Source organism: Daucus carota, chromosome 9 (genome assembly GCF_001625215.2).
Source record: "Daucus carota subsp. sativus chromosome 9, DH1 v3.0, whole genome shotgun sequence".
Taxonomy (NCBI): Eukaryota; Viridiplantae; Streptophyta; class Magnoliopsida; order Apiales; family Apiaceae; genus Daucus; species Daucus carota.
In genome coordinates, this window is record NC_030389.2 from 9,406,838 (window position 1) to 9,467,785 (window position 60,948).

Sequence of the window (60,948 nt, forward strand, 5' to 3'; positions counted from 1 at the left end):
ATTAGGGGTAGACAAGTAAACCAAATACTCAACTAATTTTTTGTTAAAATGCCTAATTTTTTCAAAAAGGACATGTAAAAGGGGACGGAGGGAGTATGTTGTTAAAGGGTGTATTTAATTAGCACTTTAAAAGATTTTTTTTTCATTTATGAAAATCGGGGATATTCAACTCGGATTTTAAAAAAGTATTTGTGATATACAATTAGGATTTTAAATTATGCTACAAAATCTGGTGGTATTCAATGAGGATTTTTAATTATTTTTAAAAATATGATGATATTCAATTGAAATTATATAAAATCACTTAAAATCTTATGGTATTTAAATACTTATGGATTTTTTTGGATATCATAAATGATGGATTTTGTGAGATTGTTCAGTATTTTTAAGATATTTGAAATTTCATCGAAATTCATAAGATTTTGAAGTATTGTGCTTAAATCCTAAATACTCTACATCAAATTTCTGTCATTTTATCTAAAATTAATATTAAAATCACATATGACCCATTAAAATAAAATATATAAACTATATAGGGCATGTTTGGCAAAATAATTTAAGGACTTATTAAGGACTTTATTTTTTTGAAAAATGTATATTTTTATATTCTTTTAAGATATAGATATTAAGGAGGTGTTTCATATTCATTATGTGACAAAAAAAATAAGGTTTATTTTCAGAAAAAAGTAAAATTTCTTGTATTTTTCTTCAGAAATAAGCCTTTGTTTGTGAATAATAAAGTTACCCAAACGGACACATAAAATCCATTAAAATCCGAGTTAAATAAACTGTGTACTTTAGTTTTAGTGGTTTACATCAATCTTTAGAGATTCTACTATCAAAGGTATCTTCTTTCTAATCTCCTGCCGCTTTGAGTTTTAGACATAATATATGTTTTGCAAAACTCATGTATAAAGAGTACATTCCATATCCAAAAATATATACTAAAAGGTTTTGTTAAAAGGAACAAGAACTAGTTCCTAAATGATATCAATTTTAAACTAAACTACATTAATCCAACATTTTATTTCCTACTTGAATTTGGTAGAACTTCTGGCTCACATCAAGCTTGCAACAAGTTATTGGAATTAGCCTTGTACTGTTGTACACTGTGGCGAGCTTGAGGCGACCTGGAAAACGACGCCGGATAGATGGTCCAAAGGGGTGATGATCTCTAGTATGTCTGGTTCCAACCGTACACACCGGTGAAAGATCATAAAACCAGTTTTAGATGGTTTAGATGAGGAAAACGACATGGAAACAGCATCATTCTTAGAATTGAGTTCCTCTCTGAAGAATAAAAGAATTTCATCAGGCATTCTGGTAGACTTGTTCATTTTAGCTGGCTTTTTATTCTACAAAACTGCCTGTTTATTTTTCCTGTTTTTGTTATATAGGATGCTTTAAATAGAAGTAACTCTTTCTAGAATCATCTGGTAATGCTGCTGAACACTGACTAATTAATAGTTGGTATTCGATAATAAATAGTACGTGTGACAGTGATCCATAGACGAAAGCCACACAAACACATTACAACAAAAAACTGAATCGAAAATGATGACACAAAAGAAATGCATTTCAATTACTTGTCATATATATTTGGCCAAACAAAGATGTTTTTGGGCAAAACAGGTGGCCTAAAACTGTAAATACATGTGCTCGAGCAAAGAACTAACATGTGGCAATTTGTTTCAGCACTCCGACAATTGAGATGGAAGAGGAAGAACTCAATGCCTATAAAAATGACTACATGGATACAAAGAACAACGGCTGATAAGTCTACTAAACAAGTTGTCCATTATAGCCATTAAGATTTGTAAACAATAAAGCCTAACAACCAATTGTGCTTGGTGACAAGAGGTGTGGAAGTCCATGTCATATGATGATAGGATTATTAGAAGTTAGGCCGCTGACACCATTTAGTAATTGAGATGGGAAGTCACCTCTCAGAATTTGAACTCTGATCTTTACGAGTGTATTGCTGCACTCACTTAACTCAAATACACATGCATCTCCTTCCTTAAGATTGTTATCAGTTACAAATTTCCTCCACCTGATTGAGGTCCTCAAACTGTGGCCACGACCTTCTCTTGGAACAATAGTGTACAAAGTCTCCCACTTTTTTCCACAATATGTGAAGATTACAGGAACGTCAACAGGCGGAAGCAATTTGGTCACTTTTGCTGGAATAGACTGAATGGAGCAGGTGTTTTACAGAGTCATTAGCATAAGGAATGAATATTTCATGGCAAATAGGCTGTGCAGCTTTCACTAGCTTGTACACACAATTCTAAATACAGGAAAATTAAAATTGGAATAATCCCTATATATGCCGACCCTCTGAACCAAACATAATTTTAAAACACATCTCAAAAACAAATAGAAAGAATTACCAAGGTATATTGCTTCACATGTGATTTTTTAAGGACCATACTGAAATATGGTTTTCCTGAAAGTGGCCAAAACTCATCTTCCGAACCTTCTACGTCACAAGGGTCATTTTGGAAAGAATCCATCTGAAAAGGAACAATTACAAAAGTTCACCTAACAAAGCATATATAAGAGCAACTCCAGCAGCTTCCCTATATCATGTCCTAAGTCCAATTATAAGGAATGTGACATAAATTAGTGCTCCAGCAGTGTCTTAGAGGTTCCTTAAATCACTAGGATCCTCCTTCCATGCCTTATTAATGAGGCACCACTAGTCATGCCTTATTTGATTTCTTTAATAAAAAAATCATTTTTCTCTCTTATTGTAACTTATTTTCTCTCTCTTCCTTCCATCTTTTATCAATCTCTTTCCAAATTTATTATTATAATAATAATAAGGAATGAATTATAAGGATCATTGTTGGAGTTGAAATAGAAAATCTTGTCCTAAATCACTAAGATTCAATATTTTATAATATTTATAAGGAAGATACTAAGACACTGCTGGAGATGCTCATACACAGACTAAACTACACACCATTTTCACAACCAAATCAAGCTTTTAGACAAGTTGATAACTTTTAAACAAATGGTACAATCCTGATTCCGCTATTTAACTGGAACCAACAATATCTTTCTATAATATCTTGGTGCTCACAACATCATTCAAGTATAAAGAGACGCGGGGTAAATCCGCAGAGAAATACTTTCACATTCATGTCCAGCCCCTTCTCTGAACATATACTAATTTCAACTTTATAGCTCATCAGTGTACAAATTAAAGTAAAATTACTCAAGCTTCACACAATTTATCAAATCCTCTGTACATTCAAGATCCCCTGATAATAAAAAACCCAAACCTTGCCAATGAAAGTAGAGAAATTTCCAAATGCCAGGTCTATTTCATCAACTAGTACATTTCATTTCATCAGTCCCTCAGCCCCTCAGCCCCTGTTATTACCTTATTAAGCCAACAACAAGAATGATAGAAAACCTGATCAAGAATCAAGAATATGTAGATTAAATCCAAATGGGTTGGTCAAAAGCATCAAAAATCAGCAAACAGAAATGCATAATCACATGTAGAAGATCGACAGGAAATGAAATCACAAGTGAATGTTAAACCCTAAGGACAGTAAATTACCTTTACTGATATCGACTAAAGAGGGTTAACTTTGACCAGGAAAATGTAACGTCACATAATTTACATTAGTACATTACCAGGACTCCTGGAGTAATGCTATTCTATTTTTTTACTCCCTCCGTCCCCTTGAGTTGTATACATTGGGGGACGGGGACGCGGCACGGACTTTAATGCTCCTGTAGAGTGTAGTTGTGTAATTTATTTTTGAATTTTTTTTTTCTGAATTAAAGTTTGGATGTTATATTTTTATTCAGAAAAAGAAAATTTCAAAAATAAGTTACGGAACTATATTTTATAAGAGCATTGAAATGCGTGTCGAGCAGTTGAAAAGAAACGTATACAATTAAATGGGACAGAGGGAGTATATGTTAGGCATCTAATTTACTTTTCATTTGAGCATCTAATTTTAGGTGAGTTGACCGGATGGTAAAAGTTATTATTTTTGATTAAATTTTTTTGTGAATTAAAATTTTGATTACATATTTTTATTTAGTAAAAAAAAATTTAAAAATAATACTTTTAATTATCAGATCAAAACATCTTTCAAAAAAAAAAACTATCAGGTCAAAACATTTAAAAATATGTGTCAAAAAATCAAATGTCATATATTAAAAAACAGAAAAAGAAGTATATAGGTCTGGTCCTGATGTTCAGCGGAAAACAACGAAGATGATTTAGTGCCTATTTGGCGGTGTAAAATCTTTTCCCGAGAAGTTCAACGATTACATAGTACACCAGCTTGCGGTGTGCGCTTATCAGGGCCGTCTGGGACTTTTTTGAGGCCCTGTGCTGACTTTAAGAATGAGGCCCTTCCAAATGACAAAACAAAATTAGACTACTACAACTGAAAAATTGTTTGTTTTTTGAGTATTTAGACATAAATATGTGTGTGTCCGTGTGAGATTTATTACTTGTATAGTGTACTAGTTTGCAGGGAGAGAGAGGGGGTTGAAAATTGATTAGTGTTTAAATAAAATAATGATAAAAATTAAAAAGATATTAATATTATATTATATTTATCATGAGTATACCAAAAGATAGAAAGAAAATAGTCATAAATTGGGGGCCCTAAATTTTCATGGGCCCTGTGCTGTTGCACTTGTTGCACTCCCTCAAAACCGGCCCTGGCGCTTATTAGCATATTCTAAACACGAAATTTTATATGCATGGGAGATTTTGATTGGTATGATGGTTATATATGAAGAGGTCACTATTATTAAGATATGAGAGCCAATAAAAATGAGTTAAACTTGTAAAATTTCGCATTTAGCATGTGTCTATAGTACACACTAGAAAAACCGTTCTTAAAAAAAAAAAATTAAATATGCTTTCTCTCTCCAACAAGTTAATAATATTAAGTGCAGAAAACATATAGAGATGCTTTTTTTTACAAAGTAGTTTGAATTCTAATTTTCTTGACACGTTTGTGTAAAAAAACAAAAACATTTTAAAAAAGTTAAAAATACCTTAAAAAAATTAGAAATGCCGATTTTTGTTTCAGGAATTCTACTTCCTTCCTAAATAATTTAATCACTTATAAATTTTAATTTACTATTTACTTCCAGTCCACTTCGTTAACTTTAAATAAAAAATACCTTTTTAAACTTACCCAAACAACCCATTAATTCTAAATTTTTATTAGATGGTGTTACAATATCGAAAAACTGAGTTTTATTTTATTCGGAAATAGGTTACTATTAATAGCAGACTATCGACCCCCTTTATATTAGGTTTTGTCATAGAGTAGATTTCTTCAAGAATTTGAGATGGGTCGGAGAAAATCACTCGTTCCGACAAAGACAAAACTTAAAAAAACGAGAAATTTTCCTTGGATGTCATAATTGAAGTTAAAATTTTCTCAATATCAGATTCTCAAAAAATAGCTCCTGAATATCATTCTAAATATTTTTATATTTGAAACATTAATATTTTAAATTATGATATTTGAGACATTATTATTCTAAATTATGATATTTGGGAAATTAATGTTTTAAATTGTGATACTCAGGGTCAAAACCCTCTAAATGAGCCAATGAGGTCATTCTGGTATTTCCGGACAACAAACACACGTTTAATATAAATATTTTATTTCTTTATATTTACTTTTTACTCATCATAATCTGTAAAATAATTATCAAAATTTTTATAAATTGAAAAATTGAATTAAGTGATAAAAATTCTTTTAAATAGGTCGATTGTGTTTAAAAGCATGTAATTTATATCAAATATTTAATTAGAATTTGAGTTATCGTTTCAAATTTAATGTATAGTATTTTAAAAAATAGATTTTAAACAAATTTCAAATGTAACTTTATAATATCATCTGACCTGTCTCAAGAACTTGCTCGGTTATTTCCTAGAAATGCACTCCAATCTGATCAAAGTATCTGCACATTTTCTGCACATTTTAAGGGTTCTATGCTTGGAAAAGTATCTGCAATGGAGTCTATGTCCTGCTGACATCAATTGATTAAGATGAATAAAACGAACACATTTACTGATAATTATGTGCTCGTAGATGGGTTTAGATTTCATTCCATTCCTTCCGTCTAACTAAATAGAACTTGCTAGTATAAGATTAGAAGTAAAGCAGGCTAATAATATGATAAACCGATTCAACAACACGAACGGCTAAGCTTCGCCTTCATTTCATTCTCAAATAAGTTGAAATACAGCGAAATCAAAACGACAAAAACAGAAGTAGAAGAGAAAAATTAAACATCACTAATCTACTTCACCAAACTAACATTTGCAACATTACATATTTGTTCCACTATGCAACTTGATAGAAAAGATGTCGGATGAAGAAGCCAGTACATATAGAATCATGTAAGGCCACGAGATCGAAAAACAAAAAAAATTGGAAAAGTCTTACTAAACAAGTTGAAGATAGCTACTAGAGTTGCAAAGCAATCAAGCCAAAAAAACCAAAGTGAGTCTGATTATAAGAGCAGAAATCCATATTATAGGACTATAGGTTTATCCGCAGTTGTACCATCAGCGCTAGCTAGTAGTAATTGAGACGGGAAGTCACCTCTGAGAATTTGAACTTTTATTTCCATGAGGGATTCGCTGCACTCTGCCAACTCAAATACACACGCGTCTCCTTCCTGTAAATTGTTGTCAATCACAAATTCCCTCCATCTGATTGAGGTCCTCAGGGTATGGTCTCCTCTGGGATAAACAAAAGACCGAGTCTTCCATTTTTTGCCACGATATGTGAGAACCACTGGAACGTCAGATGTTGGAAGCTCATTGCTCATTTTTGCTGGAACATACTGATAAGAACAGATGTTGACAGACTAGTTGAGCATAGAGAAGCTATTTTTACTTAATAATCGAATACTAATAGACAACAATGTACTGCCAACTCTCTATGGAAATTGTAGAACATATATGAAAAACAAAGAGAATGAATGACCAAGGTATATTGAGGCTTCAGTTGGGTTTTCTTGACGACCAAATTGAAATTTGGTTTGTCAGAAAGTGGCCAAAACTCATCTTCTGAAGCTTCTATATCGTCGGGATCATTTTGCAGCGAATCCATCTGATCTGACAAAGAAGAAAACAAAGTTTCTGTATCAACTAATTTATGTTAGTATGCAGACTAAAACCAACAAGTTCTGCAGTAAACCACCGTATTTAAAATCTAAACCCCAATTCCAAAATCTTGTTTATTAAAAAATCAGAGGAGATATACACAGTATAAATTCCTCTTCTTTTTATTAGCTTCGAATCATCTGTGCATTAGCATTGTACAACTTATGAGAACAAAAACCTGAATTTGAAATAAATTTATTAAGTGGATCATTTATACCGACACTGTCAATATCCATACATATCAAATGTCGAACAAGGTAGTCAAAATTAGTTTGGACATCAACTTAAGGATGATCACCTCACTCCAATATTCTACTTTGCTCTTGTGAAGAAGACTCAGTTCCCCAAAGCTACAAGACGACCCTAATCGTGTACTTAAAAAAGAACAAGAATCTAAGCACAAACCATTATCTTAATAACAGTTGCAGTTGCAGTTGCAGTTGCAGTTGCAGAGCAGAATAAAAAGAAAGTACAGATATATGGTAGAGAAAAAAACAGGATTCACAGGAGCATATAAACATTTAGAGATCTAAAAAACAAGAAGACTACTATACAGATTGCATATAAAAATTACAATAACGTAGTAATGGGTTTTGTTGTATTAATTTACCCAACTCAAGAACAAATCACCTTCTTCCGCAGCAGAAAAAATAAAAAACAAGTTTTCTCATTACAAAATACTGCAGAATTACAATATGATGATACTAAAAATAATAGAGTACTTCGTCAAAAAAAATAATAGAGTGCTGGTAAACGAGGACTTAAAAACGGACATAATTATAACGTATATTTATTAGACATTCAATTGATTTAAATATGAGGTATGAATCATCAGTAATTTTAGCTAAACTTATTCCGACTTAAAATACCATAAATATCACATTTTGCCAGAGTATTGACCGTAATAGTGGGCATCTGGTAACACTTTTAGAACTCCTCGGAGATTAATCAATTCACAAATAGGCTTATCTTTTTTTTAAAGTCTACTCGCAGTTTAGACTATTTAGGGTTTGATTACGGGGTGTATTCGATTGGGATTTTATTGGATTGTTTTTAGTCTATGGATTTTAATGGATTGTATGAGATTTTGATTTTGTGCGGATTCTTGATAAAATGTCGTAGAGTTTACAGGATTTAGGTACAATGCTTCAAAATCCCATTGATTTTGATGGGATTTCAAAAAACTTAAAATACACCGAAGAATGCCACAAAATCCATCATTTTATGAAATGAAAAAAAATCCATCAGCATTTGAATACCATCAGATTTTAATGAATTTTAAACAATCCCAATTGAATACCATCGGATTTTAAAGCATAATTTAAAATCCCAATTGAATACCACCAGATTTTATAGCATAATTTGAAATCCCAATTGAATACCTCGAGATTTTAATGGATTTCAAACAATCCCAATCGAATACCCTCGGATTTCATGAATACAAAAAAATGCTTTAAAATCCCAATCCAATAATTAGTCGATTCAGTAAGACACTTATCTTTTGCTTAAGCTCAATTGACAGTTTAAACTATAATTTAATTTTCCATGATCAGTTAAATTAATTGGAATGCACTGTTCATTTCAACTGATTTTGGTAGCTACATAACCTTATCTATATTCTGACTGCAGACTGCAATACAACGAAAACAGCGCAATTGCATCCCCATTCTTTTCCTGCACTGTCTATTTTACACAATTTACACGGCGCAGATGAGTCTTATCGAGGATTCCAACTTAAAAAGTCTTAAGCTCTCGACAATTTGTCCTAAATGCTGCCTACGCATTTTGTTTATACATTGGAGCTGGGTTCATAGCTAAAAGATACTGTACTATATGTCACATTATTACTAGCTAATTAATCTGGTATCTTTTTCATGACTCCCTTTTAAGTTTTGTGCTAAAAAACCTATATATTGCATTATAAGAATTGACAGTACCAGGTGCAATATTAGCAGATGAAATATTAGCAAGAAAATTACAGAGTTACGAAAATGAAAAATAACAATATTCGAGTAACTTGTGATGACAAATGGAATTACATCAGCCCTGATTAATTGAAACATTAACATACACATATATAATGGATTCGACTTGATGGGTACAGCAACCAGCGGGACAGCTCTCACAAGTGCAAGTCAAAAACTCTAATTCATATCAAGTTCTCTTAAGGTTTCAAGCTATGTGGAAGCTTCCATTCAAAATGATAAACCAATGAAGCTATTAGCAAGCTCACAACTCTGTGAGCCAGTGATATTCAGGTTCAGGGGCACATATGGTGACCTGAAACAAATGGAAGAAATGATAAATGTTGTCCGCTAAAATCCTCTTCTGAGTCCAAGAAACTTTTGGGCTTAAAGCATGTAGGGTTTTCCCAAGAATTAGAATCTTTAGCAATAACTCATGAGTTTACTAGCACTGGTGTGTTCTTGGTATGTCGTAACAGTTAAGCCTTAACCTCTGTTTCGGTTTTGTGGGGACAGTGGCACAAAAAATGAAACGGCTAAATGTAACCTCATTGTTTCTCTTACAACTGCTTGCAAGTAGGGTGATTTGAGAAGCTCAGAGTCTTCAATCCTTCCTTTGCCTCACTGATTTAGCGATTTCTTTGTGGAGTTTCATCATCTTGTCCTGATATGAAGTATCAGATCAGCCATTGCCCACTTAGTCAGTTGTGTTGGTAGGGTAGTTTAAACTATTTTAGTTTTCTATGATCTGTTAAACTAATTAAGACAGATTGAACGATTTTTTTTTTCAAAAATTATTTTCTTCTGTCTTATTTCTAGCCTGTTACATCCGATGTGTATTGTTAAAACCTGTTGTCATATGGAATGTGATATATATGTCATTTTAAGTTGGTTTTTATAAATCCTCTGCCTCTTTGAAGACAATTTGTATGCAGTGGATTTCCAGAGAGCACATTCAGAGAGTTTGGGATGGACAAGAGTTGCTCAACACGACCTGGAAATGAAAGAGTACCGATGTTTGAAAACAGCATAGTGTACGGCAGAGTAACAGAGTCTCTCCATTCAAGTTTTTAAGTGAAGAAATAAAGAGCATAAATTAGAATAAATTAGAGCTCCATGATACTCTTAGAGACTCTTCAAAAAGTTAAAAGCTCATCCTCTCTTCTCTCTTCTCTCTTTTAGGAGCCGCAACTTGGCTCTTAACTTCTTTTTATCAATAAAAAACTCTTTCCCTCCAATTCATCCCCACTTTTGAATTTAGATTTTTGTTTTAGTGGAGTCCAACATTAATAAAATATGATATAGAGAAGAAATATAGAGAGCATTGTTGGAGTTCATGCTCTTAATTTTGTACTAAATCACTAACAGCCCAATTTCTTATATTCTATTTAAGAGTCAATTAGAAGGGTTTTGAAGATGCTCTTAGAGCAAGCACAGCGCGGGGGATAGGGGTCATTTCCCCTGCTCCCGCCTGATAGGTCCGTGACACCTCAGCCGGAGGTGTGTCCCCGTGAAAAACTAATCCCGAGCCATCCAACGCAAAAGCCACTTTTTACATTTTGTAGGGTCTCTATTATTATTATTATTATTATTATTATTATTATTATTATTATTATTATTATTATTATTATTATTATTATTATTATTATTATTATTATTATTATTATTATGTATTTTTAGTATATGATTTTATAATTTGATTTTGAATTTATTTTATATATGTTACAATTGTAATAATTAAATTAAAGTAATAAAAAATATTAAAAATATCATTAAATTAAAAAACATGTCCCAATAATTAAAATGCATCATATTATTAAAAATCATGGAATAAAAAACAGTACACAAGAAAACATTAAATTTTTAATGTTACAATAAAAAAAATTAACGATTCTCGTGGAACTGCGAGATATGCTCAACCAAGTCATTTTGTAATTGACGATGTGCCCGTCTATCACGCATCTGCATACTGTTTTGAATATACGTTTCATACGGGACTGAAGGTTCTTCGCCTAAATTTGGTTCTAATAAACCATTTGTTGCATCATCATAAGTTGGTAATTGACCAAATTGAGTGGCATATGTGTCCCTTTCGTCTTCAACAATCATATTATGAAGTATGATGCATGCTCTCATGATTCTCCCAAGATCTTCTTTGTCCCAAAAGCGTGCTGGACCACGAACAATTGCAAAACGGGACTGTAGCACACCAAACGCGCGTTCAACGTCTTTTCTCTGGCTTTCTTGATATTTTGAAAACAATTTTCTTTTCTCACCTTGTGGATGAGGTATCATTTTAACAAACGTTGCCCACTCAGGATATATTCCATCCGTTAAGTAATATCCCATATTATAATTGTTTCCATTGATAGTATAATTTATCTCTGGAGCACAACCTTGTAGTACATCATCAAATACTAGTGACCGATCTAAAACATTTATGTCATTATTAGATCCAGCAGCTCCAAAAAATGCATGCCATATCCAAAGATCGGATGAAGCAACCGCTTCAACTATAATTGTTGCAACTCCTTTATGACCACTCATGAACATTCCCTTCCATGCCTTTGGACAATTTTTCCATTGCCAATGCATGCAATCAATGCTGCCCATCATACTAGGAAAGCCACGAGCCTCACCCATCTGCAGTAGACGTTGCATGTCATTCGAGTTCGGCTTTCGTAGGTATTCACCCTCAAATATTGTAACTACATTTGAGATGAATTTTTTCAAGCCTTCAACTGCAGTACTCTCTCCAATACGAACGTAATCATCAACAGCGTCAGCAGATACACCATATGCCAACATACGCATTGCTGCAGTACATTTCTGTAAAGGTGATAAACCTTTTCTTCCCATTGCATCAATCCTCTGTTGGAAGTATGGATCAAAATTTGAAACATTGTCCACAATACGAAGAAAGACATGTCTTCCCATATGGAATCTTTGTCGAAATATAATTTTTGGATACACAGGATTCGGCAAAAAATAATCACTCACTAGAGTCTAGACGGTGATGACCTCCTTCACGATCTCTGTATATATTTCTTCGAGGTGTGGATGTTGAGCTCTGTCCATGTATTTTATGAAAGAGCTCAAGTTGAAGATTTCTTTTAGTGTCATCGAAAAACTCTTCTTGGAATTCTTCAATGAATTCTTCAGTAAAGCTTTCTAGTATGGGTGTTTGATTCATGTTGATGTGAATTGAAAGTGATGATGCATCTAGGTTATATAGAAGGTAAAAACGAATATATTCTAACTGCTAGTTTACAAACAAATGAAAACAAGCACTAGCTTCCAATGGCTAGTTTACAAATAAATAAAAACAAGTACTAGCTTCCAACGGCTAGTTTACAAAGGAATAAAAACAAGCACTAGCTTCCAACGGCTAGTTTACAAAAGAATAAAAACAAGCACTAGATTTCAACGGCTAGTTTCTTGCCATAATTTTCTCAAGCAATTTTGTATGAGCCTTCCTCTGAGCTTCATTCATTTTTTCATTATCCGCCAAAATGACTTGTAAATCTATTTCAGCTTGCTTCGCCTCAAGCTCCCTTTGTCGAGTCTCAATGTCTTTTTGACGAATTTCATTCACGGTTTCCATTATAGTCATTTTACTCAAGTCATTAGCTTCGAAAGCTTCATATTCTTCAACTTCGGCACCTGTTGCCTTACCTTTTCCTTTCCTTTTAGCTGCTTTTGTACCTTTAGAACGAATCGGTTCAAATTCATCAGAAGTTGGTGTATCATTATTTCTCTCCGATGAGTAAGCTCCAGAACTACTTAATTTAGTTCTTTTAGAACTTGCACTAGTTGTAGGAGTTCTCCACTTGGGTCGTCTACGAAGCTCACGCCAATGATTGTCAAAGTTAGAATTCTTCTTGTAGTATTTTAAATGAAGTGCACGAGCTTTCTCAATTATGTCGTCCAAGTTTGAGCCGCTCCCGACTATTCGTTGAGCCTCATCATGACACGATCAAAATTTCTGAGCACCTTCATTTATTCGTTGCCACCTTTTTTTCATTGTCATAACTCCTCTCTTAATGACAGCAGGATTATCTTCTTCACAATATAGACGAATTTGATCCCAAAATGCGTCAGCTTTTTGATCAGTACCGATTAGTGGATCGATTGACACATTCAACCATGCACTTATTAAAAGTTTATCTTTAACCCACTTCCACTGACCAATAGCTTCTCGTACTTCTTTGGTTTCCTCACAATCATTATTTAGATCAATAATGTTTTCATGACCAAAGGTCGGGACTTGTTTTTCCAGAGAATTCTGAATATTGATAGGTGTTTGTTAGGTTTCAAATTGTGGGTTTGAAAATGGAGGAAATGGAAATTGATATAAAGAATTTTGAGGATATGAAAATGGAAATTGAGAATTTTGAGAATGTGGAAATTGGTATTGAGAATTTGAATTTTGAGAATTAAAGGGTAAGTTTTGTGAATTGGGAAAATAGGAATTTGGGTATGGATATGGAAATTGAGGGTTTAGGTTTTGAAAATTTGGATTTTGATTTGAAGATGGGGGATTATTTGGATTCATCTCTTGCTAATATAATTTTTCTAGAATTAAGGAGTGTAAATAATAAGGGCTTGGGGATAGGTATTTATAGGGAGGAAAAATATTACCGTTAATATAAACGTTATGTTTACAACGTTATTATTTATTTACAGTTATATTAACGTTACTTTTACTTCTAAAAATGCAGGTGCACCGCAGCTTTTTGAAAAGTGATGTTTAACAATTATAAAAAACTGAAATGTCTCAGCCCAGCATGGTGACCCCTGACCATTTCACACTTTAATCCGCAGCGCTATCCAGTGCCACTTTTCACCAGCCAGTTCATTTTGTTTGTCCCGAGGCACTAATTGTCCCTCCGCTGCACTTGCTCTTAGGATAAGTGTTTAAACACCGTTGTTCTTTACTATCATAATGATGTGAGAAACTGTTTATTTTAATTTGATTCAATATTAGTCAAAGGTCAAAAATAAAACGTGACGAAAAGAGTAGACAAATTATGATTTCATAATATTTTTATTTAATTAAAAATTATGATTTATTATTGATAAATAATCTTTATCAACATTTTAAATATATTAAAAATAAAAATATTAAAAAGCTCCTATGCATTGCACGGGTTATAAGTTACTACTGTTAAAGTCGAAACATTAAAAGTTTGGTCGGTCGGTACCTAGGCCAAATTATGGGCCTACTTATATAACGAATTATCCTTTTTACCTAAATTATTATTTTACTATATTTCCAAACAAAAAAAATTATTTTTCTAAAAATAACATTGAAAAACATAGCAACTGTCTTTTTAACTAAAACACATTGTATTTTAATTAAATTTAAAATATTGATGATAAAATTATAAATGTTATAAACCACCCGTGCATAGCCCGGGTTGTAAGCTAGTAAATATACAAGCAAAAATCAACAAAATAAGATTTAGTCACATTATTTTGCATATAACAAGGAAAATAATATCTTTTCCTTTCGATCTTGACTCTTATAATTTGGGGTGGGGTGGGGTGGGGTGGGGTGGGGGGATGAAACAAGTAGGTATATAAAAAGAATAACAAATTTTTATGAAAAAATACACTAATTAGCTTGTATTGTAATTAACAATTATGTTAAAACAGATTTTTAATACTTCTGCTACTCGGGCCATATTTTTTGCTTCCTAGAATTCTATGTAGAGTGGAGAGACCGGAGATTGGAAGGTGGAGCGATGGCCACATAGGTGTTCCGATTACGCAACAGGTCAACAGCCAAAGGCCCAAATGAAAGCACGACACGCTGCTTTTGAGTTTTGTATAAAACACAAGCTTTGAATAGATTAGAAGGTGGGCTTGTTTTGAGTTTTGAATCATTTTAATATATGGGTTGGGTTATATATAATATTGGACTAAAATTTTTATAAGGGGGCTGGATTTTCTTTTACTGGGCTGGACTATTGAAGATGTATAATTGTTAAATGGGTTGGTGGAATTAATTTGACCCGGGCCGGAGCCAACCCCAGCCCATACACAGGTCTGCCCCTGCTTATATGAACTACTCAATAAGTTATGGCGCTTGTCTCCTAGTCCCACCTTTGGTTTATTTCTCGACTTGGTATTTATATTTGCATAGTGGGGAGGAGGGAGGAGGCCTTGAAAAACATGCAGAAGCTAGAGAGGGAGCTAGATATGAAAACAGAAACCCGAGATGGGAACGGAAATGTGATGAAACATCTTGAAAATGTAGATGAACTAATGGAGTAGGTCTTCATTTAGAGAGATATGAAAATCTGATATGTTTGTGAGATGTTAAACAATAGTTATTAACAATTTGGGGATTTCAACCCAAACACCTGTTTAGCAACAAAAGGTAATATCTATAGAGAAGATATTAACTCCGCTAAAAAGAAAATCTTCGATGAAGATTACATCTTCATCCAAAAAACCAGTTGAGTACAAAAAGTAAAAGTTGTAAAGAAGACTACAATGAAGAATGTAACTCCAAAAAAAACTGTCAAGAAACCTGCAAACAGTACTCATGGAGGTATCATTAAACTTTTTAAAACATCTTCTCATCAAACTTGGTGCATATGTAGTGAAAGGTCAGAAGTTCACTTCCTTGAAGAACCTTGATGCTGCCATATTGAAGATGTAGAAAAATTTGGGGGGAAAAAAGAAATGAAAGTACAAGCTATTATATTTTAAGGAACGAGGTCAAACTATTTTTGGGTACATTTATTACATTGGTCATTGTTTGTTGGCTGTCATTACATAATGAAACAATGCCACTCTTTATTTTGTATAACCTTTTTAAATGGTTGGTTCCCTCTTGGATGGTTGGAGATAATTTATGGCATTGCCACTATATTATGACCTAAATTTATTGCATTGTTACTACTTCAAACACCGCAAAGTACAGGATGCACACAGTCAAGTATTTCATCAAGTCATTTTATTAAGAGACATTCCTTAATAGTAGTAAACATCAATTGATAAAGAGCAACCACAACTACTACAAACTAATTACTTCTCTAACTCCAAGAACTAGTCATTGTTAGAGAAAAGGTAGCTCAACACTAGCAACCACAACTACTACAAACTAATTACGTCTCGTTTAGCTAATCGAGCCTAAAATTTTGCCCAAACTTAACTCGTTTAATTTCACGAGTTAAGTAGAGCCGCCTCGTTTAGATAAACGAGCTTTTCACGAGTTGATAATTTGAAGGACTGATTTTCAAAATTAAACCCGATTTTTGCTGCCGAGGATAAGATAACGAAGACGTCGCAAGCTTGTTAGAAAGATCGATAAGTTTTTCTAGTCAGTATTCTGGATACGTTTTGGATAAGGTGAGAAGCGAAGAAAAAAAGTATGGACTTCTAACTTATGATTTTCCGCTTCTGAAGCCCATTTTAAGCGCTCCGCTTTTTCCCCCAAGCGCAAACCCAACTTCTGTTTTGGGCTTTTACTCAAAAGACGCCCTTGCTTCTTAATCCCAAAGAGGCACTTAATCTAAGGGATGCAAAGTGTAATGAATTAAAGTATGAGACCAAAAACCAAAAAACTCCCAAACTTTAAGGAGGACAAAGTGCGAAAGGGTCCTAATAAATTTTTGAGGTAATTAATTGCCTATCGCACCTCACTAATTTCATTCAAAAATGATTTTATGCCATAATTATGAATAATTCAAATCGCACCCCGTTACTTTAGTCCATTAAATCAGTTTGCACACATTTCGCTAAATATGCATAAATCCGTGCCGTTAACGTTAAAAATAAGGACCGACTCAACAGTAAAGCAAAATAATCGGTTGGTTATTGTTCTCACACGTACAAGAGTCCCAAAAGTTTTAAACCACAAAAAAAAACACACACACACATAAAATTTTAAATTTTTTTAAAACATTTTTTATATAATTTTATTTTCAAATTATATAATTATACAAAAATTAATATAAAAAATGTTTAAAATCTACATATATAATTGGTTTAGAAATTTTGGGGTCCTAATTGACCGCTTTATTTTGATTTATTGTTGAGTCGATCCTCAATTTTTAACATTAACAATACAGATTATCTCTAAAAATCGGCATAAAAACGTTTTTGAATCAAAGTAATGGGGTGTGACATACAATTATCTCTAAAAATTTTATTGTTTATACTACCGATTTATAATATAAAAAAATTTCACAAAAGTTAAATTTTCAAGAAAAAATATAATCAGTCGGTTAATATATTTTAATCATATTTTAGTTCATTAATACTAAAGTACTAACAAGTTGATGTTAAAATTTAATTAGAAATAATAAATTTCGAATTATATACTTGCTCGTGTTTTGCATGGGGTTTAAAGCTTGTATGATTAAAAGTATAAATCATAAAGGCATGCACAAATTTAAAATATAAGAAATAAAATTTAACACATAGATTTATGAGAAAAGGCCTTTTATTGGAATACCCCAAATGTAGGATGTAGTGTTGAAAATGATATTTTATATGAATTTTGGTTTATTTGTGCTTTCAATATTAGATAAAGTAAGAATTTGTAGGTGTTTTTTTATGAGTCTAAATTAAAAAATAATAGTAAATATTATATGATATAGCATTTTAATTTTTGAAAAAATTACAAACACTAAAGGATATAACGATGTAGAGTAACTTTTTAGAACATATTTTACATGATATGTGGGACATTATTACTTGAAATTGTGATAAGAGAACAATACCTCAATTTTTTTTTTTTGAACTTGAGGATATTGTATGTAAATACATATATTCCATGTGAAAGGAGAAATGGAAAATGGTTTTTAAGTAGTTAAATTGACCGATCTTTGATTAAACATTACAAATTGTCTATTCATTATTTTTTAAATCTGAAAATTGCATATTAAAATAGACTAAATATATTTTCTAACAATATAATTTTTTATTTTTTTCAATTGTACGATACATTTAAATTTTAGGCAAGTATAGTCAACTTAACCGATAGAAATGTAAAAAAGGACAGAAGAGGTAATTAATTGATCTAATGAATCCGGATTTATTATGAATTTATAATTTTTTTTAATAAATCAATTTTTTTATTTAAATCAAAATATAATTGATAAATATTCTAAAAATAATAATAAATTAATCTAAATTTTTTTAAAGAAACTCACCACGTTATTTGTTCATTTTGTTTAACTGCTGCTTCTTCCCCAATTTTAAACCCCCACAAAATTCACAAAGGCTGTCTGAATACTTGAACACTACTGGAGTACTTAAGATCAGATTCCAACAATCTCAAATATATCTACTTGTTAGATGCACCAAATCCAAGAATCTGTAAGTATCTATTGACTGAGAGAAGAAAAGGGGTTGAAGATGGAGGTGGAACTGGAGCCTAGAGTGAAGGCTTTGGGCTATAAAGTAAAGGGTATGTCCAGAGAGTCCCCATCTCAAAAGGGTATTCACGTTCTTGATAATGACCTTCGTACTCACTGGTCTACTGCTACTAATACTAAGGAGTGGATTCTTCTTGAACTCGATGTAAGTTTTTGTCTGTCTTTTTCTTCACTCATGCCTAAATCTTATTGTATGTGTGTGGATGTGTAGCTGATTAGGTGGAATTTTGCACATGGGTGTGTTCAATTTTGTATATTTGGTGGTTTGAGTTATGGGTTTTTGTTAAGGATTTGAATATGTGTGTTCTTGGTGTTTGTTGTAACCTTAGCTGAATAAAGATTGAATTTTTATAGTTGGCTTCAGTTTGGATGTCAGAAATGTTTAATTTAAGTTAATTTAGTTGGTAATTAGGTTTTTTATTTTGCAAAAGGAGGTTTTGTGGGAAGAAGAATTGGGAATAGTTGTTGGGATTTTTATCTACTAGGTAATGTTGGAGTCTGAATCATTTGTTGACATCGGATGATTTTCTGTTGATGGAGAAGGTTTGGTGTTATGCTGTTATTATTTGTTGTTTAGAATACTTTAGATACACGGTAATGAACTTTTAATATGGAAATTCTTGTATGATATTGTTAGGCCTGGAGTTGGTATTTCATTCTGTTTGGAAAATTACTAGATAAATTAAACCTTTTTGGGGCCTTATAATACCTTTTTTATTCCGTGTCTTAAAAACTGTTGAATTAAAAGAATATTTATGTTGAAGTTGTATCAGGTATAGCTATATGCTAGAGTGACAAATTATAGGTATTTGTGTACCTATCATGAGCTATTATGGCATTACCTGGGTATTATCAGACAGAGAGTGAAAGCAATCACTTGGGTCTTGTTGTTAGGTTTCGAATACTCAAGTGTCAAATTTTTTGTTGCAGAATATGATGCAACCTAGTCTTGTTGTTCGAGAGTCAAATTGAACATTACATTTAGGACATGTATATGTTTAAATTTTACACAAAGATAACTGCAGCCCATGGAAGTCCACTATGCATTATCATTTGAAACATAATATAATAGATTGTGTTGCAGCAAGTCATAAGGTAGAGACATACAGCTTAAGTGAAAGTAAATATAGATGGTTAGGAAATTTATTCCTTTGAGACTCTAAACATTTATAGTGGTTAAAATATCTAGCTGAGATGATCTATATTGTGCTAAGGAGTCGAGATCATAAAACTTGCTTGGGTGGTGCAAAACTGCAAATGCAGCTTTATTCTGTTTTTGAAGTATTTATTATCTTATAATCGTAATTGGTACATCAATGGTAAATGTAAATAAATTATACCAATAAATTCAGATACCACATTTCTTTTCTTTGATTCACATATAGAGTCACTCCTGTTTACTAAGTTTAACATGGTTCCAAGTCAAGACCTGCCTAAATAGGTATGGATGTATATTTAATATTAATATACATTATAGCAATAAGAAGCTATTTTTTTTAAATGTTATACTCTTTTAAAAAAATCTGAAGATTTTGTTTTCATATATTTGCTAAGAACATTTTATTTTTGTTTATTTTCATTATTGATTTGGTGACTAGAAATTGATTTGTGTAATATGTAGATGATGTAATGATAAAATTATCTCAGTTCTCTTTTCTGGATTAGTTGCCTCTTCTGAATGGTGGTTAAATTGCAGGAACCTTGTTTATTATCACATATAAGGATCTACAATAAGTCTGTTTTGGAATGGGAAATCTCAGTTGGCTTGCGTTATAAGGTTGAACTCTATCACAATCTTACCGCATGCAATTCTAGTGATTCTAGTTTACAGTAAAGTTCTATAATGAGTCATTTTTATTTACAATGTATGCAATTCTAGTGATTCTATTTTACAGTAAAGTTTTATAATGAGTCATTATTATTTGCAATTCTAATATTAGATTTTACATATGCATTTACTTCGTATTCCTAGGATACACAGCATTTACTGATTGTATGAACGATAGTAGTGACTATATGGATGCAACAGATAAGTGTTAGTTTCTAAAAAGGACCTTAATTGGTAATGAATAAAGATGGGCAAAAATAGTCATTATTTCTTTTAAATTTTGTTGTGAGCTTAAGCACACAACAAATTTAGGTACAACCGGATAATCGACATATGTGATCTTCCAAGGAGAGATTGTGTACGGATTTTGGAACCTAAATGCCTACTCGTCAAATCAGTTCAATACACATATGTGTGTGTGTGTATTTATATGTTTATGCTATTAAAGACTCACTGGTATAAATAATACTTGATCTAACTATCTAACATGGAACATGTTAGAAAAAATGGTGGTCAATTGCTACAAGAAAACTTTCGACCATATACTATGTCTATGTGTGATTACTAGTAATGGGTATACAGTTTTCCTTATATTTTGGATAGTTATTTGATTTTTTGCAAAAGATATATGTTTTGTAATAAACTGATATTGAATAACTTGACGTGAAAGAAGTGGATGAGCGGGCTTTGTTGATATTTAGCCTTGCAGGCTTGAAACACCAAAAGATTACCATTAAATTTTTTGCTTATATAAGAAAGTTGCTGTGTAGCATTAACAGTTGCTACTTCATCGTTGCTTACGCTTTTGGTAGCTGAATGTTACATTATTGGTCTATCAGTTCTCTGTTTTTTGTTTGACTTCATCATCTTCAACAGCCGGAGGCATTTGTTAAAGTCCGTCCACGTTGTGAAGCTCCTCGTCGTGACATGATGTATCCAATGAACTATACTCCTTGTCGCTATGTGAGAATTTCCTGTCTCAGAGGGAATCCTATAGCTATATTCTTCATTCAGGTTCGCTCTTAGTGTCTTTCTGCATTATATGTATATATAAAGAAACCATATCCGTTTGATAATATCATATGTGCGATGTATATCATTACCTGAGAAGAGTGCCAAAATAGTCTTTTTTTAGTCTGTTGAAGCTCATTTACTTGGTGCTAATTTTTACTGACAAGAAAGTTGAAAATTGGCTAGTCCATGATATCGACAAAGTGACCAGGATGAAGAAAGCTGAGTAGGAAAGCCTTAACTGTTCTCTTCATTCTTTTCAGCACTAGGTCAAATACATTTTTGTGTTATTACTAATTTAGCAATAAAGGGAACTTGTATATTGGAAGTATAGGAAATGAGTAGGATTTGTTTGGGGTGGGCCAGAATCTTCGACGGGAGAAGCTTGTGCCCCCTTTCTTTCCCCCTTAACTGACATATTTCAAAAAGGGGTCGGTCAAGAATGCTTAAAAATTAAAGTGAAGAGATCAGATAATATGGATTGTTGCATATCATTTTTTGATGAATTAATTTCAACTATTACTTAATGTTTAATCCCTCGTTACATGCAGTTGATTGGCGTTCCAGTTACTGGTCTTGAACCCGAGTTTCAGCCAGTTGTTTCTTACCTATTACCTCATATAATATCGCACAAACAAGATGCTCATGATATGCATTTACAGGTGAACTATAATATAACAAGTCCTGTACACATATATGTATATAATCTATATACACTTGTTATATAATTTCTGTATGTATGCATTTATGTATGTCTTTTATTCTCGCATAAGTTTCTGCACCTTTGCCTTTTTGTGGCCTTTTACACTGTAGTTACTACAAGACATGACAAATCGGTTGACAATGTTCATTCCACAACTTGAGGTTCATTCCCTTAACTCTAAGTCATATTCAAGAGATTCTTTGGCAGTCATTTTCTATTTTCGTTTTGATCCTTCTATTTATCTGTTTTATTTTTGTAATCTTTGTTTCCAGGCTGAGCTTAACAGCTTTTCAGATGCTCCAGAGTCCAACATACGTTTTCTTGCTATGCTTGCTGGTCCACTTTATCCTATTCTTTACATTGTAAATGAGAGGTTCGTAAAAGGATTTACTATTCATATATGTCTCTGCAATTGATTGAAGATAGTGCATACTTGTCAAGGCGTAAAGACGAACCAAGATGATAGCAAACTGCCTGGACGCCTAGGCGGTAAGGTGCCCTCCTAGGTGTCCATTAGGTGTTCTGCTATATATAGGCATATATATTAGATATTATATAGATATATTTTAATTGGTTTCAAAAATAATTACATCCATGTTTGTAAAGATTATTTTATTTGATTGAAGCAAATCAATCATTAACGTTTGTTTATTTTTAAGACTTTTGTTATGAGTTTGATGGTTAAATAGTACAAGTTCATAAATTTAACCACTTGGGCGAAAATTTGCAAAGTCAAATCATATATTAAAAAAAATAATCATAAAATCATAATTATACATTTGAATGCCTAACTCGGCTAGTGTCTGCCTAGGTGTCGCTTAACTCGCTCAGGTGCTGCCTAATTCGCCGAACTTATGAATATTAAGGGGCTTCAGACGAGTTATGCGAAGCCTAATTCGCCTAACCTTTTACAATCAAGGCGTTTCAGATGCCTTCTCATTTTTTCTGCCTTTCTGCCTAGGCGATAAGTAGGAGACGTCTTTAACAACTCGAGTGTAAAGTTCTAGGGACAGTCTATAATAATAGAATAACACACTAGTTTTAGACAATGCATTCTAGAACTGTAAGCTGGCCTTAGTTGAGATGTTCTTTTCATAACATAGCTGTACACCAGTTTCTTATCAACTTGGAAACAAAATGCAACAGAGCATTAGAGTTCCCTACTTTCATGCATATTGATGTCTTGGAGAACTTCCACTTTTTAAGTCCTCACTCCGTAGTCCTAAGGCATTTGTCATAGTTTGTGTGCCTCCTCCCTTCTTCGAGCTATCACATGAGTAGGCCTGTCGATGGATTGGATATCGACCCAATTTGGACTGATGTAAATGGACATGGATCGAAATGAAAAATATCCGATCCGAATAATAAATGGATTGGATATGGATTTAGGTCGATCCGATTGGTTTATCCACGGCACAATTTGTTTGATTATATATATAAGAAATATAATATATTATATATAATAGGGTCGCGTTCAAGAGAGAACCATAACTTATTATAGTATATTTTATATTAATTAATATATATAATATATATCTTTTGCTCCATTTGAACTTGTGATTATAAGTTTCTGTTGTTGAACAATCAATGTAGTTTGGATGCGACTTTTGAAATATTACTTACTTTTTGCCCATTACAATACTAGACTCTGGTTTCTCAAGTGTTACTAATTTTCGTTAAAATGGTTAATTATATATATTACCTTTTTTTTCTCTTATTATTTAAATATATTATTTAATTCTTTCATGTATATTTCATTTTTTTTTAAAATATGTGTTTTTATTTAAGTTATTTTTTTTAAAAGTAGAATAGGTTTTTAAATAATTAGCCCGTTAAGATAGATACAGATAAGTAGAATCGCAGATGTTTGGATTAATGAATTTCTATTTGACTTGCCAATATAAGTGTTTATTGGTCCGTTAAAATTGATTTGAAATAAACATGCCCAAGAGAATCAGAAATGTTAAAATCATGGAAGAACCAAGGAACGCGGGGTGCAGCTAGACCCGGCAAATTTTCACACGACACGAATACACGACACGAAAACGACACGAAAATTTAGTGTTTGTGTTTGCATTTTGAGTACACGACACGAAAAGGTACACGACACGAAGTACACGACTGAGATGTCGTGTCGGTTTTGTGTTTACCCTTCGGGTACACGACACGACACGAGGTACACGAAATAAATATAATTTAATAGTTAAATATTAATATTTAATTATAAATATGTATATTTATAATAAATATATGTATATTTTATTTTAAAATAATACATAGTTTATAATATTGTAAGTGTAAATGATTTAAATATATATATTTCATACTATTTTGTAATTTTTTTGCCTAGAAATCTAATATTTACATTAATTTATATATTTATTTATATTTATATTTAAATTCGATTTTACACGAAACACGACACGAGAACGACATGAAAACGGAGGTACACGACACGAAAATACACGAACGCTAAACGGGTCGGTTTTGTGTTTGGCCTTTGAGTACACGACACGAAAAGGTACACGACACGAAAGTACACGATCTGCACGAATTGCCAGGTCTAGGTGCAGCCATGTATGGTGATCCAGATCGTTCGTTCCTGATCTTGGAACAAACGCGACTGGGAACGTTTGGGGTTGCGACCCAATAACCGGAAGTGACGACCCACAAGAACACACTTGATTCTTGTTCTGGACAATAGATCTATGTCTCTGTCATATGATAATCTGCTTTAGTTATAATTAAAAAAGCCATTAAAAATGTTATGAAGTATCCGAGGTGTGATCCGCTCCGATTCGAATTGAACGGATAAAAGTGAATAGAATCGGTCAGTCGGATATGGATTTAGGCTGATCATACCATTGACAGGCCTATACACCAAAGGTAAAACTTTTGTCTTACACAGCTACCTTATACAAAGTGCAGATAATCAACCATTAAACCCCCTTTAAGAAGTTTAGAGGATAATATAAAAAGGTTGTTACAGGGGATAAACATTCATGGAAAGCTTAGAACACAAGCATAATTCCCCTTCTGGGTTTATTTACCAGACTTTACCTTATTTGGCAGAACTTTACCTTATTTAGCTGCAAAAACATTCAGGTTCCGACCGTGGCCCTTATTCATGTTAAATATTAAAGTTAGATGAAATCTTGCATCAGCTGTCAGTAGGCTAACATCCTATCACGCTAGAAGACCCTAAATGCAGCAGGTTTAAGTGAGTAAACTAGTAAAGTCATTATAGATGGTTAAAACAGTGATTTGGAACTTGGCCTCCAGTTATAATTTTTGAAAGTGGCCCAGACTGGCATAGGTCTACGAAATCCCCATACCCAATGCATTTATATTTGCTATAAAGCAACCATAATTATGATGGCATTGGCGACTCGTCAATGCCTAAGCCTTTTCTGCCTGAGAACTTAAAGTTCAGCCGACAATTTATATTTTCAGTTCACATAGTTTTGTTAACATATAACATTTTAGCTTGTCTCGTTTTAGATTAAGCTTGTTTATTCTACAAGATTGTATTTAGTAGTGCTTGCCTTGACTTGATGTATAAACTCTTCACAAGTCTTTGTCCTTTTTTCGGCAATCAGGTTATTAATTGTTTTCTTCCTCAAAGTACTTCCTAAGTTTACTCTAATCTGATTGATCATTGCTGGCATGACATAACGTTCCTATTTAGTCAAAAATTGGTTTGCTTCTTGAGTCACAGTCTCAGCTATAATAATTGTAAGACATGATCCGGACTTCCGACAAGTTTTCAGATGCTGAAGTCTAATTTTAGAGCGTATGCTACTATAGAAAAATCTAAAATTAGAGTATTTGCTATTATGAACTATTTACAAAGACATTGAGGTCAAGAGACTCAATACAGTTCAGATAAAAGGATAGTGAGGCAGCTGCTTTTTCCTATCACTTGTACCTTCTGTCGTTCCTTCTTTTCATCATATGTATCTTAAAGCAACTACATACTAAAATAAAAAATATATTTCTGTATATCATCATTTTGATTCCACAATAAAAAAATTGTTTATTATAAAACTATTATATATTGCAGAGAGACTGCTAGATTAGCAGGTAGTAGCACCGAGTCTGAAGCTTCTAAGAGCGGTCAGTCATCCTCAGCTTTACTAGTTTCCTCTAATTTCGAGGTAGCTCATACTCCTTATCGTCTTGTATCTTCATGCATACTTCTTATGATGGTTTCATATTTATATTAAAATTTAATTTAATTTTCTTAGTGTCATTAAAGAGAGCATCGAAAGTATCACATAGAGTTATGTTATATATTACTTAGAGTTTTATAATTGTAATGTTAATTAAGCTTTTGCGAGTAGTCACAAATTTTCTTCTGGATGATCAGCCAAGAAGATCTCGCACTGCGTCACCTACACTGTTACCAACATCCAGCTCTATAGTTTTTCGTCCAGATGCATTAGTTTTGTTGCTAAGGAAGGCTTACAGGGATCCTAATCTTGGAACAGTTTGCAGAATGGTACTGTTGTTGTCTATATATATATATACCTTGAGAACATCATACTAAGCTAAAAAGCGTAATGACAGATAAATGAGAGAAATATCCCCCCCCCCCCCACCAAAATGCTAATACTGATTTTTACTTTTTCTCAGGCAGCTAGAATACTGCTAAAGTTAGTTGAGCCCCAGTCAAAACAGAAAGCATCTATTGCCTCTGATACTACAGCCTCTATATCTGATGAGTCTTTAATAAATGATCAATCTGATCCTGTTTCTTTAGTTGATTATTCAAGTTTATTTGGTGAAGAATTCCAGATTTTAGGAGATCAGTGGGACTCTAGCTATCTTACTTTCTTGGATAATAGGGCCATTGAAGGAGTTTTACATGTTCTTTATGCTTGTGCGTCCCAGGTGGGCCATTAAACTGATAACTGTTCTCTGGAACCAAACTATGTTATGATGTCTTTATTTCTTGGTTAGTTTTGTTCAAGATTGTCTTTTTTAATCTTATCTATGTTACAGACTCTGTTATGCAGCAAGCTGGCAAATGGCACTTCTGACTTTTGGGCGGCACTGCCACTTGTACAAGCTTTACTTCCAGGTTACGTGTCCAAGATTTCATTCTTCATTACCTTTTATAAAAGTCAATAGACAAACTAGATAAAACATACTCAGTGAAAGAAAGACAATGGTTCTTGTTCCTGCATAACACGAGGAATTATATTTGGGAGGGGGTAGGGTCCCTGATAGCCCCTCCCCAAATATCATATTGGCTAAAAAAGTATCTGAATAGGTCTTTTTCTCCGAGATGAGAACTTGTGAGAATACTCTCAACCAAAAGTCCTCAGACACCTGGAGTCGTCGATAGTTTCACTCATCCACTCATGCAGGAGCTGAACTTCTATTTTTACTTTTAATTGTTTCACAAACCAAAATAAAGAGCTCTCTAATTTTCACTAGCTCTTTAATTCTCTGAGTTGCATATATAGAAGCATTTGACGGTTTCTCTTGTTGTGTTGTAGCACTTCGTCCTAATGTCAGTAGTCCTGATCAGGTTGATGATAATTTTACTCAATGGAAACAGCCATATGTGCTTTATGCCCTGTCACAGGTTGTCCGTCATTTGCAGTTCAAGTTTGAGTAATTTCTATTATTTATGAGAACAGTTTGTCTAAGTTTTGTTGTATTTCAGATTGTGGCAATATCATCATCAGCATCATTTCATCCATTACTTCGTGGATGTGCAGGTTACTTGTCATCGTTTTCTCCATCACATGTTGGTCACACTATCTTCCCTATCTACATATTTTCTAAAGCATTAAGTACTTGCTTGATCTATAAAGAAAATCTGCTGATTGACTGGAATTTTATTATATTCCTAGCATGGTAATTTCTATAAATCATTGATTTTTTAAATTAGATAATAGCTGCCAAAGAAGGATAGAATTCGGATTCAGATCCGGAGAAAAACACCTATTTAGAAACTGACCTGTATCCTCATCCTACATCTTAACCAGCTATATCCTCATCCTGAGAAGATAATCAAAAGCTTTTCAGCTTGATATCATCTATGATAAATGGTGCTGAAATGCCTGTAGTCCCTCTCAGTTTGCAATTAATCAACTGGTTTGCATACACAGAAGCACCTGGTCAATATATTGTTTATGTATTCGCTCTACAGCTATCAGTGTCAATGGTCGACCATAGTCCCTTTTGCATTCCTACCATTTTCTGATTTTTCTGACCTTATTATTGCCCTACTAGTTATAAAATTGCTCCATAGTTTGTACTTGGCCACCGAATCGCACCATGATAGTTAATTGGCACATATCTTTTGCAAGAAAAATATAAAAAAAATTCATGTAATCTTTATTGAACCAGTCAGACAACATTTTACTTTCCACACTTGACTGAAATTGTATCATGACATGATTAGTCTGGATGATTGTCAGATTGTCACATATAAAATAAGGTTCATTAGTAATAAAACTTGTATGTCTCTCCTTGAAATTAGAATAAATCACATTTAAGTAATATCACCTTCTTCACAGGCTAGGGCTGCAAGCGTCCTCATTGATTTGTGCTCTGGTGTGCTCGCACCATGGTTAGGCCAAGTGGCTGCAAAGGTTAGCAATACATTGTGTACTATCTTTAAGTACATTTTCTTTTCTTCTCTATACATGCTTCCTAATTTTGTGCCTACTCTGATACAGGTAGACCTGACTGTGGAGCTTTTGGAGGATCTTTTGGGTGTAATCCAAGTAAGTTACAATATTAGTTAACTTTTCAATGCCTTGATATTATGCTTCACTGTAATGGGAATGTTGATATAACTTAATATATAAATTGAATATGAATATGAGTTTTATGTGAACTTTATCTGGTGAGTACCAACTATATGTATTTTGGCATGACTTGGTGATATTCTACCTGCCAAATTATAGTGTCAACAAAAGAACAACTTGAAGTGTGCCATTGCTGGATACATAGATTTTAAAATCAAATCTGATGATTTAATGCCTTTAAAGTTATATACTGCCCACTTTTAGCTCATTTTTGAGCAAGGAGCAAATCTTATAAATGTAATTATGTCATAAGCTACTCTTGCCTTCTTGTTCTTTTCTATCTTCTACTTGGTGTCCCCGGCTGTGCCATTGACAACCATGACATTTACTTCGTGTGTGGCCTGGCATGGACTACCACCACAAACCTTATTATACTACGAATGTACATGGTGGTTCATTATTTTACTTAAGTTTTCTTCCCTGTCTATGTCGAGGGAAATCCGAATGGAGATTACTAATTTTAATTTAATGAAATCAGGGTTTCGTTTAGGTCCCTTGCTCCCTTCTGAAAATCCTAAATGAATTGGAAAGTTTTGTTTATTCAACTTGTCCTTGCTCTGTGCGCCAAACTTTGGGGAAGTTAAAATGTCTGATGAGCAGGTGTCCAAGGAATAAAGTTGATTGTAACAAAGTATAATATATAGTTACAATGGATAAGTATATATAAAGGACTATTTTAAATTGAAGGAATAGAATAAAAAAGGATTTGTTACATCTAATAAAATATGGAGTATTAAAATAAAAGAGGATTTGTTACATCTAATAAAATATGGTAGTAGGTGGTCAATAGTGGAAAGTAAGATCTATACGTATAAGTTTATGTGGCTTCCAAGTATAAGGTTTTTATATAAACAATTGTAATCTACAATTGAGAGATTATGCATATAATGACTTGATATATATTGGATAAATATGATTTTTCCTTGTGTCTCTGCGCATTCCTTGCGGGTATAGGTTTTATTCTAGTTTTAACCTTTTTTCTAACCTTGTTATACATCACATTCCTCCCTGAGAATGGACTTATACTTGTTCTAACCTTTTCCCTAACCTTAGTTAGTTGTACTAGTAAACTTTCTGGTACTTTCAATTTACCTATTTTCTTTCTGCCCAAATTCCAGTCTCACCTAATTGTCAAAGTCCAAATTTGACACTTCACCAAGGCAAAAGCACGATCTGCAGCAAGAAGCATCGTTGCATATTCTAAAATCTATGCATCTTGTTATGTAGATCCTGTAGTACGATTTTTGGATTTGATGGACTACCTTATGATATAAAATGTGTGCTTAAACCATATTATTGACATGGTGGATGACCATACACTATTCGATACATACGAAGAATTGAAGATATTTGGTGATCAATTATATGACTTGTATGAGAAATCCAAGATGCATCAAAGTAATGATCTATGTGCCAAGACTCTTGAAGCCCATTTGAATGTACGAGTTGAATTTGATGATGAAGAGCTTGTTTCTCCTTAAATTAATGTTTTAAATCATCCTATGCGCAAAGAAGTACAAATTGCTAATGTGAGATTGCACAAACAAATGTGAATAATTAAAGGTCTCTTCTTGAAAATGTCAAAGAAAGTTCTAATACAGTCCCCATCGACCTTATTATTCATAAATGGTTATTCAAAGTCAAATTTGCAAATGATGCGTCTCAATGGCTTCAAAAAATTCATGTCAAACTAGTGTCGAGTCCAGTTCAAGGTTTATGGATTCAAGTCATGGTTTTCCGAAGAAGAGGTATGTGATCCGGAGTAAGAAACTAGATTAGTAGTTATTTGGCATTTTTATCTAGGAACAAAATTAATTGTAATTCCTAATATTTGATAAGAATATTATTAGGAGTTCTTTAGATCATGGTACTAGAATAAAACAAGGACTTGTTTTCTAAAATTAATTATAGTAGTAGATTTATAGTGAAAAGTAGATGTGGATAAGGAATAGTTTTTTCTTTTCATTTCATTTGGAATTTACTTGGCCCAAAATAAGTAGAATTACTACATAAACAATTGTAATCTTTATTATTCCATAGATGGTAATATTAAGAATTAAAAGTTATTGGATGAATTTGAGTGTATATTTCTGTTACTACCAATTCTCATCGTAGATAAGTTTTATCCTTGTTTTAGAGTGTGTTTGCGAAAACTTTAAGTCAGTGGCTTTAAGTGATTTCTGACTTCAAGATAAAAAAATATGTTTGTGTAATAAGTGAGAAAAACAGCTTAAAGTCATAAGTTAGTAGGATGTACTTTTTTAAACATATTTTATTTTTTTAATTGTGAATGAAAAAGTTTATATAATCATTCAAATGGACAATCAATTTAATATATTTGTTCATTACTTTTTTAATAACTCAGAAGTTACCCATAAGTAGAATTACCCAAGCAAATACCAACCTAAAATTTTCACTTCCAACTGATCACATGAAGTCACTTTTAAGTCATAAGTAATTACTTTAAGCTCACCCAGACGGGCAGTTAATTTTTTTTCTTAACCATATCCAACATCAAGAAAAAACAGATCAATCGACATATTCACATATAATAATATAAACATATAGTCGTTATCAAGATTCAAGATGTAATAAAGTTACAAAATGGGGAGGCCAAACTGAGAAACAAAGAACTGAATAGAAGGGAAGGATCGGACATCAGACACACTTCTTCTACCTGGCTCATCCAAGGTGAATTGAGTGATGCTCAATCTTGTGGAATTGACATCAACAGATATGATTTCTGGATTCCGTAAGGCATATTCACATATAATAATATAGAAGGTGAATGTTTACGTGCTCAACGCGGTTCCTCTCTAATGCCTTAAAATGCTAAATCTTTCTGCATTATCTCCTAAGTGAAGGTGTTGACTTTACTACATTTTAAATATAATTGAAATTGCAATTTTGTTTACTTCTTTGATTTTGTTTTCATTTAGGATGCTCGTCATTCATTGACCCGTGCTCGTGCTGCCCTAAAATACATTATACTGGCTCTGTCTGGGCACATGGATGATATTATGGGAAGATATAAGGTATTACATCCTGTACTTGATCCCTTGTATCCAATACTTATAAGTTATTTGCCATCAAGTCTTGAACCTCTACAGAGTGTTCTAATAGATTATAATTTGCAGGCTGTCCTTGTTTTTTTGAAAATTTCTTGTCACATACCATTTATTAGTGGTGCCTAGTTATAAACTAGTTTATAGATGTCTGTTTGGTTGACAATAAGAATTGAGATAGATGTTGTGTGCATACATTATGTCAATGCCGGATAAAAGCAAGTGTCGTTTCTTACATAATTAGTGTTATAAATTCATGCCAGGATATTTTGCTCGTGATAATATTTTTTTATGTGGAGCTACTTTATGGGGAGAAATTCCGTAGTTTCTTAAACTAATGAACCATATCAACTCATGTGTCATTTATAATTGACCGTGTGCCATATGATAAATATTTTCTGTAAAAGGAACACCTTTTTTTCATTTTGCGCTGCGATTTCACCGTTTATTAGCACACCTGTTTTTTAATTTCCAGCACTCGTTTGTCTTGGTTATTTCAGGAGGTTAAGCATCGGATTCTCTTCCTTTTTGAGATGTTGGAACCTTATCTTGATCCAGCTATAAGCCCTCTGAAGAGTTCAATAGCGTTCGGTAATGTAGCTCCAGTATTTCTTGAGAAACAGGAAAACTCTTGCGCAATCGCACTCAATGTTATTCGCACAGGAGTAAAAAAGTTTTCTGTTCTTCCTTCTCTGGAATCTGAATGGAGGCGTGAATCAGTTGCTCCTAGGTTGTGTATATTGCATTATAATTCTGTGTCAATTCATTTTATCTGATTTTCTAGGCATAACTAATTGAAACAAAAGTATTATGTACGATTAACAGATTTGTAGATCCTTATATAGATTTGTGGGATGCTGGTTTTCTTTCTTAGCCTGGTAGTGCACCACCTGACTAGAATACATAAGCACAAGCAGGATCTTAAGATTAAATTTTATGTTGTAAACTGATACAATTATGACCATTATAGAAGCCTTGTGCTGAGCGCTTAAAGGAAACATTTCTCTCCTAGACGCCGACTCCCCATTAAGTGTTTCTTGGTGTAGATTTACAGCATTTGAATACTTTGCCAGTGGGACTGACAACTAAAATATGTAAAGATTCCGAGTTTGTTCTGCCCATCTTGATTTACATTCACCATTATAAATTCCTATCCCTTCTTTATTAATTCAATTCTTACATGCGTGAGAAATCGGAAAGTAGGTATCTTCAGCATAGTCTGAATATAAGTTGATATAACTGATATCGTTGTATTTCTTGCAGCGTTCTTCTATCTATATTGGATCCACACATGCAGTTACCTTCTGATATCAATCTTTGCAAGTTCAATGTTAATGAGAATTCAGAAGCACAAGTCTCTACTGGACCACCTCTTTCTTCAGTTCATTACCAAATTGGAGTTTCTACAAAGCATAATAGCCAGGTTGATACTGATTTAAAAGCAGATGTTTCTGATGCTACAAAGACGGATGTTAGTGAGGATGTAAGTCTTGTTTTTGCCCCTCCGGAACTTAGGAGCATGGCCTTGAGTACTGTCTGTATCAGCCCTGAAAAGATCTCAGATATAAGTTGTTGCCTCGTCGACACCAAGGACAAAAATGCAATTGAGAGAAATGTAAAGAATCAGTTTCAAAATAATATAGGAGTGGATGATAGTTATGCTATTAGGTGTACTGATTTGAATGCAGATTATCTTCAGCTTGTGACCTATCATGACTCTGAGTTGTGGGCTACTGAGTTTAGGCGTTTGGCTTTGGATTTGAATTCTCAAAACGAGAATAGACCTGAGAGTCATCTGGCTGCAATTGATTCTTTACTTTTAGCAGCAGAATGTTATGTGAATCCTTTCTTTTTGAATTCTTTTAAACAATCTGATATTAGCAAGATTAGTAAAACATATGATTTAGCAGATCTTAAAAGGGTTCTGGAAGAGAGCCACAGTAAACTGGATACTGTATCTCATCTAGAAAGAAGAAGGGACACTGTTGTTCTACAAATTTTACTTGAGGCCGCACAATTAGACAGGAAGTATAAGCTGATATCGTTAGATGGGGAACATACTTCATCTGGCACTGAAGGAAATGAAGAAGTCATTAATTTGTCACAACATGATACTTATTATGTGGATGCCATCACCTTAGTTCGGCAGAATCAAGAATTGTTGTTCAACTTTCTTATAAAGCGGTTACTTGCAGATAAAAATTCCATGCATGAAGTGCTCATGCAGAGTCTTGTATTCTTGTTGCATTCGGCAACTAAGCTGTATTGTACACCTGAAAATGTCATTGATATCATAATAGAATCTGCTGAGTTCTTGAATGGGCTGCTGATGTCTTTTTATTGTCAATTTAAAGAAGGAAATCTTAAGTTGGATCCTGTCAAAGTGCATGAAGTACAACGTCGTTGGCTGCTACTTCAAAGACTGGTGGCTGCTTCAAGTGGTAATGAAGGTCTGAATAAGCCCATGGGTTTCACCAATTCCCTTCGCTTTATGAACTTGATTCCTCCGTCTGCCTGGATACAGAAAATACCTACAATCTCCTCGTCTTCCTTTCCTCTGGTTCGCTTCCTTGGTTGGATGGCGGTATCACGTAATGCCAAAGTCTATCAGAAGGAGAAGCTATTTCTTGCTTCAGATCTGTCACAGCTGATGTATTTATTATCTATTTTTTCAGATGAACTTGCAGTATTGGAAAGTAGTGCCAATCAACAAAATCAGGAAGTGAGTATTAATGAACTTAAACATCTTCCTCCTGACAAAGATATCAAACTTCCTAATCAAAAGGCTGTGGATCAATCTTTTCGAGCTATCTACCCTGAAATCAGTTATTTCTTTCCTGATATGAAAAAAGATTTTGAATCCTTTGGACAGATCATATTGGAGGCAGTTGGTTTGCAGTTGAGATCTTTGTCTTCAAGTGTTGTTCCAGATCTATTGTGTTGGTTTTCAGATCTATGTTCATGGCCATTTATCCAGAAGAGAGATGACAGCAGGTTATCATCTACCGAAATTTCTGTTCAATATAAAGGCTTTATGGGGAAAAACGCAAAAGCTGTCATCCTATACATACTCGAGTCCATTGTAGTGGAGCACATGGAAGCAATGGTTCCTGAAGTGCCTAGGGTTGTTCAAGTACTTGTATCATTGTGTCAGGCCTCATACTGTGATGTATCATTTCTCGAGGCTGTATTGCTCTTGTTGAATCCAGTAATTGCATATTCTTTGCATAAGGTGTCTGATGAAGAGAAACTCTTGGTCGATGAACCCTGTCTTAATTTTGAATCTTTATGCTTCGATGAGCTTTTTCATAATATTAGACCCAATAGTGAGAAACAGGATGAGATGCCAAAAAAAAGTAACTACAGCAGATCGCTAACAATTTTTATACTGGCTTCTGTTTTCCCGGAATTAACATTTAAACGTAAAAGGGAACTTTTACAGTCCCTTGGCTTCTGGGCTGCATTTACAGACTGTGAGCCGACAATGGCATTTCATGACTACATGTGCGCCTTTCAGAGGATAATGGAAAGGCTTAAAAGTTTGCTTTCTGAAACTTTACGAGTATGGGGTGTTCTTCCGCTTAGGGTGCCACTGCATTCTGATACAGCCGTTTTTGCACCTTGTGATGATACTTTTGAATCACAATCATGGTTTCTAAACGATGTTTGTAACAACAATAGTCTAACTGCAGCAGATGTAAAATCGGACTGCACCATTGAAGACGCCGGTTCAATGAATCGAAGGGTTTGTCATTTATCGGTTGAAGAAGCTATTTGCTTTTCTGAAGAAGTGGAGAGTCTCATCTCTAAGCTGAATCCAACTATTGAGGTCTGTTCAAAACTCCACCCTCAGATGGCCAGGAAGTTGACACTCACTTCAGCCCAATGTTTAATGTACTCAAGATGCTCAACCTTAGTCGCAAAATTCATTTCTTCTTCCATTGGTGTCGAGAAACAGAATATCCTTCCAGCTGACTTGGCTGCTGATTTTCCAGCTCATTGGAGGACAGGTCTTGAAGGTTTAGCTGAAACGGTTCATGTCCTTTTAGAATCCCATTGCTGGGTTGTTGCATCAATAGTGCTTGATTGCATTCTTGGGCTCCCGATGTGTTTTTCTTTGGATAATGTGATTGCCTCCATATGTTCTGCAATAAAGACATTTTCATGTAGTGCACCTAAAGTATCATGGAGGTTGCAGTGTGATAAGTGGTTATCTTCCTTGCTTGCAAGAGGCATTCACGATGATCATGGAACTGATCACTCAATTATTGATCTTCTCTTGTCCATGATTGGTCACCCGGAGCCAGAACAGCGTTTTCTTGCACTTAATCATTTGGGGAAGCTTGTAGGCCGAGATGTTGATGGTGATACAGAAATCTTGGCTTTTACTGCTTGCAGCAAATTGAATCAGCCTGAGCTAGTTGCTTCTAGTTGTCATTCAATATCAGCTGCTCTTGTTTCTAGTACATGGGATCAGGTAGTTGTAGTAGCATCATCTGACATGTCATTACCATTAAGAATTCGGGCCATAGCACTTCTTATAAGTTACGTTCCATTTGCTGAGCGGCATCAGTTGCAATCCCTTCTGACTGCAGTTGACACTGTTCTTTATGGTTTAACAAATCTTGCTCAGCCAACGTGTGAGGGTCCACTGATACAACTTTCATTGGCACTCGTTGCTAGTGTCTGCCTCTATTCTCCAGTTGAAGATATTTCTTTAATTCCTCAAGCTATTTGGCAAAATATTGAGATTATAGGAAAGCTAGAAACTGGTATGATCAATTTTTCTCAGCAAATAATAGATTCAATATAACATGCATATTGTGCACCAATATATGTAATGTATAATGTACCTATACTCAGTTTCTGTGTTGTGAATTCTCTATAGAAAAGAGATCAGGTGATCTTGAGAGAATGGCATGCCAGGCGTTGCTTGGTCTAAGAAATGAAGAAGATGGTTCAAAAGAGGTAATTAGTTTCATAAAACTTATTCTGGTTGCACTCTTGCCAGGAGAAGTATTATCTTTGACCTGGTAGACTTTCATTATAAAAAATTGCGGTGATATTGAAAGTTTTGCTTGTTATATCTTGATCTTGCATGTTTACTCAATGATTCTTGTTGACTGTAGACTCTAGAGAAATTATTTTCTTCAAGTTTTCACAAGCATATGGACCCAGATTTCGAAAGTACGCGTGGAACAATTCTCCAGGTATATTTCTAACTTATGTGCATTAGGACTTTCATAAATATTCGTCTTCTTGGATTGCTATTTTAAGAAAGAAAACTATCTTCTTTCCAGTCAGTGTGGGTGTTCATATAGTTATATCATTGTGCTAGCAATTTCAGAATTAAAATCATATAGATTGTCCTGTATATAATAATATCAGAATCGCCTAAAATGGTTTGTAACTGACACTTTGAATGACAATAATATCAGAACCTACAAAGACTTGAGTTCTAGAATATCTTTAACATTTATTACTCCGTCATGTTGTTGATCAGGATTTTCGCCAAAATTTAGTCACTGTACCGTAATCATAATAACTCACATGCATATATGTTATTCTTCCATCCGACCTTTCACATTTAAGTTCTATCAACAGTTCCCTATTAGCGGATTCAAGAGTTCTCATTCTTTTTGCTCATTTTGGAGTGCAACGACATATGCCGTTCATAAGTTTTAGTTGGCCTGTGCAAGGCGTCATGTCCAAGTTTCATGCATATATTTTTGTCACAGGTCCTTTCCAATTTAACTTCTGTCAAGTCATATCTGGAGTTTTTCTCAAAGAAAACTGATCAAAAGGTTATGGTGAGACTTAAAAACATAGTTCATGGGATTCCCTATTCCTGTTATATATTTACAAGTGAGTCACTCTAATGGTTTATAGGAAATGGAGGAGGCGGAACTCGAGATGGACCTTATCCTAAATGAACAAGGGATGTCAGAATCATTTAAAGAACTCAAAGATTTTCCGGATCTCCCTTTTCTTTCAAGTATATATTTTTCTCTAATTATAACATTACCAATTTATGAAACATATCTTGATGTTTGTTAAACCGTTTGTTATTGTTAGCTAATAGGTATAATTCCACTTTGTTGTGCAGCTAATGCGAAGGATGATAACCGCATTCAGCAAATCAGAGATAGGATACGCTCCCTGTATGCATATCTTTAATACTTTACTAACTAATTACAGTTAAACAGCATGGCAGAAGTTAACACTGGAAATATCATCTTTTTTGAGAAATATATCTAAAGACTGGACGGGCTATGTTTAAGTCACTCATGTCCAATTATAGTTATCATATATGTTCTGTTGCCAAGTATTTTTATGAACATTATCACGCTGTGAACACTATAACATCTTACAAAGTTACAATGGCAACGGTGCTCATGCGGTATCACACTCGTCAACGCTGTTTAAGAGAGAAATTGGTGTAAAGTCACAGGAGAGAAACATATATCATTACACAATTGTCTTCCTTCAAGAATTTGAAATTGGCTGCTAATGTGGTATCACTGCTGCATCCAAATATTTTTAGTATTGTAAAGTGGATGGAAACATTTGTCAGTATATACAAGTTAAGCTTCGTATAAAATAAAGGCTGAGTAGTGCAATTTACCATTTTTTGGTTATATATGTGTGAACTTGGACCATTTGGAGTAATTCCTAAATTCTCTTGTTTACTAACACTTAAATTAGTTTAAAAAAACAGAGGTGGATTCACTTAATACATCTAAACTGTTGGTCCTGTCTCTATAAAGAAGCAAATATATACAAATCTACAACATGTTAGTAAAATTTTACACAACAGTTGTATTAGTACAGTACTTATTTTATCATGCTATTAAAAATACATAGTACAGGTGTATTAAACAAATCAATATGTAGAACCCTGTAAAATGAAATAGAAACTTCATTCTTGTCATGGTTTATTAGTACAGTAATATGCTTTATTAGCTGAAAAATTGTATTGTACCCTTGACATTATCGTCTGACCTAGTCCTATCTAGGAGGTCCCCAGAATCAATCATGATCGGACACTTTGGTAAAATATTTTTCTTACTTTTTTGAATTAATTGTTTTGAAATAGTGTTTCTGAATGCTGGTATGTGATGTTTACTGATATAAATTTGGCAACTTTTTTATTCCTCCTATTCTCCAGATCTCTGTTGTACTTGAACTAATTTCTATTATAAATGTTTGTATTTCAATTTAAACAGTGAAAAGTTAAAACTCAAAGAAGATATTATAGCCCGTAGACAAAAAAAGTTACTTGTAAGACGTACCCGCCAAAAATATTTGGAAGAGGCGGCTTCACGCGAGGCAGAACTTATTCAACGACTAGATAGGTTCTCAATCCTATCTTTTTGTATCTAATGGCTTAATTATGTAATTGCTGCTTGTTCTGAAGCAAGCATTTTCAATTAAGAAATGAACTGCCTTACCTTTGCTAGTGAGAGGACGGCTGAAGCTGAAAGAGAGATCGAGAGACAACAGCTGCTGGAACTTGAGCGTGCAAAAACCAGAGAGCTTCGGCACAACCTTGACATGGAAAGAGAAAAGCAGACACAGGCAAGAAAAAATAAACTCGTTCTTTCAAATTGTTAGACTCTTTTGCATGTGATATATTAATAATAGTTATCTGTGGTATACCAACTAACTAGATATCCTTCCCTTTGTTTTCCTTCATTTTTTTATTTTTTGTGTTGTTTCAAGAAAAAGTGTGATTCAGCAAAGAAAAACTATGGGTATTAGAAGAGGTTAATATGCTTCTTTATAACATGATTTTAAATTTGCAATAAAGATTGTCATCCGAACTTCTGTTAAGAATCATCAAGATGTGCATTTGCTTAAATAGTTTGAATCAATGTCTATATGAGCAATAAAATCTCGTCGTACCTCATGTGCCTTGTTATCATTTAGTGTATTTCCAGTGAAGTACAACTATATACAGCAAGTTGAAACTGCTACTAGATTTATAATAATTCAAAACTTGATGAAATATAACAGGAACAATTTAAGATATAGATCCCATGCTTTTTACGCAAATTTGAAAATTTTAATAAAATGAAAAAAGTTGAGAGGATAGCTAATTAGTTGGGTTCTAACTTTCTCATGTGTGAGCTATGGGATTTTTTTAAAACCTATCCAGGCGACCTCTTTCAGTCCTAGCGGATCAGTGAAATTCGCACTCAGAACTGTCAGTTACTAAGACACCCACGCAATTGTAGCTAACTTGCACCTACGTATATTAAACCCCTTAGAATAGTACAATAGAAATCCTTATGTCAGCAGCTATACACCTATACTGCATTTACCATTATTCAAGTTATTTTTTTATACATTTTTTAAATATATGTTACTGTAAGGCTGATAATTGATCCAAACTATCTGATGTCTCGGCTTATATCCGGCTCGAAAATATGATACATGTCTCATATCTGTTTTGTAAATTATCGAAATTTGGCGGAAAATTTGAACCTGGATAAAATATGATCCCGGATATGAGCACTCATGTACCCGCTCAGATTAGGTCACATATTTTATTATATAAATGATCCTACCTGAATACCCAGATATGATCCATGGTTCGTATTTGAATCAAACTCATATATAGATATATTTTTAACCCATTAAATTTGTAAGTAAATTGTCATTTTTTTTGTAAGTCCTTCATTTATTTCATAAACTAGACCTCATAGTTCCCATGTTGAATTTAGCTCTTATCAACTCACATTGTTTATTTTTAGAAAATATTTCATGTATTGTTCTAGTGCTCACAACCCTAAAGAACCATTCAAGGCATTAAAATTAGAAGCAATACAATCTGCAGGGGCGGAAGGAGTGTAGAGTTTGGAGGGTCAGTTGCCCCTGCTTACTTGCAATTATCTTTTAACATGTCCTTTGTTTTATGAGATTTCAGGGTCTTGCTCCTCTGTAAAAAATAGTATTAATAATATATGCGACACACGTGCTAGCTAGTCCTAGATTCTAATTAGATAAAACAAACTGAGGCATATAATTGGGAAAAGATATAATTCAATTATTATGATGAAGTTTCAAGGCTCAACCTAGGGATGGCGAAGCAAGTCAAATGTTAGAGATTTATAGCATTATTTCAAGACGTCTTCTTGTATAACTCAATCGCCCCGTCTACTAATAAGACACACACACACTTTAGTGTTAGAGACTTATTGAACTTATTTCAAAACACTTCTTCTCGTATAATTCTATTGCCTCGTCTTCTAAATAGCATATATATGTTCTCTGTTAGAGACTTAGTTCAGTTTATTATGTATTAAGTTATCTTTATGATTTTTTAGACAATTTTTCCTATTTACATTCTGCCCCTCCTTTCATCAAATCCTCCTTCCGCCACTGACAATCTGGATAAAGAGTTGTCAGAAATGTGTGACATGTTGGAACAGGTATTGTTAGGATATTCGTTTAGATAACCTGATGATTATTTTGTTGCAGAGAGAACTTCAAAGGGAGCTAGAGCAAGCCGAAGCTGGAATTCGCTCATCAAGGCGAGAATTTTCTTCTTCTAACAGGTATTTAACATCATTCTTTAATATGACAAATCTTATACTTTATAGTAGAATTCCATGTTAATAAATCAAGTGGTTGATGCATAATTTATTCTTCCATTTCATGTTTTTCCGTAAGGATCTGTGGGGATTAAAAAGTAAAAGTAAAAGCTTTTATTAGTATAATGGTAATTGTTACACCTGATCTTCTTAAATTTTGTTTTGCTGAGTAACAGATTTTACCATAGAAAGCATATCTTTCTTATTTAAATGTTGAGGAAAATCGTTGTTCTGTATGAATATATAATTGGTAGATAAATAGTGAAATTAAGTACAGTAATATTTATCTGGTGATGGTTGTGCCTCATATGCTTGAAACGTTTGGTATAGTCATCTGACTTTTGAAGGAGCCCCATTTGTACTTGTAGAAACAGCACATGTAATTAGTTTTTCAAGTATTTTCAATCGTTTATGTTCTATTACACGCAGGCAACCTCGAGAAAGGTTTCGTGAGAGAGAAAATGGAAGACCAGTCAATGAAGGCAACCTCAGAACTAGTACTGCCAGTATGCAACCTGACTCGATGATGCCAACAGTTGTTTTATCGGGGTCCCGCCAGTTTTCAGGCCAACTTCCTACCATTCTTCAATCACGAGACCGCCAAGATGAAGGTGGTGGCAGTAGTTATGAAGAAAATTTCGATGGAAGTCGAGACTCGGGTGATACAGGAAGCATTGGGGACCCGGAGCTAGTATCAGCCCTTGAAGGCCAGGCTGGTGGATCTGGTTCTTCCCAGAGGCATGGTCCTAGAGGAAGCAAGTCTAGGCAGATCATGGAACGGAGAGATCGGGATGGTCGTCGGGAAGGGAAATGGGAGAGAAAACATTAGCAAAGTAATGGTTTAGGGATTTAGTTCAAAGGGTAAATGAAGGGGGTGCATATGTTTAGATGCATGTTGTAAACTTGTCTTTCTTTTATTACAGGGAGGGGGTTATTTTGTAAAAAAGCTTATATGCTTAGAAATAGACAATCTTTTGTAGCTGTATATTTGTAGCATGAGATTGAAAAGTATTGTTTCAACTTTACAATTTCGGCAGTCTTTAATCATGCCTATAAATATTTTTATAATAATAATTTGATCATCACAATTTTATTATGTATTATACTTTTTTTTAAAAAAAATTGTCTCAACCAAATTGAAAGAAGTTTGCAAATTTGTACACTGTTTTATTTTTAAATACTGATTTGCACTCATAGGTAATCGAAATATTTTAGGGTAATCTATAATAATATCCATGTTTTGAAACTTATTTTCAAAAATATGGTTGCTAAAATATGGTTGCTGCAACTGAGCTTGCAACATGATTTTTGGTTTATCGGCGTTGCAAATGAGTTGCAACGAACGTTTATATTTTTTTTTCAAAACCTGATCTATATCGATTTTTTAGCCTAGATTATGTAGTATGTAAGGTTTGAAATCCAAACTCATATAAACATATTACTTAAACGCTACATCGTGTAATGTTTTATTATCATAAATGCTAAATGCTAAATGATGCAGTGTTTTATTATGATATTTAAAGTGATGTCCCTAGAGTATGATATTTAGAACATTTCGACCACAAATTATGGGATTTAAGATATTTCCTCTTTTCAGACAAAGTCAAAGAGTCACCTTTTCTTTTTGCATATTTTTTATGTTCTCAACTTTCTAAATTTACGAAGTCATATATATTTTTTGAGTTCTCAACTTTCGAAGTCATATATTTTTTGTGCATATATATTTATATAAATTATTTTAAATTTTCTTACATCATTCCTCAGAAATATTTTCAAAATAGAATACATAATTTTTGAGGGGTCACAGGGGGTAAAGTAGCTGTTAGAAACTAATATACACACTGTTATCCCTCAAACAGTTAAAGTTAACTGCAGATTTGGACGGAATAGTGACTAGGGGTTACAACTTGCACGAGAATGTTAAGTGTAGGGTGCATATTACCACGTTCCAAAGTTCAGGTACTAAACTGCAAGGTTGAGCACGATTGGATAGCCCAAGTAGTGGGTTTATCCTCTGTTGTCCCGGAGACCAGGTTCGACTCTGGCTCATCCGAATAGTGAAGCATATAAGCTTTTATTGTCAAAAAAGAAAAGCAAGGTTGGATGGCTTTGAAAATCGACATAGAATCAAATTGAGTGGGTATTCTTGGAAGCAGTTTTGCAGAAAATGGGTTTTAGCAATCAGATGATTCCGATATTCATGGCTAAACTACCAGATTGATGGCAGTTCGCACTGCTACACTCATATGTTTTTCGCAGACGATTGTTATATTTTCCGTAGAGTAGCATGGAGAATGCAAATCAAATTTTGACTACGTTAGAAGTGTTCGAGAAAGCCTCTGGTCAGCAAATTAACATAGACAAATCATCTGTTTTATTTTGCCGTAATGCAAGTCCACAGTTAAAGCAGGAGTTGTGTCAGCACTTGAGGTTCAAATAAGCGAGTGTTAAACTGTTAATAGGTCACTTCGGCGTTATCTGTCCTTAACCAGTGACGAGCCGTTCAAGATAAAACCTTCAACAGTTTTCTGGGTTTTATGACTCAAGAAGACAGTCTAAGAAGAAAAAGAGTTTCTCCTGATTGTGCTGAAGTAATAGGTATACGTGAAGCATTAAGCTGGGTTAAGAAGAAAAATCAGAAAAGAGTGATTGTCAAAACCGACTACTTGTAGATTGTACAACTGCTTTGTGTTTGGAGATTGGAGGTCAGATGTTTGGGCTAGAATCAGAGGTTTAGGGGAGATATAGTGTTTGATAGTTAGAGCATCTCCAACCGTATAATATCCTTAGCTAAAAAGTGAGTTGGCATGTCAAATATAAAAAATTTAGCCAACCTGTTAAAAAAATACCACTTCAACCACATCCATCTGTTGTCTACAATTTTAGCCAACCTCTTATGGATGACTATATTTGTCAATCCGCTACAGGTATGTAAGAAATCTATAGGAAGATTACACATCATTTATTACTATATTGAACTGATATATTCTATTTTAACAATCTAAAATATTAATAACATACTAATTTTAAATTATAGCCAATCAATATAGCCAATACCATTGAAGCACAATGTCTTACAGGTTCGACAAATTTTACATAATGTTTTACAGGTCCAATTTAGCCAACGATTATAGTCAACCCCATTGGAGATGCTCTTAGCGGATTAAAACGGAAGTTTAAGTTCAAAAAGCTAATTTTCAAAAAGTTGCTTATCAAACATTTATATATTTACCAAACAATTTTACAAGAAATCATTAATTCAATCCGCTAGTCAAAACATCTATTTCAATCTGTTAGTAAAAACATCCGATTCCAATCAGTTAACAGCTAACCGTTAACCGCTAATACCTGAACTGGACCATTATTTAATCGATAAAGCTCACACTTGCAATAAAGTACATTTTCCTTGCCCATATATAAATATATAAAATGTCAAGCTAGGGTTCGTTAGTGTTTCACACAAACTATAAAACTAGTTACTCAAATTATACAACTAATAGAAATGTTTTAACAACACTATTATTTCAATTTAAGAACAAAAATAATTTATGTAAATACAGGATATTTATAAATATATTACAAAATTAATCAATATATATACAGAAAAACGTGAACAAATCATAAATATTGAGGACACACTATGATTTGTTCTCTTTTCTTCTTCTTTTTTTTTTTTTTGACAAAATGACTTTTATATGATGTAATGAAATTTAATATCTCCTTGAACTTCTTTCGTGTAAAATGTTTAACATAGAAGAATGCAGAGATGTTCTTAGAAATTTAGAAAATAAAATCTAAATGGTCGAGAAAAGAACACCCCTGTATCCCCTAAAAGATATGGAAGGTGAAAATATAATTGAACTCTACCCAGAGAACTCTTCTTATGATGTTGTCTTCCACCGAAAAAATTTTAACCAAGAGAGAAGATAACATTGCAATTATGAAAAAATATCATAATGAATTTCATTATACTAAATAAATTCTATTGCCTTTCAAAAAAAATAAATAAATTCTATTATCTCGAATTTCAATTAGAAATTATCATTAATAACATATTAAACATATGTATATATCTAATTAAAGAAAAATTCTTTGATTAGATAATATAATTTCGTAATGAAACGAATAAAATTTTTAATTACAAGCAAATTAAGGAGCTAAAACATATTAATTAACTCAAAATAGTCTATTATTAGGGCACCATGTAAGGGAATATATTGTCTGTCAAGATAAAAAATGACCTTTCATGACTCCCAAAAAATTAAAAGATTCAGGACACAATAATAAAAACTATATTAATTTCGATTGGACAATATTCACAATTGTAAATTTAATTTAGAAGGAATCCTAATAATTCATAAGAATTCATGATATAAAATACATATAAATCCCTGTGAATGTCGATTGTACAATAATCATGCTTCGAACGTGAATTAAAAAGTTCACACGGAACGGACTTATCGTTTTTATGAATTCGGCAACTTACCTTTTTTGTGAGTAAGGAATAACAACTCACAATCTCACATCTTACATGAAAAATACCGATCAAAGGATGTTTTGATTTTACACCCTCCATCCCATTTTAATTGTTCAGTTTGACTTTTGAATGATTTTTACTAAAATTTATACATATAGTATAATTTAAAATATAAAAAAAATTATATCAATATAAAGTACATACAATATATTATAAAACGTAATTTTAACTTTTTTAAAATAATAACAACTTTGTTTTATATGCTTGATCAAAAACTGATCAATTTGACTGTTGAAAATCAAAACAGGACAATTAAAATGAGAGAGAATGAAAGAGTATTTTTTATCCAACAAACACAATAATTAAAAGATTTGTCGAGGGTAAAGGTTAGGATTTGATGGCCGCTATAACGATGTTAGGAAAAATAGGAGCCTGTTTGTCGTAACTTAAATTCGGGACTTAAAAGGTCATTTGGTTCATAGGTTTTTGGAATAAGTTTGTCCATTCCAAATCATACCTGATATTTGGTTGGAAAAAATAAAATTTCACAACTCTGGAAAAAATAAAATCTCAAACTCATATCTTAAAGACTTTTATAAGTTTTTATATCCAAGTGGGGAGGTGGGTATGAGATGGAGTTAGGAAATGCATTCGTTTTTTATTTTTTTTTGTCTATGGTTAAGTAATGAAATATTAATATTTGATACAAAATTAAATCAGTGATAAAAAATATATAATTATAATAATTTTATTAATATTTTTAATTAATATAAATCAATAATTTATTTTTTATAAAAATTGTGTATATTGATTCCAACACTCAACCAAACACATGATATCATATATGATACCTCAAATCCGAGCCAAACAACCCCTAAAGGTGTTTTTGATTTTAATATGAAAATTTTATATGTATATAAATAAGTCATAAACTAGCTTAGCATCATATATAAATCAGAAACAGATTTAAAGTTATAAATTAATTTGATGTGATTTTTTTAGTGACTTAGTTTTTTGAATTTTTTTTAATAAAAGTTTATAAGTAATAAGTTACTCAATCATTTTTATTTTCATTTATGTTTTTCATAATCGTAAATCATTCGTTAGTCAAAATTATTCAAACAGACATTTTAAACTTCTGACTTATCATATTAAGTCATATTAGTCATAATTTTAAACTCAGCCTAACATCACTAATGGGGTGAATTCGATTGAGATTTTAGTGGATTGTTTTTAAGCTATAGATTTTAGTGGATTGTATGTGATTTTGATTTTTTTGCGAATTTTTGAGTAAATATCACAGAGTTGATACAGATTCTTTACGATTTAAGCATAATACTTCAGAATCTCATAGATTTTGATGGGATTTTAAAAAACTTAATATATACTGAGAAATCCCACAAAATCCATCATTTTATGAAATCCAAACAAATCCACCAACATTTGAATACCACCATATTTTAATAGATTTTAAACCATTCCAATTGAATGCCATTGGATTTTAAAACATAACTTAAAAATCATGATTAAATACCACCAGATTTTGTAGCTAATTTAAAATTCCAATTGAATATCCAAAATTTTAATGAAATTTAAATAATTCCAATCGAACACCTCAGATTTCATAAATATAAAAAAATATTTTAAAATCTCAATCAACCTCATTTTAACTATTTTGAAATGTTTGCAAACCTGCGTGTCACAAGTAGTTCATAAAAAACAAAAGAAACAAAACTCGAGCCCACTAGTTTAAGGAAATCTGGGCTTGGTCACTGAATAAGCACTAACAAGTGGGCTAACAAGTGAGCCCAGTTAAAGCTGTCTATGTTCTATCAAGCTAAGTTCTATGTTATCTTTATCCTAGTACTAATATTTCTATCCCACTCTGTCTCTCTCTTTATCATCACTTTCTTCTCTTACACAGACAGATTCTTCAAGATTCTTTGTCCGAAAAGATTCACAATTTACAATCTTATACATATGTACACACATTTGTATGTATGTTTTGTAGTATCACATGTTTGTATGTGGATAAAGAGGTAGCAGAGCCATGTTTTGTCTGCTGCCACAGTTTAAGTGTCTGCCTCACTCTTTTTACATCAACTCAAATACCCATCATCAATCTTCCTCTCAATTCTGTAAGTTAATCTTAAAACACCCTTAAGTTAGATACATGAGTTTGTATGTGTATCAAGAATTTTATCCATGTGTGTGAAATTATGCAAATGTACATTTCTTGGTTTTATAGAAGAACTTAAAACTGTATGTTGATTGAGGATTTGGAAAGGTATTTGGGTTTTGATGGGGTTTTGAAATGCTGCTTCTTCTTGTTTTGGCTGGTGATGATAATGTTATCTTTGGTGAATACTTGAATTATGAGACATTTTGTGATGTGGGGCCCACTAGGTAAATTTTCTCTATTTTGAGTCACAATTCTATGAATTTTTGGGAACTTTGATGGTGAACTCAGCTTTTTGACTTGAATTTAGATGGTCCATGGAGGAATAAGTTCAGTTGTAATTTATTTTTTATTTTTTTTTGAAAGCAAGTTCAGTTGTAATTTAGGAAACACGATATTTTAAAAAAAAAATTGTGTTTTATTGCAAGTCATTAGGGTTGATTCTGGAAAGGATAATGACTGCCCTGTCTTGTGCAAGCTTCTCACTTCTGGAATTTTAGTAGAATCTATATCTTGGTAGTGTTTGAAATTTAGAATGAATGCATGTATGATGAATGTCTTTAAATGTGATTGGCATAGAAGCAATAGTTTATGTAGATGCTTACAGCAGATTAGTGTGTATGGAAGGAGTGTAGTTGGTCTAAAATCTACCAGTTAAATAGATTCTTAAGTTGGCGACTATAATCGAGTGCTTATGTCGTTTTCTTAAACTTGTTGGAAACAAAGATCAAATTTACACAAGTGTGTCACAGAAGCATACTGCATGACTATTCCAGCCTGAATTTAATTCTCGGTCATATTTATAACACTTATGTGGAATAATGTAAATATGTAATACATTTAATATCCGGTCATATTTATAACACCTATGTGGAATTTGCTTGCATGAAAGGGTTATAAGACCTGTTTTACTTTCTTTTTTTAGGGAACATAGCTAGTATAGTAGTATTATATTCCTCTAGATTATTTACCCTTACTAAGGTAATGGGTATGACATTTGATAATTTTGGTAAATCCCTGCATACACTTTATAATCTACTAGTGAAATACTCATTAGAGGATGACATGGAAACTTATTTCTATTTTTCTATAGAAAATTACTGCCTTAGTTATTTTATACACTCTAAAGGACCAAACTGTTTTGTTTCTTTTAACAACTCATGTATTGGTTGCTTGGATAGATGAGGTTGTAGTTTTCGCCTTTTTATCTTTTACATTTGAGTCATATCCTTCTTAATGTTTGAATTGCAGATAGATATATACATGTTAGTAGCTTTCAGAGGCAAAGGTTGGCGACAGTAGCAACAGTGCTTGAAAAGGCACATTTAGAAGATTATCTCAAATCAGCTTCTACTAATAGACCTTTGTCAATATCAGCATCAACAGCAACCCCAGTGCTTGATCTGGAATTAGAATCCCATTCTAGCTCAGCAATTGCTACTAAACCATGGACTTATAGCAGTGCAATAGGTCCCCACACTGAGGTTGGAAATTATCTTCCTTGGCTATTAAATGTTTTGAATTATTTCATGAAGATATAATCTACTGAATTCATAACTACTTTTAAGAAGTCTTTTAACCCTTTTTTCAGGGAAAGCATAAATAATGTATTTGCTCTAACCAAAGATTAGTATCTTCAATTTTCTTTGTTTTATAATATAAAGTCTCTCTGCAAATTATTACAAAAGATACAAAGCTTTTATTGACTTACAGTATGATTGGCTTCACAACCCATCTAGAAAAAATTGCATAAGTAATGAATGAGAGCCTTTGTTTGTGTCAAGAGAAGTAGAACCTGATTTATGTTTCATAGTAGTAGATATTAGATCCTCAAATGATTAATTATTTATGCTGAACTATTTCATCATGATGTATAAATTTTCCTTTGAATTGAGATGAATAAGCAAAGATCAGAGAAAATGGACATATGTGAAGTTCTTTGTCATAGAAAGCTATAAACATCATATCAATGTCATTAATTCCTGTTAGCAGGCAAATTTTGGAGCAATTTCAACCAGCGAAACTCTTGTTTCAAAAGACGAGACAACTATAGCTGCTGCAGCTGCTGAAGCAGTAGCTCTGGCAAAAACAGCTGCAAAGGTCGCAAAGGATGTTGCAGCAATGGTTAACCTTTATAAATCAACGAAACCTTTTACTGATGCTGACAGCTCCCTGTTTGATGGGACTCGAATGACTCAGCTAAGAGAAACAGTTCAACTGGGGCAATTAGGAGTACTAGAAAAATCTGAATCTGACGTAGAATTGGATGACGAGGAGCCAACACTTGAAGACCTTGAGATTCTCCAAGAAGAACTGTCTCAGAGTATAGCTGTAAGATCTAGCCGTCAACCAGAAAGACAAGCTAAACGAGCAAGAGCAGCAGAGAGGACTTCAGTGGGTGTTGTATCTGTGACATCTGGTTCAACAAGCAAAAAGAAACGTTCCCCTGTGCAAGAGATAGACTACTCTGACCCGTTGCGTCACTTGAGAGGCAGTACCAGTTCCAAACTGCTCACAGGAAGAGAAGAAAGGGAGCTATCGAGAGGAATACAGGTGTGCTTAAACTTCCGTTCGTATTTCTTACCCTGCTAAAGGAATGAGTCTACCAGTGTCTTTTTATCCGTTCATCATATAAATTAGAAGTATCAGCACAATTATATATTGAGAATAAATTTGAATATTATTTCACTACTGAACAAGTCTAAATTTCTACCATGTTGCTTTTCATAGTTTAGTACTTGAAAAGATTTAGGATAAAGTTCAATTTCCTGTACTACACTAGTTCTCGTGGAACTTGGAGTTTGCCGAATAACCTATTACAGCAATAGACTATATCATCAAACAGGTTATAAAAGGTCTGGTGTAGGATACTTTCCTCACTCGACAAATTCTGTGAAATTCTATAACAAAGAGTAAGTAGATATTTTTTTTCAAGTTAAACTAATTCCATCAGTTGCTACTGCAGATTCATCTAAAACTAGAGAAACTGTATGATGAATATAAAGAACGTTACGGGAGTGAGCCCAATTACATGCAGTGGGCTGCTGCAGCAGGCATTGATCAGTTGACCCTAAGAAAAAACATAACCTATGGTAAAATCTGCAAGGACAAAATGATCAAGAGCAATATACGGCTTGTTATTTCTATTGCTAAAAATTATCAAGGAGTTGGGATGAATCTTCAAGATCTTGTTCAGGTACCAATCAATACAATGGGTCTTCCTCTACTTCCCCGTTACAGTTTTTCATTATGGAGTGGTAAACTGACATACTTTATGATAATATCAAGTTTACATACTGTTAAACACTTGCAGGAAGGTTGTCGAGGACTTGTACGAGGGGCAGAGAAGTTTGATGCTTCCAAGGGATTTAAATTCTCAACCTATGCTCACTGGTGGATAAAACAAGCAGTTCGAAAGTCTCTTTCTGATCAGTGTAGAACAATTCGATTACCAGTAAGTTCTTAATAACATGATCAGACATAAATTAGACTACATGTCTCCGATGGTAGCAGTCTTTGGGTGTGCCAACTATTTATATGTCAGAAATTTTTTATTTTCTCATCAACATCAATTAGCATACTTGACTAAAAAGTTCTTCTACTGGCTTCCAACTTCGAAGTTGCGTATGTGATCCCACAAATTTAAATAAAATTACAATTCTAAGTATCAATAAAATGTGATCTTATATGCATTTAACATGAGTGCAAACACTTCGGTGTTCCAGAAGTTGGCAAATTTGGTTGGTTCTCACTTAACTCAAATGGAGAGCGCGAGAGTGGTATGCCACATGGCAATTGGCACTCCCATTAGAGATGCCTGAAGTAACCGTGTTTGCTCTACAATCTTGTGTATAACTTACTTCTTCTGGGGTAACCACATGTACCAAAAATTTAAGGCTCAGTAGCCAATGTGGATTCCTGAAAAGTTTTAATTTTAGTCATCAGCCATTTCATATAATGTTCATTGCTACTTTGCTAGCTAGATTAGCCTGTGCATTATGCTTTGATGGACAATAAGATGTTTTTTGCAACAAGAAGCTTTGTTGTTGGTGTATTAGTAACATTAATTCATAAAAGTGTGTATTTACACGTTTCACTTTTGAAACAGAATTAAATGACGACAAGTGTGTGTGTGTGTTTGTTCCTAAAGCAGTCAAATTCTCTACTAATTCCCATGTCCTTAATTTGGTCCAATAGTTTCACATGGTCGACGCGACATATAAGGTAAAGGAGGCCAAAAAGCAATTATTCAATGAAAATGGAAAACATCCAAGCAACGAAGAAGTTGCAGAAGCGACGGGTCTCTCGATGAAGAGGCTCGAGGCTGTTTTACTAACACCTAAAACTCCTCGATCTCTTGATCAGAAGTTTGGGCTCGACTATATGAAACCTTCAGTAAGTTCTAGTTCTTGCAAATCAATATTCCATCCTTAACTTCATCCTTCTTTTGCTACTTTTGGTATGAATGCGTTTTTCATTGTTTCAGGAAGCCATATCAGACCCTGAAGCTAAAACATCGGAAGAGTTGTTAATTAAGCAGCTAATGAAGGAGGACCTGGACAAGGTGCTGGATACGTTAAACCCAAGAGAGAGACAGGTTGTAAGGTGGCGATTCGGACTAGATGATGGGAGGATGAAAACACTGCAAGAGATCGGAGAGATCATGGGTGTAAGCAGGGAAAGAGTCAGGCAAATTGAATCATGTGCCTTCAGAAAATTGAAAAATAAAAAGAGAACCAAGAATCTGCATCAGTATCTGGTCTCCCACTAATTTCTTGCAGAAGTTTAGAGGTGCTATGCTAAATTTCCATCAGTACCAGAGTTATGCAATGCAATTTTTAGTGTATAGGAACAAAATTTTGAGTTAGAGCAAATTTTAAAATTCACACAGGAGGTTTAAAATACACGGAGATTCTTGTAGTAAACATAATTGTTTCAGAATTTTGTATATTTGTTTTGACTAAAGTTTTAAAATAACATATATTCAACTTTTAAGATAAATATTTGTAGAATAACTGTAGTTACTTTTTGGTGGTAAAAGTGAATTTCATTGCTAATATCATATTCATTCAATTCAGAATCTAGTGTTTATGTTGCCATAAATTGGGTTAATCTTATTGGTTAATCTTATTGGTTCACTATACCATCTATCTCAACGTCGTCTTAATGAATGTTTGAATATTTCTCGATTATGTTATCTTAGCTAAAGCACTTCTACCCTACGGCAACAACATGTTTTAGATGTTAGCTTAGCCATAAATGTAATGTTGCCTTAGTTAGAACTTGTGTGTGGTTGCAACATACATCCAGATATGTTAGCTTAGGCTATTATAAAGTACTAGCCTTAAACCCGTGCAAAGCACGGGTATGTAATTGTATATTTATTATTTATAATTTAAATTTTAATATTATTTTATTAGTGTTTTAGTATTAATGAATTAAAATTTTATTAAATTATATTAATTGGATAATTATATTCATTCCTGAAAATTTAACTAATTATAAATTATATTTAGAAAAGGAATAGTGGAGTTTTTATTATCTCCTGGTACATGACAAAGTGTTTGTAATTTGAACAATATGAAACTGTTTAATGGTGTAAGGGGGATAGAACTCTACTTGTTGCAGACTTGTAGTTATAAAGGGAAATGACCGAACCAAAATTTTGGACGACTATAAATTATACCTATGTTGGCTTATTATATTATAGTATAGATATATACTCTTTTTCTACATATAATTAAGGGTGAAAATATTTATTTTTATTTAAAATTAAAAAATTACAAATTTCTATAATTATAAAACTAAATTTCTTTACATTTTATAATAACAACTTCAAAATTGTATTGTGTTAAGTGGATTAAAATAACTTTAATTATTTCATTAATATTTATTATAAATATTAATTAGAATATTTATTTATTAAAAATAAAGAAAAAACTGCTTGTGGCTGGATTTGGACAGCGCATACGCTTGTCTCCCTCACTCCCGTGTCTCTCCATTCACAGCTCTCTCCCTAAGCTCTCTCCCTCAGTACCGCTCTCCATCTTACATCCTCTCTCAGCTCTGTCTCATGCTCCATCCTCAGCGTGCTTAATTGTTTGGTAGCTAGAGTTAAAATTAGGGCTTGGTTTGAAGTGACGAGATTTTGGTACTCTAATTAAGGGCTTTGGGTCTTCAAAAGATTTGTGTCATCATCTTATTTCCATTTACAACTGTTATTTCTCTTTAGCTTTGGTTTTAGAGCTTTTTGAGTTGGGGGCCGGGATTGCATGTCAAATTAAATACCCACTTTATTTGTTATTTTCAGGGATTCTTCATATCGGGGTTGGATTCAAGGACGAGTATGCAGGTATTCTCCTTTAATTGTTAAAGAATTGTCCCATTTAATTATTATCATTTAAAAAAAAATTTAATATCTCACAATCTTTTAAAGTAGTAATATCTTATTCCTTCTGTATCTCTTTTTTTTAATCATTTTTATCAAAATTAAAATAATTAATTATATGTTACTAGAAATTTGTATTTTATTTTTAAAAAGTCAACAAAATTAATATATAATTTATCATACTAATTTAATATGAACAATTTTGGTGGAAAAAATATATAAGAAAATGGAGACACAAATACAACCCTACTTTCTAAGATTTATCACTTACGCTCTAGTCCAATATTTTTTTCCCCAAACATTAACATTAATTATACTATTTACTTATGTGATTTTCATTTTCTAATCTATGTACCTAATTCAACTATAAGCAGCCGGACTATTGATTCTGTATATTAGATTTTCAGTATGTTGGGAAAAGTATAACTAGATAGATACATCAATAATTCATAATAATACAATTTGTCTTTATTTTATAACAGTAACTATTGCCTAAAATACATATTTAAAATTAATTACTTATTTATAATTGCAGTATAAAATTTTATTAAGACATATCGTTAGATTATTGTCTTGAAAACTGAGTATGCATCAAGTATATTTGGCGGAAGATATCATGATATCTTTTTATCTCAATCAGACAATTAGGTTAGTGATTCTAACTATGTACTTATTTATATATTTGCTCCTATTATCATAAAAATATTAATCTTTCTATTTAGGAGGCATTTATTAATCCTTGAACGAGACTAAATTAGCAAGCTTTTTAAATTTCTGGACCATGTCTAAGTATATCCTGAATGACCAAACCATCATATCACAGTGGATGGTTGAAAAAACACAGCATATATAATATACTTTGTAATTGTCCCTTTTTCCAAAATGTTTATGTTGGCTTTTATGAATTTTAAAATTTAAAATTTATTAATTTTTATATAAATAAAGTTTAAAATATTTATTTACATACTTGCAAAATATTTTGATTATACTAATTTGATTGAGATTTACCAAATAACAAGATATTTTTTCGTCCACAAATTTTACTTCTTCAAATTTTTTATTCAACCAGGAATTTGATTCATTTAATAAATGAATCCTCATGTTTGTATTTTGTGTACTTAAATATATTTATTTTTGCCATATATATGAATATACTAATCTATTTTGTGTACTTAATTGTATCTATTTTTGACATAGATAAATATGAATATACTAATCTTTTTATCTGGTCACCGCCATTACTCTTACCCTTAGGGTTTGTATTTATATATACTTAAATGTACCTCTTCCCTCCTGCGTCATAATATATGACATTACCTAAATCCTAAATATATTTGTATTTTATTTTATAATAAGATTTGTATGTTTTAATACTAATATACACACCATATTTATTATTTATATATTTATAATAATTTTTAGAATTCAAAATATTAGCCATATTTATTTTTATTAAGTAAGACTATAACATATAGATATACATAACTAAGAAGTAATTTTTATAAATAAATTCATACCATAATATGTGTGTGTATGTATGCAGTGGCGTAACTAGAAATTCATGTAAGGAGGGGCGTCATGTAAATACTCACTCCCTTTATGCCGGCACGTTCTTTACGTTATTTTTGTGAACACATTTTGAGGCTCTTATAAAGTTAGTTCTATTATATTTTATTTTAAAAAAAATTTCCTGAATAAAAGTTTGATGTTTAAAATTTTATTCAAAAAAATAAATAAATTAGAAAAACGTTATGAAACTATACTTTATAGGAGGACGTAAACTATATTGTGGGACGGAAGAAACATAATATTATAATGGTCTAACTTTCATTAAATGAAAATTTATACTACTAATTAATCGATCTTTTTATATTTCATTATATTGTTCATTTTTCACTGAGTGTATTACATTTTCTATTCTATGTATTACTTTCATTTTATGAGAATAATGTAGAGGGCCTGAGTCAATTTTATTTTTTAAAACAGCAAACAACATTAATCCACAAGATTAGACCTATAAAAAAAATTATATTGAGTTAAGCGGGGCAGCGGACCCCATCCACAAGGCTCCTTCCCCACTGTATGTGTGTGTTATCATACTTGTACATATTTTGTTTTATAGGATATAATTTTAAGTAACTTATGTATAAATATATTTCTCAAAATTTAAAATACTAGTCAATTAAATATTTTTTTATGTGTATAAAAACTATATTTATCATCATCACCATGCTATATAGATATCTAGAGAATATAAATCCTGATGGCAAAAACGAGTGCTAATTACATTGGTTGTCCCTCTCGGACCTCCTATTTACAGGACTTGCCACTGCTCATTAATGACTGACACAGGATTTTGAATTTTAAGCACCCTGTCAACTCTGTCTTCCTCGGCCATTTTTCTTATTAACAAGCGACTGTAATTTACAATAGCTCAGATAAAGATTCATCGTATACAAATCTCTGCTAAATTTATTTTTTACTATTATTTTATCCAATTAACTTTTCTTTCGCAACCTAACAATATGTCTGATTCTGATTGTGATGGGTTGGATTGATTTTAGTTTTCATTCATCTAAGCCATCTGGTGAGTTTTTTTAAAGCTGGTTCTTTAGGCTTTTGTTTATTCATTTGCATGTTTTATTTTTAGTTTTCAACGATGTTCATTCTTCTATATTATATAGGCAGCGTCGTACATTCGCTTCAAGTTGACCGCACCGGGCTTGTTGCTGGCTGTGGCCACTGTTCCGGCGACAAGCATAGTAGAACTCCTCTTTCCGATGTTTCCAACAAATCGTTCTCTGCATTTCGACAGGTCTAACAAAATCTCTGAGCATTTTGAATGTATGGCAGTTTTAGATTTCTTCTACTTATGTCTTAATATGTTGTTGTGTACATCCTTAGAAATCTCCTGCTTCTTCTAAAACAATCGGGTTAGATACTGGGCGTATTTTCTCTGATGAAAACAGTCCTGTGTCGTTCTACAACTAAGTCAGGTATATAACTGTCCCTATGTCAATTAGATTAACTCATTTTTCCATTTATGTCTAATTCATGTCTAATGATTTGCACGTAAGCTCAAAAAGGGACGATATGATTCTTCACACAGAGGTTTGTCAACGCCCATGTTTACAAGATCTGTAACTGATTCTGTGATTGTTAACTGATAGCAGTCTAAGTGTTTGAGTATTGAACTAAGAGAGTTTTTGAATGCTTTTTTCATGTTTTAACCTCCGGCAATTCGTGTGGTCTATATTATTTTGATATTTGATGATTTTAATAAAGTTTTGTTCAGTTATGGTTCTGATATAGATGGGTATGTGTGTGTATTTTGATAATTATGTTTGTCTGTGCTTGTGCATTAGTCTGCTGATTTACACAAAAAAAGGTTGTGAAAGGTATTTCACTCAAGTATGCGTGATTCTTGCTGTGTTTGTTGTAATGGGTATGTCACAGGTGTTGGAAGATCTGATCCAAGAGTCTTTAGTGTTACAGATATGTTTCCAGCAGCTACCACTTTGCAGCTGAAGAAGACTTCAATGAGTTTTTTGGCTTGCCTGGTTGAATTTTCTTAAAGAAGTGGCCAAAGTATATGCCTGATGTCCATCTACTAAGAAAGGAAGATTACCTGCGTGTTGATTATGCTCTACAGTACAATGTCAAGGGATCTATAGCGCTTCCTGTAACTGAACGAGGAAATGGCGCTTGCTTGGGTGTTGTTGAAATTGTGACAACTGATGGCGCTTGCTTGGGCGTTGTTGAAATTGTGACAACTGGTTGTGACGTTAATTGCCTCCCTGAGGTTGATGATGTCTGCAAAGCTCTGGAGGTTTAATATTTTTCTCCTTCTGTCATTTTTACATTTTCACTTATTATATTAGTACAATCTCTTTCTTTGTTCTTTATCCATTCATCTCTTAGTAAGTACATCTTCTATTCCTTTGTTGATCATCTCAAAAAAGAGGCAGCCCTAAGATTGAAACTGTTTTTGTTTCACTCACTTAAGCTTTGGTTCATCTTATCTCATATATTATTATTACAGACTGAGTTCCCTTTGAGTGACCAAAAAAAAATAATTCCAGCAAATATTTTCACTGCAGTGCAAGAATTTTTAACTCACAAGTAATTCCTCTATAGGCAATTGATCTGAGAAGTTCTGAAATGTTCACTCCTGCCAAAATTATGGTCAGTAGCGACCATTGTAATATATTTTATGTTATGTATCCATAATTTGAAATCATATCTGATATTCATACACCTATATATATATCAGGAAAGCCACGAATCTAATCGGACAGAACTGACAGAGATTAAGGAGTTTCTGAATTCTATCTGTAACACATATAATTTGCCATTGGCTCAAACTTAGGCTCCATGTAATCATCAAGACACAGATCAGGGTGAAAATTCAGCAGTCTTGCCATTGTCACTTCTGCTTTCTGTGTACGGTATTAGTTTTCTTATATGATCTCTAGGTTGTAAGTAATTTATGTAGTTTTCTTTTGTTTTGGGCTATAGTTGCTGCATACGGTATTTTGTATTACATCTCATTCGTTTTTGTACGTCTTTTATCAAAGTCCAATGTCTCATATATTCTATCTATTTCACTTTTGTTATACAGGTCTGACTTTCAGTGTTTAATACACAGAGGCTTACTGAGCTGTATGAAAAAGATGTTCGCTTTCTTATGGTTGGTATAAGCTGGTTTTACAAATTTTCCATATAGTTCATTCAAATGCTACCTGGATCTAACAATCTATGTTGGGATATAGATGAGACCTTTTTTTATCTTGGTGTTTGGTTTCCAACCTTAGCTGCCTTTGTCACAAGTAAAATAATATTTGAGTTTTACATCAACTGAGTGATCTTTCCACGTTTGCTATGACTTTTCAAGTGCTGTTGCTTCAAGATGATCTGTAATGTACTGCATATTCTCCTTTTTTTCACTTTGCTTTGTGCCTAAAGTCGCAATTCCAATAGTTGAACTTGATTACCGAAGAGATAGCCCATCTGATGAGAATAATTTTTGGATTAATAGCTTCATATGTTTGAATACTGGGAGTTTTTCCTGTTTTCCCCGTGACATTGCATCCAAAACTTACCTTCAGAATACTGGTGTATATTGCTTTTTGTCAACTAATTGAAATTTGTTTGTCCGATACAGCTACTGTTGTGGAATATACCCGTCTTGACGCGGATGGAATCTATTGGCCATGTCCGGGAGATCCAGAATATGGTCAGGGAAGCAGACTTACATTCTCAAAAAGATCAGGAGAGGAAAGAGTTGATTGACCTTAGAAATAGTGCTGACACCTATGTTACCCGGACTCTTCATTTTGTGTCGAGTACCCGTGTCGGACACTCGACACTCGGACATGGGTATGGACACTCAGACACTTATTTTAAGCCAAAAACATCCAACATTTTCAAATTATTGCCGAGTCCGACACTCGGACACGTATCCATGTTGGACACTTTAGCCGAGTCCGGGTAACATAGGCTGACACAGCTATATATAGCATTGAAAAGAGCTTGGGCGAGTACAACGATAAGATTCCATCAGAGGTGGTTACAGAGATTAAGACTGCTGTGTCGAGCTTAAGGACAACAATAGGTGTTGAAAATGCTGAGGAGATCAAGTCCAAGCTTGATGCTGCAAATAAAGCCGTTTCAAAGATTGGGGAGCATATGAGCAAAGGCTCGGGAGGGGGTGCCTCTGGAGGGTCTCAGGGTCGAGACCAGCCTTCTGAAGGAGTATGAAGAAGCAGCAAGCAAATAGACCAACCTGTCTGCCTACAAAGTTCAATAAATTCAGACTAAATCAAATCATTGCATTGGTTCACTACCATCAGTCTTTTTTGTACTTGGAGACTCCAAAGGTAACTTGAATGCTGAGTATAGAAGAGAGTGAGATTTTACACTTGTTTAAAATGCTACAACATTGGTTATATTATGATGCTTATAATTTTTTCCATTTAATTGTTTGGGGAGATACTCATGAAGCTGAACCTTTCCCAGTTGTAATCGCTATTTGTTTTTCTTAGTTACATTACTTATTTTAATGTCTTGATTTTTGAATGCTAGCTTTAACATTATAAATTTATAATATCATGATTAACCGATTATAATTTGTTTACTGAAGTTAGCCTGCAGCCTGTAGCTGCAAAACAAAATGTACACAAACTTTGGTCACCCACAGGCCACAAGTCCCACCAGGCCACAAGGTGTACAATAAGTACCGCAAAGAAATTAGTACCATGTGTTAACCCTGATTGTGATAGATCCTCTAACTGTGGAATAGAAATCATATGTGTATCAGAATTGGGTGCCTCTTCTACCAA

General features: G+C 33.2%; 5 protein-coding genes across 25 annotated transcripts; 3 read left to right on the forward strand and 2 right to left on the reverse strand.

The window, feature by feature from the left end:
* Positions 1–11,022: 11,022 nt before the first annotated feature.
* Positions 11,023–12,075, reverse strand: LOC108201221 (uncharacterized). Its single transcript, XM_017369513.1, has one exon. The coding sequence runs from the start codon at positions 12,073–12,075 to the stop codon at positions 11,023–11,025; it is 1,053 nt and encodes a 350-aa protein (XP_017225002.1).
* Positions 12,076–12,568: 493 nt separating this feature from the next.
* Positions 12,569–13,365, reverse strand: LOC108201222 (uncharacterized). Its single transcript, XM_017369514.1, has 2 exons — positions 13,327–13,365; positions 12,569–13,099 (listed from the first exon to the last, which is right to left on the reverse strand). Exons 1-2 carry the CDS (start codon positions 13,363–13,365, stop codon positions 12,569–12,571), a joined length of 570 nt encoding a protein of 189 aa, XP_017225003.1.
* A 4,976-nt stretch (positions 13,366–18,341) lies between these two features.
* LOC108202430 (uncharacterized) lies at positions 18,342–42,651 on the forward strand. 4 transcript variants are annotated; one of them, XM_017370803.2, is made up of 26 exons: positions 18,342–18,678; positions 20,230–20,310; positions 21,238–21,375; positions 21,924–22,034; positions 22,186–22,236; positions 22,348–22,448; positions 26,139–26,232; positions 26,445–26,576; positions 26,711–26,968; positions 27,080–27,158; positions 27,580–27,668; positions 27,750–27,833; positions 28,609–28,683; positions 28,771–28,818; positions 31,842–31,937; positions 32,468–32,697; positions 33,231–36,739; positions 36,856–36,935; positions 37,097–37,177; positions 37,706–37,777; positions 37,857–37,962; positions 38,074–38,128; positions 39,194–39,322; positions 39,428–39,545; positions 41,451–41,527; positions 41,993–42,651. In XM_017370803.2, exons 1-26 carry the CDS (start codon positions 18,514–18,516, stop codon positions 42,390–42,392), a joined length of 6,459 nt encoding a protein of 2,152 aa, XP_017226292.1. In that variant the 5' UTR covers positions 18,342–18,513; the 3' UTR covers positions 42,393–42,651. The 4 variants fall into 4 exon arrangements, with proteins under 4 accessions (XP_017226292.1, XP_017226293.1, XP_017226295.1 ...); XM_017370804.2 differs by having other exon boundaries at positions 37,706–37,771; XM_017370806.2 differs by lacking the exons at positions 18,342–18,678; positions 20,230–20,310; positions 21,238–21,375; ... (3 more) ...; positions 26,139–26,232; positions 26,445–26,576 and having other exon boundaries at positions 26,793–26,968; positions 27,750–27,804.
* Positions 42,652–47,884: 5,233 nt separating this feature from the next.
* Positions 47,885–53,220, forward strand: LOC108200290 (RNA polymerase sigma factor sigB). 2 transcript variants are annotated; one of them, XM_017368395.2, is made up of 7 exons: positions 47,885–48,178; positions 49,471–49,703; positions 50,209–50,772; positions 51,185–51,415; positions 51,533–51,673; positions 52,417–52,614; positions 52,706–53,220. In XM_017368395.2, exons 1-7 carry the CDS (start codon positions 48,091–48,093, stop codon positions 52,988–52,990), a joined length of 1,740 nt encoding a protein of 579 aa, XP_017223884.2. In that variant the 5' UTR covers positions 47,885–48,090; the 3' UTR covers positions 52,991–53,220. The 2 variants fall into 2 exon arrangements, with proteins under 2 accessions (XP_017223884.2, XP_017223885.2); XM_017368396.2 differs by having other exon boundaries at positions 47,886–48,178; positions 50,212–50,772.
* Positions 53,221–54,175: 955 nt separating this feature from the next.
* On the forward strand, positions 54,176–59,920 carry LOC108203014 (protein NLP2). 17 transcript variants are annotated; one of them, XR_010287528.1, is made up of 9 exons: positions 55,525–57,194; positions 57,292–57,422; positions 57,512–57,603; positions 57,685–57,718; positions 58,064–58,436; positions 58,708–58,792; positions 58,881–59,050; positions 59,229–59,297; positions 59,772–59,920. XR_010287528.1 is itself a non-coding variant. In XM_064084296.1 (8 exons), exons 4-6 carry the CDS (start codon positions 58,200–58,202, stop codon positions 58,974–58,976), a joined length of 381 nt encoding a protein of 126 aa, XP_063940366.1. In that variant the 5' UTR covers positions 56,288–57,194; positions 57,292–57,422; positions 57,512–57,718; positions 58,103–58,199; the 3' UTR covers positions 58,977–59,050; positions 59,229–59,297; positions 59,772–59,920. The 17 variants fall into 17 exon arrangements, 5 of the variants coding, with proteins under 5 accessions (XP_063940366.1, XP_063940367.1, XP_063940368.1 ...); XR_010287530.1 differs by having other exon boundaries at positions 58,103–58,436; XR_001803274.2 differs by lacking the exon at positions 55,525–57,194 and adding exons at positions 54,176–54,370; positions 54,530–54,571 and having other exon boundaries at positions 57,512–58,436.
* Positions 59,921–60,948: the final 1,028 nt, after the last annotated feature.

Coding starts and splice junctions, on each gene's coding strand:
- LOC108201221 (XM_017369513.1), bottom strand. CDS start 12,075: ATGGGAAGACATGTCTTTCTTCGTATTGTGGACAATGTTTCAAATTTT.
- LOC108201222 (XM_017369514.1), bottom strand. CDS start 13,365: ATGATTGTGAGGAAACCAAAGAAGTACGAGAAGCTATTG. Junction 13,100..13,326: donor AGAAGTACGAGAAGCTATTG/GTCAGTGGAAGT, acceptor TGTCATGATGAG/GCTCAACGAATAGTCGGGAG.
- LOC108202430 (XM_017370803.2), top strand. CDS start 18,514: ATGGAGGTGGAACTGGAGCCTAGAGTGAAGGCTTTGGGCTATAAAGTA. Junction 21,376..21,923: donor TAGCTATATTCTTCATTCAG/GTTCGCTCTTAG, acceptor CGTTACATGCAG/TTGATTGGCGTTCCAGTTAC. Junction 41,528..41,992: donor GAATTTTCTTCTTCTAACAG/GTATTTAACATC, acceptor TATTACACGCAG/GCAACCTCGAGAAAGGTTTC.
- LOC108200290 (XM_017368395.2), top strand. CDS start 48,091: ATGTTTTGTCTGCTGCCACAGTTTAAGTGTCTGCCTCACTCTTTTTAC. Junction 49,704..50,208: donor CAATAGGTCCCCACACTGAG/GTTGGAAATTAT, acceptor AATTCCTGTTAG/CAGGCAAATTTTGGAGCAAT. Junction 51,674..52,416: donor GTAGAACAATTCGATTACCA/GTAAGTTCTTAA, acceptor TTGGTCCAATAG/TTTCACATGGTCGACGCGAC.
- LOC108203014 (XM_064084298.1), top strand. CDS start 58,200: ATGCCTGATGTCCATCTACTAAGAAAGGAAGATTACCTGCGTGTTGAT. Junction 58,437..58,744: donor ATGTCTGCAAAGCTCTGGAG/GTTTAATATTTT, acceptor ATTCCTCTATAG/GCAATTGATCTGAGAAGTTC. Junction 58,793..58,880: donor TCACTCCTGCCAAAATTATG/GTCAGTAGCGAC, acceptor TATATATATCAG/GAAAGCCACGAATCTAATCG.